Genomic DNA, 72,089 nt, shown 5'->3' with positions numbered 1-72,089 from the left:
CAACTAACATAGTTTTAACTGCAGTACCTTTAATCTACTACTAGTTCACTGCCTCCATACATCGTCCCCTTATCAAACGAGCTGTGTCAGGCAGAATTTTGGATTGTTTTCATGGCTTCCATGTTAACTTTGTCGCCACCCTGCTGTGTAATCCACAAAATATACTGGCAAACTTTTATCATGTACCAATATTATTTGAGTGCTTCTTGCTCACCTTCTTTGGTTCCTCTCTGCTACCCATTGGTTTGAAGCCTGAGTCCATTTAGGGTATGTCGCCATGCCACTCTCTAGCCTTCCGCTGCTGCCGCTGCCTCTGCATGCCGTCCCCTATAGTGTCAGGGTCAATTATTGGATGTTTTAGATGCTATCTAGCTTCATTCTGTCACTCTGTCATGGCCATGCTGTTGCCCATAATTTTGGCATAATGGTGCGATTAAGCAGCCTCAGAGGCATCCATGCATGCTGCCCCTGCTGTTTCCTGTCCATTTCCGTGGTGTTTCCATCCTTTTCTGAGGTTCCCAGGTGTTTGGCCAAGCTTCCCTGTGCAGAGCCTTGGTCCCCTTGAAAAATGCTCGAGTCTCCCATTGACTTCAATGGGGCTCGTTACTCGAAACGAGCACTCGAGCATCGGGAAAAGTTCGTCTCGAATAACGAGTACCCGAGCATTTTAGTGCTCGCTCATCTCTAGTCCTGATGCAACATGTTAATGGTTCTACTGCAAATAGCAGGGGCGACAAAGGGCACCCCTGCCTAGTTCCCCTATAAAGCTGCCAAGCTGCTGATGCTTTACCTTCTATGCTGACTCTGGCGGAGGCTCTATTATAAAGCAGTTTTATCCATGCAATAAACTGCTTTCCAAATCCCATCTTTTCCAGGGCTTCCCAAATGTAGTCCCACTCGACGCGGTCAAAGGCTTTAACCGCGTCGAGTGAGCAGCAGGGAGATCGGTCTGTATGAGTCGCATTCCTGCGGGCATTTCCCCTCTTTCAAGATTAAAACAATAATTGCCTCTCTCATAGAGTGTGGCAGCAGTTTTTCCGATAATGAGTGATTGTAAACCTTTAGCAACAGCAGGAGCAGTATTTCCCCATATTGAATATATACCTCTGGTGGGATTCCATCCGAGCCCACAGCTTTCCCTCTAGCCAATTTTCTCAAAGCATCACCCAATTCTTCCAGACTCAAGGGGCTCTCCAGCATCTCTCTTTCTTTGGGAGACAAGCAGGGAACAGGGACCGAATGTAATACCTCACCCAGTCCCTCCTCTTCCGTTCCCCTCTCCGGGGAATATAATTTAAAAAAAAAAACAACTAAATTCTTCCCTGATCCCTTCCTGTGTTACCACCAATGATCCGCTCCTACCCCTGATTGCATTTATTTTTTTACTCGATTTCTGATTTTTTACAATACTTGCTAGTTGTTTCATGAATGAATATTGCCCCAATATTGCCTTGCCAACATACCATTTAATCTCTTGTGTAGCTTTCTCCAAGCCATAACGCTTAAAGCTTTCCTGTGCCTCTAACCATATCCGTCTATTTTCCTCTGTTGGGTTCTTAATGAATTCCCCTTCCAGATCTGAGACTTTATCTTTTAACAATTGTAGGGTCTTACTTTTTTCCCTTTTAAACAAGCTAATCTGATCCCGAATCAGCCCCCTAAGAAACGCCTTCAGTGTGTCCCATACCACTCGGATATCCACCTCCCCCAAGTTTCTATTAAGGAAAAATTGGATTTCCCCATTTAGATCGATTTTATCCTTCACCAAACTAAACCAGAATTGCTTTACTTTATAAAATTTGATCCCCGTTGGTCTAGCCCTTTTTAATGTAAGGCAGACTGGGGAGTGGTCTGACAGTCCCCTTGCACCAAAGATTATACCGTCCACCATGTCAATACCTAATTCATTAACCAAAACCAGATCAATCCTTGCAAGAGACTCATGTGTTTCTGAATAGCATGTAAATGCTCGCCTGTCTGGGTTTCTTTCTCTCCATATATCCCTATATCCCAAGTCATTAATTAATCTACCGAATAATGTATCAGAACATGGTACTCTAGGTGTGCGGGTGTCCCTACCTCTCAATCTGTCTAGCCCCTCGTTAGCCACAAAATTGAAATCCCCTATTAGAAAAATGGGTACTTCTCCATATTTCCTTAATTTATTTACAATGCTCACTAATGTGTCTACTGAAGCCATGGGAGGAAGGTAGATTCCCACCAACACCATTTCCATTCCATTCAGGGAACCATGTACAATCACATATCTGCCATTTCTATCAGTTTTTACCTCTTTTTACCTAATTTACTTTGTTGCATATCATTATGCTCACCCCACGGGCAAAGAAGGAGAAGGTCGCATGGTAGTAATAGCTTAACCAAGGTCTTAACAGTTTCCTGCAGGTTTCTTCTAGCAGGTGCGTTTCCTGGAAACAAATCACATCCGGCTGATAAGAGTAGCTTAAGTCAAACACTGCTTTCCTTTTTAGCCTGTCATTTAAACCACGTACGTTCCAAGATAATATTTTGATCATTCTGCTTTAAACAAAAAAGAAACTGAGACAAAATTACCCATACATAATAAATTAATCCCTTTGTCAACCGCCAGACTGCCAACCCCCCTCCCCCCCCACCCTCTACCAATTGTCCCGGATACAAATACTCTCAACTCATCCTGGAGCATTCTTTTGGCTGTAGCGGATGCTCCTGCCTAATAGCCTCAGATCTTTATAACCCTCTCCACCCATTCATTTGCTACTTTGGCATCGTCAAAAAAATGGGCTTTCCCATCATATATTATCTTCAGCTTAGCAGGATAGGAGAGGGAGTAAACCACTCCTTTCTCTCTTAGTCTTTTTTTAAGGCTAGCATAGCTGACCCGCTTTTTTTTAAATTTCCTGTGAGTAGTCAGGGAAGACCATTATTGGGGTGTTATTAAATTTCAGCTGGTCCATAGATCGAGCGGCCTTCAATATATTATCCCTATTCCTTGGGGACAGAAGTCTCACCAGAACATTTCTAGGAAGGGAGCCAACCGGACGGGTCTTAGCTGGGACCCGATGAGCACGGTCCACCAGAAAGACCCTGGTACGGACCCCCTACGGAAAGGTGGCCGTCAACCAATCAGTAACAAATTTGGTGGGATCATCACCCTCTACTCCCTCAGGGAAGCCAACAATCCTAAGGTTATTTCTTCTCGACTGGTTCTCCAGATCAAGCAATTTATGCTGCATTTCCACCTTTTTTCTTTCTAATTCTTTAATCCGATTCGCAACATCCATTACTTGGTCCTCGACCTTTCCCATTCGGTCCTCCACCTCCTCAGTTCTGCCCCTGAGTTTATTAAAGTCTTCCCTCAGCAAACCAACATCACTTTTCAGTCCTCCTATCTCTTTTAGCACATTACCTACAGCGGCAATATATTGGGTTATTTGCAATGATATATCTTTTAGCGATACATTCACCTCACCCTCCTCGTTTCCGGCCGTATTGTCCTCAATACTAGATTTATCCATAGAATCGTCTATGGCTGTTTGTGAGGACCCTGACTCTTTATGTCGTTCGCCATTTTTATTCATCTTGGTTTGAGAGACGCCCGGGGATTGAAGATATTTCTCCATCTTACCATCTCTTTTTTTCCCTCCCGGGGAGACACCTACATCTGAAAGTCTAGCTGTATTAGCACTTTTTTGTTGCCTCTTACTCCCCATTGTACTGCAATAACAAAATTAATATGTCCAACAATGGAGCCTTACCAAGCTTAACCGATAAGAAGAACACAAAAAGTCGTGGTTTAAACAATCAACAAGCTTAAGAAGCAAGTAAAGGTATACTCTCTATACGCAGATGCTATCACATACGGTGAGGGATGTCAGCTCAACAGCTATCTAGAATTGGTATTGAAATAACAATAAGTTACCAATATAAACTACGGCGTATGTTAGATGCTAGCTAGGTATCAAACCAAAACAAACAATAAAGGTTAAATAAATCCGATGTTAGATAACAATAAGTCTCCAGTCTAGACTTGATATTAGCCGACAAAAAGGCAGAATCTTAATGTTAGATGACAAAAAGGCAGACTCTTAATGTTAGATGAAAAAACAGCAGAGTCCTAATGTTAAATGGCAGAAAGGCAGAGTCCTGATGTTAAATGGCAGAAAGGCAGAGTCCTGATGTTAGATGGCAACCGGGCAGAGTCTTAATGTTAGATGACAAAAAGGCAGAGTCTTAATGTTAGATGACAAAAAGACAGAATCTTGATGTTAGATGACAAAAAAGCAGAGTCTTGATGTTAGATGACAATGAAGCAATTACATAGAGTCTATGTTAAATAGCAATCAAACAACGGTGTAGCCTTGATGTTAGATAACAAAGGACTGGCTGCCAAGTTACAGCATTCAATAGCAATGGGTCGCCAATGTAAACTTAGTTACTGCACAAACTTGGAGTTGAATGGCAATAAAATACCTCCTCAAAATCTCTTGCTGCCACCAAGAGACTATACTAGGAGCACCAAGTCTGGAAACTATCCAGGCCGCAGCTTGGCCGTCTGCCAAAAATATATCCTAGGCTAACCTTATCCAGGAAAGCCTTAATTAATAATGACCACATCCAGATAAACAGGCAGTAGAATTCTGCACATATGTAGGCTGTAGTAAGATACTATCTGTAATGAAGCGGGTATAAGATAAGCGTATAATGGTGTGGCTGGCTACTAGATACCTAGTAAGTCTAACTTCTGGATTTTTGTATTATGGATATTCCAATGTAAGTTGTTTCAAGTGGATGCTTGCCCTACGTTCTGGAAGAACAAAACTGTTCTCTTCTTAAGTCACACACTATGAGTAACCAGACTCCATTGTATTTACTAACGTCAGTCATTTTACATCCTTAACCTCATAAGCCTTTTATGTATCATATATTGTACTTCCCTTGCCTTTATACATGCCAGGTTCATCATTAGTGTTTTTGACATACACGGCTGTTTTAGGATTCATACTTGAACTGAGTCTATTATTATCAAAAATTAATACTTTTCTGTTTTATCCTTTATTATTATTATCACACAGAATACACAGCAGTATGCTAAGGTGTGAGATTCAGAGTTTTATTACATTCACATTTATCACATACACTCACCGGCCACTTTATTAGGTACACCATGCTAGTAACGGGTTGGACCCCCTTTTGCCTTCAGAACTGCCTCAATTCTTCGTGGCATAGATTCAACAAGGTGCTGGAAGCATTCCTCAGAGATTTTGGTCCATATTGACATAATGGCATCACACAGTTGCCGCAGATTTGTCGGCTGCACATCCATGACGTGAATCTCCCGTTCCACCACATCCCAAAGATGCTCTATTGGATTGAGATCTGGTGACTGTGGAGGCCATTTGAATACAGTGAACTCATTGTCATGTTCAAGAAACCAGTCTGAGAGGTTTCCAGCTTTATGACATGGCGCATTATCCTGCTGAAAGTAGCCATCAGATGTTGGGTACATTGTGGTCATAAAAAAGATGGTCATAAAAGGATGGACATGGTCAGCAACAATACTCAGGTAGGCTGTGGCGTTGCAACGATGCTCAATTGGTACCAAGGGGCCCAAAGAGTGCCAAGAAAATATTCACCACACCATGACACCACCACCACAAGCCTGAACCGTTGATACAAGGCAGGATGGATCCATGCTTTCATGTTGTTGACGCCAAATTCTGACCCTACTATCCGAATGTCGCAGCAGAAATCGAGACTCATCAGACCAGGCAACGTTTTTCCAATCTTCTACTGTCCAATTTCGATGAGCTTGTGCAAATTGTAGCCTCAGTTTCCTGTTCTTAGCTGAAAGGAGTGGCACCCAGTGTGGTCTTCTGCTGCTGTAGCCCATCTGCCTCAAAGTTCGACGTACTGTGCGTTCAGAGATGCTCTTCTGCCTACCTTGGTTGTAACGGGTTGAGTCACTGTTGTTCTATCAGCTCGAACCAGTCTGCCCATTCTCCTCTGACCTCTGGCATCAACAAGGCATTTCCGCTCACAGAACTGCCGCTCACTGGATGTTTTTTCTTTTTCAGGACCATTCTCTGTAAACCCTAGAGATGGTTGTACGTGAAAATCCCAGTAGATCAGCAGTTTCTGAAATACTCAGACCAGCCCTCCTGGCACCAACAACCGTGCCACGTTGAAAGGCACTCAAATCACCTTTCTTCCCCATACTGATGCTCGGTTTGAAATGCAGGAGATTGTCTTGACCATGTCTACATGCCTAAATGCACTGAGTTGCCGCCATGTGATTGGCTGATTAGAAATTAAATGTTAACAGGCAGTTGGACAGGTGTACCTAATAAAGCGGCCGTTGAGTGTATAGCTTTTATTTTATTGTTTATTAGTTCTATTGCGATGTCCCAGGGGGCTTATTTTGACTAGTTTATGTTATGATACAGTTTTTTTACACTAATTGGATAGTCCTGCGTTGTCTTGATACAAATACAATTGTATCCAATACCGCACCGTTCCTATAGATAGTTTTTTCAATAATCGGTCTCTCAACCATGCATGGTGCACTTTTTTTGGAGGGTGACATTGCCATATTGACATCTGGCAATTCACGTAATAATTAGAATATCACTGCTGCATCAGTTTTTATTAAAACGCCGATTATTCAATCATTTTGGTCGCCCTTGGGTTATTTATGGTGGATATCTAAATATATATATCTTTTTAGCTCTATTATATCACTACGAATTTCTAACAAATCGCCACTACACCAATATTATTGTATAAATAATGGACACTGCAATAGATCATCGTATTTTATGATTGATTGTAAATTGGTACATCATATTTGTAAGTCTTGTGAATTTTAGTATATATTCACTATAGAATTCCCTAAACAGAACACACTGGCACTTTTAAATAGCTTAGAAGCTTACGGTATTTATGAAATGCACTTTGCTAAAAGTTTGCACTATAAAATATCGTTCATTTAATTTATCAATTTATTTTTTCACTACAGGCGGCCCCCTACTTAAGAACACTCGACTTACATACAACCCCTAGTTACAAACGGACCTCTGGATATTGGTAATTTATTGTACTTTAGTCCTAGGCTACAATAATCAGCTGTAACAGTTATCAAATGTGTCTGTAATGAAGCTTTATTGTTAATCCTGAATCTTATGACAACCCAACATTTTTAAAATCTAAGTGTCACAGAGACCAAAAAAGTTCTGGCTGGGATTATAATGATAAAATATACAGTTCCGACTTACATACAAATTCAACTTAAGAACAAACCTACAGACCCTATCTTGTATGTAACCCGGGGACTGCCTGTATACCATGTAATTAATTCATTTATATCATCAATTATATTTTGCACCTATTACTGGTCTGCGTATTTATTTATTAATTGTTTATTCACATATATAATGATCATGCATAAGTCATGCATTTTTTTCTTCAGGTAGTTTTATTTTATTACTAATCATGTTTTGCATAATGATAACAGTTCAAACACCCTGTCGGTTTCACTGACACACATGATTGGTTCATGGGTTTTTCACTCACTTGCTTAACTACTATAATACTGCCCCTATGTACAATAAAATAACTACTATAATACTGCCCCTATGTACAAAGATATAACTACTATAATACTGCCCCTATGTACAAGAATATAACTACTATAATACTGCCGCTATGTACAAGAAAATAACTACTATAATACTGCCCCCTATGTAAAAAGATATAACTACTATAATACTGCCCCTATGTACAAGAATATAACTACTATAATACTGCCCCCTACGTACAAGAATATAACTACTATAATACTGCCCCCTATGTACAAAGATATAACTACTATAATACTGCCCCTATGTACAAGAATATAACTACTATAATACTGCCCCCTACGTACAAGAATATAACTACTATAATACTCCCCCCTATGTACAAAGATATAACTACTATAATATTGCCCCCTAGTTCTAGTCCCCCCTCCTGACCCCAGTTCTAGTTCACCATTCGTGCCACCCGCTTCTAGTTCCCCTCCCCTCCTGCCTAAATTTTGGTCCCCCCCTGCTGCCCCCAGTTCTAGCCCCCTCCTGCTGCCCCCAGTTCTAGCCCCCTCCTGCTGCTTCCAGTTTTGCCCCCCCTCCTGCCCCCAGTTCTAGCCCCCCCTCCTGCCCCCAGTTCTAGTCCCCCCTCCTTCCCCCAGTTCTAGTTCCCCCCCTCCTTCCCCCAGTTTTCACCCTGCCCTCCTGCCCCTAGTTTTGGTCCCCCCTTCCTGCCACCAGTTTTAGTTTAACCAACCCTTGCTGCTCCCAGTACTAGTCCCCCCTCCTGCCCCCAGTTCTAGTCCCCCCCTGCTGCATCCAGTTCTAGTCCCCCCCTGCTGCGTCCAGTTCTAGGCCCCCCCTGCTGCGTCCAGTTTTAGTTCCCCCTTGCTGCGCCCAGTTTTGCCCCCCCTCCTACCCCCCAGTTTTGCCCCTTCCTGCCCACAGTTTCACCCTCCTACCCCCAGTTCTAGTTCCCCCCTCCTGCCCCCACTTCTAGTTCACCGCTCGTGCCACCCGCTTCTAGTACCCCTCCCCTCCTGCCTAAATTTTGGTCCCACCCTGCTGCCCCCAGTTCTAGCCCCCCCCTGCTGCCTCCAGTTTTGATTCCTCCGTTTGCTGCCCCACTTGTAGTGCTCCTCTCCTGCCCCCAGTTCCCCCCCCCCTCCTACCCCCAGTTCTAGTCCCTTCCCCCCTGATGCCCCCAGGTCTAGTGCCCCCCTTCTTGCCCCCAGGTCTAGTGCCCCCCTTCATGCCCCCAGTTTTGGTGTCCCACCTTCTGCTTCAAGTTCTGGTTTCTCCTCACTGTGAGCAGAGCAGTCCTGTTCCGCGGGAGTCTGTATAGAGTGGAAGCCAGAGGGTCATGTGATGATGACATCACCACAGGTCCTCCAGCTTCCCTGTATACAGCAGCCGACAGGTCTTCAAGCAGTTTTTGCTTATTGCAGCGAATCGCGACAAAAACATAGTAGTCTCGAACCCCTGTGTTTTGGTCATTTGACCCACAGGTTGAGAACCACTGATATAAGGTAACTCTTTTTGCTACATTATCACCCCTGATGAAGCCTATGTTATAGGCGATACGTGTTGGGGATATCTCACATCTTTTGGACACCATTCGGTAATATAGCGGCCATGTGGCAGATATTTTTAAGCAGTTTATCATAGTGACATATTTTGTGTGAGCTGTTTGTCATATTTTGATATAATAGCATTTATTCATTCATTCTGTAAAAATTATTAATATGTATACGGTATCTAGTAGCCAGCCACACCATTATAGACTTATCCCATGCGATCATACCTGCTTCATTACAGATAATGGGGCAGATTTACTTACCTGGTCCATTCGCGATCCAGCGGCGCGTTCTCTGCACTGGATTCGGTCCGGCCGGGATTTATTAAGGTAGTTCCTCCACCGTCCAGCAGGTGGCGCTGCTGCGCTGAAAAGCATCGGAACGCACTGGAGTTCACCGGCTCAGGCTGAGTGAAGGTAAGTGCAAGCTCCGCGACAGATTTTTTGTTTTAAATGCGGCGGTTTTTCCGAATCTGTCAGGTTTTCGTTCGGCCACGCCCCCCGATTTCCGTCGCGTGCATGCCAGCGCCGATGCGCCACAATCCGATCGCGTGCGCCAAAATCCCGGGGCAATTCAGGGGAAATTGGTGCAAATTTGAAATATTCGGGTAACACGTCGGGAAAACGCGAATCGGGCCCTTAGTAAATGACCCCCAATATATCATGGTTTGTCCACCAATGTTTTGATGTTTTAAACCCAATTTTTAAAGTTTTTAAATATTTTTAACCTTATTCATTATAAATTACCATATTGATCACACAAACGCATCCCTCTATTCTTGTAGATTATTGATAGCAATATGGATGTGTTTTTGTTTTTGCTACAGCCCTATCTTACATTTTCAACAGGCAACATATATTACCAATTATCACTCTCAATGGGAAACTATGAGAAATGTTTTGAACTACGACTACGTTCTGATAATATATCTGATAAATATCTCCCCAATTACCCGGGGATAGCTGCTTGAAGGGCCAAAATTAGAGACATTTTGGTCATTAGCCATTATGAGAAAAAAAGACATTTCTACTTTTTTGAATACCAAAAGTCTTAGGAAATGTGAGAAATGTGTGGCCTGTCCCAATGTAAAATGAGCAGATAACTTTGAAGATGCTCTTGGACAGTAAGAGTATAAAATAACAATTCCTTTTTCGTATACAACAAAAGCGGTGATATATTATGCCACCTGTCCATATGATAAGATCTACATTGGACTTACCACCAGAGAGCTGAAGGTTCGTGTTAGGAAGCACGATAGAGTTATAGGTTAGCGAAAGATCCAGATTTTTGTATGAATAGCCTTCCCTAGAATTTCAGAGAGCTGCACAATTGTAACCCAAGGTCCTTGAAAGTACACTGTATAGCAACATCAGAGGAGGCCCAGTTGCTTAACAATTGGCTCAATGCGAGACAATGTGGATTTGGACACTTAGTCCACTTAGATTAAATGAATCCCTGAGATTACCCCGTTCCTCTGATTCCCTGTCCAGTAAGTACTCATTCAGCGAGTTATATGTTTGGTCCCAAATTTTTGTTTGAACTGTCAGCTGACATTTTAGTATAATACGGAAAATATGTTAAAAGGATATAATAGTGCTAAGAACCAAACATTCTGGATTTTCATCATCTCATCCAATTTAGCAATCTGGGTGAGATGTACATCCCCTCCAGTAACTGACCAGCCATCGGCTTACAGTATGTATTCATCAATGCACTTTATTCACAATTTGTTATTGGGGGTGGTATATTTCAAAAACTTAGTATTCATAGTATTAGTATTTTTGTTTTTGTTTTTATTTGTTTTCAGCAATGGTGTCCTCCTTGCTCGTCTCCCATTAACCCCTTAATGCCGAAGCCACTTTTCACCTTCCTGACACAGCCCATTTTTTCAAATCTGCCCTGTGTCACTATAAGTGGTTATAACTTCGGAACGCTTTAACATATCCAAGTGATTTTAAAATTGTTTTCTCGTGACACTTTGTACCTCATGTTAGTTGAAAAATTTTGGTGGTATGTTTTGCATTTATTTATGAGAAAATCAGATATTTGGTGAAAATTTGGAAAAAATCTCGATTTTAGAACTTCAAAATGTTCTAATTTTTAGATACATATTCATAACCGCAAAGATACTTAATAACTAACATTCACCGAATGTCTATTTTATTTGGACATGGTTTTTTATGCATACTCGTATTTTTGTAAGATGTTAAGGGGCTTTGAACATTAGGTGCGATTTTTCACATTTTCATAAAAAACGGAAAATCCTGCTATTGAGGGACCTGCTCAGGTTTCAGGTCACTTTGAGAGGCCTAAATAAAAGTAAAACCCCATAAATTACCCGAGTATAGAAACTATACCCCTCAACGTATGTAAAACAACTTTTATGAAGTTTGTTAACCCTTTAATTGTTTTACAGGGGTTAAAACAAAATCAGATGCAATTTTGAAAGTAAAATTTTTTTGGCGAAATGAATGTGTTTTTCCAAAAAATGTACAAATTTTCAGTGGATAAAATACCAAAACGCTCCACAAAATTTAATACCCAATCCCTCCCGCATATAACAATACCCCATATGTGGTGGTAACCCGTTGTATGGGCACATGCCAGGGTATTGAGGGGGGAGCTGCGCCATTCAGAGCAGATTATGCATTGTCACGTTTTATTGGCTATACAATCTTTATTTTTTGGGCAATTTGGACATATAAGGGCTTATTTTTTGCGACATGAGACGCACTTTACAAATACTTCATTTTAGTGCGTCATTAGCTTATTGATGAGATTTTATTAACTCTTGAATGTATGGGTGAAAAGAAAATTGTCAATTTTGGTTTATTTTCCTTTGGTATTTTTTGGGGGTCGTACACCGTACACTAAAAATACCATATTATCTTTATTCTACAGATCACTACGATTACGGTGATACCTCATTTATATAGCTTTTCATTTATTTTTACAATTTTACTGGATAAAAACTAATATAGAGGAAATCTCATTTGTAACCTTAATATTTTTTTGTTGACAGAGCTAGTTTAGGGCTTATTTTTTACGTGTTGAGTTGTTCTTTTCAGTGGTATCATTTTGGCGCACATAACTTTTTAGCACATTTTTGTGTAGAGATTTTATGAAAAATGTACATTTTTGGTGTGTTTTTCGGGTTTTGTTTTTACGGCGTTCACCGAGCGGGTCCAAAAATGTTTCTGAGTCATTGTACGGATTATTACGGACGCGGTGATACCAAATATGTGGGGTTTTTTGGCAATTTTGTGTTTTTTTTCACTTTATTGCATGTGTATAGGGAATATTTGTGTTTAGGGGACTTTAACTTTATTTAATTACCGTATATACTCGAGTATAAGCCGACCCGAGTATAAGCCGAGGCCCCTAATTTTACCACAAATACTGGGAAAACCTATTGACTCGAGTATAAGCCGAGGGTGGGAAATGCATTGGTCACAGCCTCCCCAGTATATAGCCAGCCAGCCCCTGCCCCAGTGTATATAGCCTGCCAGCCCCTGCCCCAGTGTATATAGCCTGCCAGACCCTGCCCCAGTGTATATAGCCTGCCAGACCCTGCCCCAGTGTATATAGCCTGCCAGACCCTGCCCCAGTGTATATAGCCTGCCGCCGCTGCCGGACAGATCGCACAGAAGATATACAGGGGTCACCGGAAAGGTGAGTTTAGATATATTTATTTTTTGACTCGAGTATAAGCTGAGTTTGGGTTTTTCAGCACATTTTTTGTGCTGAAAAACTAGGCTTATACTCGAGTATATAAGGTAATTCTTTTTATTAAAAAATGTTTTTATGTAATGTTTTTAACTTTTTTATTTACTTTTACAGGTTAGCTTGAACTAGCAATCCACTGATCGCTCGTTCAAGCTCTTCTTCACATTACACAGTTTAATACAGATGTATTACACTGTGTAATGTAACACATGTGCGCATGCTCAGTGTGTTACAGCCAGGTCCTGTCAGAAGGCAGGACCCGGCAGCCGGAGGAGGATCGCGCAGCCCCGGGCACCAGCAGTCCCGTGGCTGCAATCGGAGAAGCGGACCCCCCCGGTAAGTGCCGCGGGGGGGGGGGGCGGGGTTGGTCCTATTCACTTAAATGCCCCTAGAGGCAGGTGTCGGCTATAATATAGTTTGACGTAATAGTACTGCATTTTCGGGAACCCACCTCCCGCCATGCAGTACTATTACGTCAAATGTCGGGAAGGGGTTAAATCTACTTAGGCTCATACGAGGAACACTGATGTTCCTTGAGCTTGAAGTTCACATTGAACCTCTTTAGAAAGTTTTTCTGGGCTTTTTTGTTACCAATTGTATTATTTGTCTCTTTGATTTACCATTAATTTTCCCCCTGTGGCCATGTCCAAGGAGGTTGTCGACAGTCCCATGGATCTTACATTTCTGAATAATATGTGCAACTGTAGTCACAGAAACATCAAGCTGCTTGATTATAACCTTAATCGTTAACATGCTTATCTATAATATATATATATATTTTTACCTTAATGGCCCAGATATAGTATAATGATCCCTTTCTGTGGCCAACACCCCCTTAGGACCTATATAATAACCCCTAATGCAACACAGCAACATATAACCCCCTCTTTAATTTTATTTTCCCTTTACTTTTTCCCACTCTTCTTTATCTCCCTTAACTTATAATGCCCTACCTTTCTGTACTCCTACTCCCCTCCACTCCACCTCAGATTGTGGCCACTGTCCTCCATTCCCTTAATATTGTTGCCTCCTGTCCTCCATCCCCCTCATATTGTGACCTCTGTCCTCCACTCCCTATCCTACTCATATTGTGGACTCCCTGTCCTCCATCCCTCTCATATTGTTGCACCCTGTCCTTCATCCTCCTCATATTGTGGCCTCTTGTCCTCCAACCTCCTCATATTGTAGCCTCCTTTCCTCCATCCCTCTTATATTATGGCTCCCCTGTCCTCCATCCTCTCATTTTGTGATCTCTTATTGTGGTTCTCCTGTCCCCTCAAATATTGTGGCTCCTCTGTCCTCTCACATATTGTGACTCCCCTTTTTCTTACATATTGCGGCTGCCTGGTCCCCTAGCATATTGTGGCTCCCCAGTGCTCCCATTCCTGGGAGATAAAAGATGTGTGGAGGCAGAAGGAGCTGGCTCAAGTGTGTTGTGACTGGGACCAGGAGGTGAGACAACTCCGGGCAGTGAGGGGCAGCCCAGGACATTCTCCCAACCGCCGGGCATTACATTATTGAGGGAGCCATGCTGGATCTTTCATTGTTGAGGAAGCTGTGGACATTTTATTATTGAAGGGAGGTTGTTGCTGAACATTTCGTTAATGAGTGGAGGCTGTTGGGGAGATTTTATTACTGAAGTAAGCCTGTTGCTGGACATTTCATTGATGAGGGGAGGTTGCTGGACATTTCATTGAGGCTACTGGACATTTCAAGAGTAGTTGCTGAATTTACCACCCTAAGCCTATACTTGAGTCAACACATTTTCCGTGTTATATTTAGTAAAATTATGTACCTCAGCTTATACTCGGGTCAGTTTATACTTGAGTATTTACGGTAAATTAAGTGTTCTTTCTTGAAAATGTAAAAAAGTTTGTTTTAAAGACCTCTACACAACTGAAACCTTATGGATATTATTCAAATCTGCATCACTAGCAAGATCAAATATCTATCCTTATGGAAGATTTTATTTGAACTAATTATATTTGGATTCACCTAAATCTGGAAACCCCTGGTTAGGCTAAGAAAAGAAAATCTTAGTCTACCCACTTTATTCAGGCCAAACTGGATTACAGAGAGGTGCCGTGTACACTGCAGAGCATCAGGCTCTTTCAAGCATGTAGAGATTTCTCAAGCCTGTGCCTCACCTTTCCCCCCTCCTTATCGAAGGCCGCAAACATAGGGAAAGATAGTGCATACTCTATCTTTTCCCTGTGCACAGTACTTTACAGAGTCACATATAAGTGGTCACCATACCAACGCCAGGTGCTTATAGATGTCTATGTTGACATATATCTGGCCGCAATACTTCCCCACACAGCAAGTGTGAAAGGTAGTTAGTTAGTTTACCTTTTTTTTTTTAAATCCTTGTATTGTACCCTTAATAAAACCCCCTTTAAAGATTCATTAGTTATTACTATTAATTTATTAACTATTATCTACACAGAATATAAAAGAGCTGCAGTATATAAATTACGCATGGTCAATATATAAATGAATTAATAAGTGCTACATGTTACCAAGGGACTGCTGAATTAAAAATACGAGGAATTCAGTCCAGCAGCTGCATTATATTATTATACATATTTTGTAGGTATATTAAGAGAGGGGCTATATATTGCAAAAACAATTAATTACTCTTACCGGTAATGTTGTTTCCTCAAGTCACGACGGCACCACCAGAGAGATAGGGATCCGCCCTCCAAAGACAGGAAACCTGAGCATAAAAAGAGGCTCCTCCTCAGTTTGGTTACAGAGATTCTCTTGGAAGAGCCGTTTAGTTAGTAGACAAAGAACATATACACATATTTATTCAGCATATTTATACACTTACCGGCCAATGGGTTGGACCCCCTTTTGCCTTCAGAACTGCCTCAATTCTTTGTGATCATAGATTCAACAAGGTGATGGAAGCATTCCTCAGAGATTTTGGTCCATATTGACATGATGGCATCACACAGTTGCCGCAGATTTGTCGGCTGCACATCCATGATGCGAATCTCCTGTTCTACCACATCCCAAAGATGCTCTATTGGATTGAGATCTGGTGACTTTGGAGGCCATTTGAGTACAGTGAACTCATTGTCATGTTCAAGAAACCAGACTGAGATGATTCCAGCTTTATGACATGGCGCTGAAAGTAGCCATCAGATGTTGGGTACATTGTGGTCATAAAGGGATGGACATGGTCAGCAACAATACTCAGGTAGGCTGCGGCGTTGCAACGATGCTCAATTGGTACCAAGGGGCCCAAAGAGTGCCAAGAAAAAATTCCCCACACCATGACACCACCACCACCAGCCTATATATATATATATCTTCGTAATGTCTCTTTGTCTTTTTTTTTTTTTCTTTGCGACACCCGTGAACCAGCACCACATAAAAAAGTAACACCCGGGTGGGAATACCAGGTGACTTGAGGAAACAACATTACCGGTAAGAGTAATTCATTGTTTTCCCCTTCATCATGATGGCACCACCAGAGAGAATTGCAGAGAAAAAACAAACAATTAGGGGGGGATAATGGAGGATAAGACTTTTCTTCCAAATGAAAGAGAAGAAGAACCCATCACATCCACCCTATAGTGTTTAAGGAAAGTGTGAGGGGTAGACCAGGTGGCCGCCTGGCAAATTTGTTCCAGTGTAGCATCCCTACACTCGGCCCATGATGTAGCTAATGATCTAGTTGAATGAGCACGGATGCCGTCCGGGACAGGAACTTCCGAAATATCATAGGCCATCTGAATGGTCACTTTAATCCATCTAGCGATGGCTGAGGAAGATGCTTTATTCCCCTTATTGTTTCCTGAAAAGAAAATGAACAAGCTATCTGATTTCCTCCACCTAGAAGTAGCATCCAAATACTCTACAATACTCCTTCTAACATCAAGACAATGAAAAACCCTCTCCTTCTCTGTCTTGGGGTTACTACAGAATGATGGAAGGATGATGTCCTGAGATCTATGGAAATCGGATACTACCTTAGGAAGGAACCCTGGGTCTGGTCTAAGGATAACCCTGTCATCCAAGACTCTACAATATGGATGCTTATGAGACAAAGCTGCCATTTCGCCTACTCTTCTGGCTGAGGTGATGGCTGTAAGAAAAACTTAAGTGTGGGAAGCTTTATAGAAATACTTTCCAATGGCTCAAACGGAGGGCCTGACAAAACCTTGAGAACCATAGATAAAACCCAGGGAGGTAACTTACTCCTAATTGTGGGCCAAATTCTGCCTGCTGCCCTAATAAATCTGGAAATCCATGGATGTCTGGCTAACTCCTGATCAAATAAGGCTCCTAGATCCGATACCTGAACCTTAAGAGTAGCTGGCTTGAGACCCTTCTCTAGGCCTTTCTGCAGGAACTTAAGGATCTGACTAACATTAGGCTGAGCCAACCGCCCTGGGTCCTGACCAGAAAAAGAAAAGTAAGCCTTCCAAATTCTATGATAGATCTTATACGTTACTGGTTTCCTACTCTTCTGTAGAGTGGAAATAACCTTACGAGATAAACCTTGCTTTTGGAGAATCATCCTCTCAATAGCCATGCCGTCAGATGCAGGGCTTTTATCTCTAGATGGAAGATCGGACCCTGTGACAACAAATTCCTGGATTCCGGAAGCACCCTGGGATCGGCTATTGACAGCTTCCTTAGACTTGAGAACCATGCCCGACGAGGCCAAAAGGGAGCGATCAATATCACCATTGCCCTGTCCTTTCTTATCTTTCTGATAGTCCTGGGCAGGAGAATCATAGGAGGAAAGGCATAAAGAAGAGGACTGTCCCACTTTTGAGAAAAAGCGTCCACAGCTAAAGGAAGGTCTGCCCTGTTGAGGGAAAAAAATCTTTCCACCTTGAGATTTCTCCTCGTAGTAAAAAGATCTATCAATGGCATCCCCCAAAGCCTGACTACCTTCCGAAATACTGACTGACTCAGTTCGCATTCCCCTTGATACAGGGTCTCTCGACTTAAAAAATCTGCCGATACATTTTCTACACCTCTTATATGAATCCCTTTTAGAGATGTAAAAAAGGTCTCTGCCAAGGTTAAGATCTGAGTGGCTATGAACATAAGGCCTAAATTTCTTGTGCCGCCCTGTCTGTTGATATAGGCAACGGTTGTAGTGTTGTCTGACATCACGTGCTCTGTATTGAAAATGATGAACTTCCGAGTCTACCTGAATGGCCACCCTTAAGTATCTCTGAAAGTCCTGATGTATGGGGATGTGGTAATACGCATCGGCTAGGTCTATAGAAGCCATGAAGCAATTGGGGAACAATAAGTTTTTCTGCTGATTTCAGGATTTCCATCTTGAACTTTGGAACAACTAGGAATTTGTTTAGGGGTTTTAGATTTAAAATGACCCTTAACAAACCCCCCGGTTTCTTTACCAGGAATAGATTTGAGTAAAATCCCTGGCCCTGTTCGGCAAGAGGAACCTGACACAGTACCTTTTTCTTGACCAGGGTCCGGACCTCGGTAAACATCGCTTCTCCGTTTTCTCTCGAAGTGGGATACGTAATGACTAATCGAGAGGGAGGAGGAGAGAGAAATTCAATCAAGACGCACTTCTGAATTGTCTGTAACACCCACTTGCTCCCTGATATCTCCGACCAGGCTTCGAAGAAGTGGGACAGTCTTGGGGTCTCTGGATTGATTAAACAGGAGTCCTCTGTTCTTCTGGAAGGGTCTGAAATTCTCATTCCTTTCTGCTCCCCTTCTCTGAGACCTTGGTCTCCGAAAGGGACGAAAGAAACCACTTTGGGTAGTAGGAAAAGATTTTACCCTACTCCCTGCATTTTTCAATAACTCTTCCAACACTTTCCCGAATAACAACTTTCTGTCACAAGGGATTCCACATAGTCTATTTCTTGACCCTATGTCCCCTGGCCAGCTTTTTAGCTAGAGGGCTCTTCTGGCAGAATTGGACAATGCTGATGAATGAGCAGTGAGTCTAAGGGCATCGACAGAGGCGTCTGCTAAAAAGGCGGCTCCCTTCTGTACATTAAAAACCGGCAAGGCTAGGGCATCCCTCGACACCTTATTTTGAATATCAGTTTCTAGTTGATTCAACCAAAATAACATAGAACGGGAAACACAAGCAGCTACAATATTAGGCTTAAATGCCAAGGTAGCCGAATCCCAAGACCTTTTGAGAAAACTTTCAATTTTCTTATCCATAGGATCTCTGACGGAACCTAGATCTTCAAATGGGAGAGATGACCTGTGACTGACCTTTGCTACAGATGCATCCACCTTAGGAGCAGAGCCCCATGTACTGGATACATCTCAGTCAAAGGGATACTTCCTCTTGACTGATCTAGGAATATATGACTTTTTATCTGGTTTCTCCCATTCTTTCTGTATCAGAGATGACACTGTCTCATGAAGGGGAAAAAACAATTTACGCTTTTCTTTAAGGCCTTCAAACATAATATCCTGAACGGACTTAGGTTGCTTTTTGTCCTCAATGTCCATAGTCATCCTAACGAGTTTAAGAAGGTGATCAGAGTCGTCAATATTAAACAAAGGACGCCCTTCCTGCTCTGTTTCAGAGGGCAAGGAACCTGAATCGCTAATTGAAGCTATACCTTCCTCCTCTGATCCAGACCCCTCCACAACATATACTGCCGCGGAGGTGCCTGGCTGATTCTGAGTGAGAGGGGGGGGAGGGTTAGGATGTGACAACTCTATGGCCTTTTGGACTTCTTCTCTAACCACACTCCTTAATGATTCCATCCAAATGGCAGATTCCTCAGTTAAGATCTTGTCAATACAGGTGTTACAGGTGGCTTTTTAATAACTGGAAGGGAGTTTATGAGCGCAAATTTTACACTCTCTATGGTGCGTCTTACAGCTAGCCTTTTTAGGCCCCTCTTCTCCCTAAGCTAGGCAAACAATAACACCCGTTATAAGATCAGTACAAAAAAAGTGAAAACACTCACCGCCCTGCAGTATAGTTACCGGGGCTGGAGTCCTGGCTGTCTCTGCAAGATCTCGCTTGTCTGCAATACTGCACAGCTGACTTGTAACCAGCACACAGCAGTCCCCCTCTTCCATTTTTAAAACTCCCGCCAAGTGGGCGTGACCCTTGACCTTACTTCCGGTCAGGCAGCCAGCGGCGAGACAAACACAAAAAAAGGGACCAAACATAGAAAAAAACACTTTTCTCTTAAATAATAAAAAAGGGTGAGCCTTAACGCTTTAGAAGATATGCGGCCCGCTCCCTTCTCATTCCGAGCGCCACTTCGGGCACTCGTAGCCGAAACCGGAAGTGACTATGCGTCACCTCCGGTGCGCGCTTTCCACTCACCCCCGCTGTCGACAGCCGCCGGTTCCTGGGAGACAGATTCCAACCGCGGTCCTGTGTGCCCAGAGGGAGTAAGCACCGTGATCCTCATCCCCACACCGGAGGATAGAACTGACGGCATCCCACACTCCTTTCATGGAGAAGGGTAAGTGAGACACTGCAGGGACACCTTCATCACGACGTGTTCAGGTCTCCTTCCAAGGACAGGAAACCAAACTGAGGAGGAGTAGGAAGAGCCTCTTTTTATGCTCAGGTTTCCTGTCCTTGGAGGGCGGATCCCTATCTCTCTGGTGGTGCCGTCGTGATGAAGGGGAAAGTAATATGTTGTTTTACTGAAATGATTGAATAGAAATATAAGCAGAAATAAAAATAAGTGTGTATCATGATCTTATTTTGGGAAATAGAGATGGAAGCGGAGTAACCCTTCATTAGACAAATACTGAAGGTTTCATACAAAGTTATGTACAATTTACGATTAAAGGGGTTGGCCACTTTACCTCATATGTGTGTATAAGTGTAGGGGGGGCAGGATATGAGTTAATTTACATATATATATATATATATATATATATATATATATATATATATATATATATATATATCTACTAACAGTTCTGCACAGCTTTCTTGATATGTGAAGTGAAGCCTCCTGTCTTCTAACTCATCAGCCAGACGTTCCTGTCCATAAAATGGCCACAGATGGAGGGTCATGTGATCTATAACTGGTGATTATTCATGGGCAGTTATAGACTACATGACCCTCCATATGTGGACATTTTATGGTCAAGAATTTTCTGATCTCTCTGACGATGGAAAAGAAAGGAGGCTTCACTTCATCTCTCAAGATAGCAGAGGAGATTGTTTAATAGATCTCTACTGGTAAATTAACTAATATCCTTCCCCCCACACTTAAACACACGTTGCAAAAAAACGTGGCCAACCCCTACAGTAGACTTCTCTAAAATGTATTTTAGTGGTCAAGCTCAATCCAGTAAATATCCCAAGTGACCCACTGTACTCTTTAACAATGAAGTCAGGTGCTCTATACTGAAGAATTCTCCGGAAAGATCTACACAAGCCAAGGATCTTAGAAGGCATTTACATGCAGTCAGTATATGAAAAAGTTATTCAGATGTGCATTTACTCAACCAATGAATAGGACAAACACAGTAAGCACAATTATATCACTCCTGTTGCTGAGCCTATGAACATTTACACTATTTTCCAAAACAAATTGTATCAAAATATATATTGAAGTTCGGTTCCTCCTGTTTCACCACATCTCCAATAGATATCATGTGTGGCAGAGAAGAGTCTGTAAGCAAGGGAGATATAAGATGACAATCTTATATTGATTTTCCTTAGATGTCGTACAACATGTATGCTGCATAACAATGAAGTAGATTCATGTCAGGAACCAGGAGGAGTTTAGTTCCAGTCCCCCTCCTTCATGGGCTCCATATCAACTGTGAAGTCTGACACTGCACCCCCCTTAAAGAATATCGCTGACACACAGTGAGTGTGAAAGGATTCTCTACAAGAGTCTAAAACCACCTCATTGGGGGTCATTTACTAAGGGACCAAATCGCTATTTTTCAACGGGTTTCCCGAATATTACCGATTTGCACCATTTTCCGCTCAATTGGCCAGGGTTTTTGGCGCACGCGATCGGATTGTGGTGCATCGGCGCCGGCATGCATGCAACAGAAATCAGGGGACGTGGCCGTCAGAAAAAACCTGACAGGTTCGGAAAAAACGCGGTATTTAAAAAATAAAATCTGGCGACCCTCGGCGCAGCAACGACACCTGGTGGACATCGGGCGCACTACCTTAGTGAATCGCCGGAAGACATGAATCCTCGACAGAGAACGTGCTGCTGGATCGCGACAGGACCGGGTAAGTAAATGTGCCCAATTGTCTTTTTTTATAGAATCTGTGCTGTGAACACTAGTTACTTGTAGTAATCTAAAATAATTTTATTACAACAATGATTTCACTCTTTAACTATAAAGGAACAGAGGTCAGCGCGGCAGTGGGGAGATCCTCCTGTCCATGGATTTTGCGTTGTCTCAAAAAAATGAGGGTTAAATATTTTCTTTCAGTTTAACACAATTCCATATAATGTTTTATCAGATTATCACCTAACTGCACAGGTAATAACTACAAGTTAATAATTTACCACCGGATTCTTGTATAATTGTAAGGGCGTGATATTTCTAGATGTGAATTGAGCAGTAGAATTTTCATTGGTGACCAAGACACAGAAAAATTGGCTGGTAAGTTACACTATCTTTCTCCATAGACGTCCTTTGCACTGGCTGCTCTATATTGATAAAACTCTTTTCTATGATTTATTAATGCAACATGACCTGAGTGTTCCCAGTTATAAAACAATATAAGGAGGTAAATCTTTATTGGCTTATTCATATCTCTTTTTCTCTTCCTGACTTCAGTGATTTCTTCTAATGCCTTACGGAAGCAGTCTTTTCTATGTGCATTACTCATATCATTTTTTCCCAACGATCCAACCATGTGAAAAAGTAGATGGAAAAGAATGCTTGAGTAAGGCATCAGTGAAATTCACTAAAGTCAGGAAGAGAAAAAAAAACTGATGTGTGAATAGGCTTTTACAGTGTATATCTGTGTAAAATTATGTACAGTATACACCATCAGCCATAACATTCAAAATATCGCTTTAAGTGTACTTTATGTGTGCACCACCCCTTACACAGCTGACATACCTTTTTCAGCAATGCAATCTATATGTTGGCTGCTCATGACCCTAATCCCTTTATTAACCTCTTTTGAAGAGGGTAAAAACTAACTTTATATAGGGAACACCTAATAAATTCTGATGTTTTTGAAAATGCTCTCACTCTGTCATCTAGCCATCACAATTCAGCTAATCTCACTCTTTCTCACTCAGATCTTTCCATTAATTTTCTCCAGCATGTAAAGCACCACCTCAAGATATGGCTGACTGTAATACACTGCATTCTATATCCCAGCATTTGACCAGTGACATTGCATCATAATAATTAATGTTAGTGATTTTACTACAGGGGCGGACTGGGAATTTAAAATGGCCCTGGAAAAAACTATAAAAGTGGCCCCATTTTATGGGCGGAGTCAAAACAAGTAGGTGTCGTCAGATAATGTGGGTGGGGTTATAACAGACAAATTGTTGGTAGATGGCCTTAATGCAAAACAAGAACATTTTTGCTAGTAAGTGAATCTAATGTGCAAAGAATGTGACCTGTCGATCAGTAAATGATGCAAACACACAACCCGATCAGCCTTATATAACTTTCCCCTGTGCCATACATGTGCAATTCGGAGAAAGAGTAGATTGATACTGCCTCCTATGTACAGGAATATAACTGCCATAATAAAGCCACCTATGTACAGGAATATAACTACTATAATACTGCCCCCTATGTACAAGAATATAACTACTACAATACTGCTCCCTATGTACAGGAATATAACTACTATAATACTGCCCCCTATGTACAAGATTATAACTACTATAATACTGCCCCCTATGCACAAGATTATAACTACTATAATACTGCCCCCTATGTACAAGAATATAACTACTATAATACTGCCCCTATGTACAGGAATATAACTACTATAATACTGCCCCCTATGTACAAGATTATAACTACTATAATACTGCCCCCTATTTACAGGGATATAACTACTTTAATAAGACATATATACACAGAATCAAACACAGAAAAAATCAGTATTTATCATATACAGCTACAGAAAACACATGAGATCCTCACCTATTGCATCCAGTGACATCAGGTGATGTATCCTCGGATTGTTCTCGTTCCTCATCTTCTCCATTAGTTCCACCATCTCCTTGTCTCTTCCTCCAGGTACACAGCTTTCCTGCAGAGTTTACCACACAGACGTCTTATGTTCTGCACTTTCCCATTGTCCCTTCTTCTGCTACCACCAATACTGTGCCCTAAATACTGTAATAGAGCCCCCTGAAATATTAGTACCACACAAATAGTGCCCCATAATGTAACACACTGTAATGGTAAGGATAATTTATTTCTTCTTTCTCTCCTTTAAACCCCTTAACCGCCCCACCACGCCACCCCAGTATGGATAGAGCTCCTACTATGACCCAGTCATAAAATTAATGCCCCCAGCCTGCCTCAGAAAAAGAATCAATGCCCCCAGCCTACCCCAGACATAGAATTAATGGCCCCAGCCATAGAATTAATGGTCCCAGCCTACCCCAGACATAGAATTAATGGCCCCAGCCTACCCCAGACATAGAATTAATGGCCCCAGCCTACCCCAGACATAGAATTAAAGACCCCAGCCTACCCCAGACATAGAATGAATGGCCCCAGCCTACCCCAGACATAGAATTAATGGCCCCAGCCTACCCCAGAAATAGAATTTATGCCCCCAGCCTAAACCAAACATAGAATTAATGGCCCTAGCCTACCCCAGAAATAGAATTTATGCCCCCAGCCTACCCCAGACATAGAATTAATGGCCCCAGCCTACTCCAGAAATAGAATTATGACCCTAGCCTACCCCAAACATAGAATTAATGGTCCCAGCCTGCCCCAGACATTGAATAATGTGCCCAGCCCGCCCCAGAAATAGAATTAATGGCCCCAGCCTACCCCGGACATAGATTTTATGCCCCCAGCCTACCCCAGACATAGAATTTATGCCCCCAGTCTACCCCAGACATTGAATAATGTGCCCAGCCCGCCCCAGACATATAATTAATGCCCCATGCTTGCCCGACATAGAATAATGTGCCCAGCCCGCCCCAGAAATATAATTAATGCCCCCTGTCTGCCCCAGACATATAATTAATACCCCCTGCAAGCCCCAGACATGGGATAATGCCCAGCCGCCGACATGTGATTAATGCCCCCTGCCAGCCCCAGATATAGAATAATGTCCCCCCCTGCCCCAGACATATAATTAATGCCCCTGCCTGCCCCAGACATAGAATAATGCACCCCCCACCCCAGACATATAATTGATGCCCCCTGCCAGCCCCATATATAGAATAATGTTCTCCCTGCCCCAGACATATAATTGATGCCCCCTGCCAGCCCCAGACATAGAATAATGCCCCCCCCCCGCCCCAGACATATAATTAATGCCCCTGCCTGCCCCAGATATCAATAATGCCCCCCCAGACATATAATTAATGTCCCTGCCTGCCCCAGATATCAGTAATGCCCCCTGCCAGCCCCAGATATCAGTAATGCCCCCTGCCTGCCCCAGATATCAGTAATGCCCCCTGCCAGCCACAGATATCAATAATGCCCCCTGCCAGCCCAATATATCAATAATGCTCCCTACCCATACATAGAATTTATGCCGTCTGCCAGCTCCACATAGATAGAATAATGCCCCCCATTCTATCATTCAAAAAAAAAACAAAAAAAACATAATACTCACCTCTGGCGCAGGTTCCATCCTGTCTTCCCTCGGTCTTCGCCGGTAGCTTGGTGTAGAGGCGCGGGATAGTGACGTCACTGCTCCGCGCCTCCACACCAAGCCGCGGAGCTGCAGGGAGGGCCGGACAGCTGACATGTGGTGAGTGTCAGCCTCCTCCAGGCTACACAGGTCGCGCAATGACGTCAATTGCGCGACCTGTGTAGCTGCGGGTATACACAGACGCAGAAGCAGCGGTGCTGCGCTGCGTCTGTGTAGCGATTAATAGTACCTGCATCGTACGATCGTACGATGCAGGTACTATAGGTCAAATCAAAAGTTGAAAGGGGGGAGTACGGACCGGCCCCGGACCAGCTCCGGACAGGCCCCAGACTGGCCCAGGACCGACCGGCCCACCGGGAAAATTCCCGGTGGGTACAATGGCCAGTCCGCCCCTGTTTTACTATATATATAATATATATATGAAGATGAAGATATTGCATACTTTTAAAAGAAACCTATCATGAGGAGCCTCTGCAGTTAATTTACATATTACTAAAATAAAGTTTTTCAATAAATTAGGTTAGGTTCCAGGATTATTAAATGACAGATTAGGACACAGGTAGACAGGAGGAATACACCATCAGATATACTTTATAGTAAGTTTCCTTTAAAGTACACCAGATTTCATAGTTTCATAATTTAAAAAATTAAACCCAAATTAAAAAGCCATATGTGTAAAACTAAGTACACGCCATATCGATCTATAGCTTCTAGAACCATCTTTATAAGCAATATCATAAAAATAATATTCTGTATGATTTCATAAACCTCTCCCCTCATTCTGGGGGAATAGGTGCCCCACTCTTCTAGATATCATTGCTTCAATTCATTACAGTTCGATTGTTTTTATTTATGCACAGCTCTTGTAGACCTCATGCACATGGCATACAGTGTCTGAATAAAGGGCAGGATTTGGTTGGTTTCTGCTGCTGTCAAATAGCTCAGAAATGACCAATATGTAAATTCTGCAGGCGATCCACTTTCTATATTGCTAAAGTCTTGCACACAGCATATACAGTCATGGGCAAAAGTTTTGAGAATGACACAAATATTATATTTTCACATGATCTGTTGCCCTCTGGTTTTTATGTGTGTTTGTCAGATGTTTTTATCACATACAGAAATACAAGTGCAATCATATTATGAGTAACAAAAGCTTATTGACAGTTAGAATGAGTTAATGCAGCAAGTCAATATTTGCAGTGTTGACCCTTCTTCTTCAGGACCTCTGCAATTCTCCCTGGCATGCTCCCAATCAACTTCTGGACCAAATCCTGACTGATAGCAGTCCATTCTTGCACAATCAATGCTTGCATTTTGTCACAATTTGTTGATTTTTGTTTGTCCACCCGTCTCTTGATGATTGACCACAAGTTCTCAATTGGATTAAGATCTGGGGAGTTTCCAGGCCATGGACCCAAAATCTCTATGTTTTGTTCCCTAAGCCATTTAGTTATCACCTTTGCTTTATGGCAAGGTGCTCCATCATGCTGGAAAAGGCCAAACTGCTCTTGGACAGTTGGGAGAAGTTGCTCTTGGAGGACATTCTGGTATTCTTTATTCATGGATGTGTTTTGGCCAGAGGTGTTTGTGTTTATATGCTGTTTTCATTTGGTCTTTATAAATGACAGACACATATACTTTGTTTGCAAACTTAAAGAGACGGTTATCAGTGACAGGCCCAACAAATCACACACAATACCTTTGAGATGTCTTTATACAAATTCCACTGATGCATCAATCCATTGTATTACAGCCATCATTCTTCTTATTGATATTCTCTGTTCCAGTCATGGAGGTGGGGAGCTGCAGTACACAGTCAAGCTACTCCGCCCTCCTCACTGACACTGTAACTGCTGACAGAGAGACAGGCAAGTCCCTGAAAAAAAATTGAAGGAGGTTGAGAAAAACTATGGATGTGTGAGGCAAAATCAACTTTCTCCTTACCCCACCCCTGCAATTCTTTTGATTCATCAGTGAGGAGGACCAGGTAGCTTAATTGTAAACTGCAGTTCTCCACCTCCTTATACAGCTGATACCCGCTGTGCATGGAGAGAGATCAACCCCCGCAGTACCAAGATGTTATAGTACGGTGTGGTCCACAAAGGGGTTAAGAAGGAGTTAGACAGTTTTTAGTCACTTTACTGACAACAAAGGGGAATTGGCCTCTGAAAACAGGGTGTGGCTACATTGGAGAAGCCTACACATCAAAAGTAATGGAAATACTCCAAAACTGTGATTAGACCAAATAATAGATGGTACAAAGGCTCCAAGTACACAAACATGTGCTTCAGTGGACCATAACCCGGATCAAACCACACAGACCTGGTGGAGATGGAAGGGGTGAGCGCTCCTTACCGCTCCATCTCCATAAAGTTAGAGGCTTTACCCCAAATTGGCAGGAATAAGGGGAGCTGTTATGGGGGCCGTGATCCGGCTGCAATTTGTGTGGCCAGGTCACAGTGCCCAATATGGTCTTGTGCATGGAGCCCAAGACTCATTAGTATCACAAGGAGTAATCAGAGCCGTGTTATATAATGAGCACTTGAATTTAATATCCATGTCCTGTGCTGGAAAGGGGGAAAAAATTCCAAATGCAGTGAAACAAAACAGTCCCTTTCCATACAGTTATTGCACGCCTTTTTCTTTGGCTTTACTGTAGGTTGCTGTTTGTATTTCTCTTGGTAGGTAGATATTAGCTAGGAAAAATACTGGATGAGAGCTATCTGTTACATTACTAATGCACTGTAACTATTGCCTACTGGGGACTGTGTGGCTATTATTATCAAATTAATTTTATACCCCATGAGGACCTATATAAAAACCCTTATCCCACACAACCCCCTTAACACTACTGAGGTGAAATGTGAACAGAAAGAACTATGCTTTATAAGATGTGAAGAGGCCACCCTTCACCCAAGCCCACACATGTGACAATATTAAACTCCTATAATAAGGATAGATGAGCAATAGAATTCCTGCAATCTTATAAATAACCTTGGGTGAAGTGCAATTAGCTGTGCAGGGTGGCCTCATATGATTACTGTTTTCCTTTTGTACCTTTACCTTTGGTCAGGTCACCAAGAGCCATAAAAGTGTATTTGTGACTTTCTATAACCAAAATAAGACCATCTCCTTTGAACCTTAGGGAAGCAAAATGGGCTGAACAGACATTGAGGCACATTTACTGTGTGACAGTTTTCTGTTGGAGCATCAGATACATGCAGAACATGCACCAGAAATCCTGATTTTTAGTCAGATGTCTTTGTTTTGTTTTTGCTGATTTGAAGAAAGAGTTTTGCATTTGGCATGTTTATTTTTAGGAAAATACAGTGTAATATGGTAAACTTTTTAGGTATTAAAACTCTAAAGGTATCCAAATCCATCTTTATTTAAGGGGTTACTTTCTTTTTATGTGGTCTTTAGTTTTGGTGACCATAGGTATATTTATATTGATCAGGCTTGTTTTTTTTTACATTTATTAACTGTAACAAATACAGCTGTTTCATTGTACATCAAGAGTAGAAAATTGTATATTGTGTATTAATTGTATTTATTGAATATAGTTTTCTTTTTCAAAAATGAAAAACAAAACCTCTAAATGTTTCATTCATTGAGTCATCCATGATGTATTTCTTCCTCGTTCATTGTGCTTTATTTTCCCCAGGAGGGATAATATTTCAGGACGTTCTCCAAGCAGCTCAGAAGTGATGTGCTGTTACTCGTAGGATTTATAGTGAAGGAAGAGGTGGATATGACAACACTGCAGTGATTGTGAGAATTGCAAGAGACAGAGATCCCTCGTCAACAAACTGAACAATGTACTGTAACCAAGACTTGGATTTTTATATGAGTACATCATTATCCATTATGGGACTCTTATTTCTTTTCAGACAAGTTCGAGAGCCTGCAAAGTATGGGAAATATTTTGAAAACAAAAAGAAACAAAGTGGTATACTGGTACCAGCCAAGTGGGGTTGGTTTATCCAGGAGCTACCTTCATTCCTAATTCCTATTGTGGTCATTCTGTATAATCAAGCATATGATTCCGTGGGAAGTAAGATGCTCCTCTTCATGTTTTGTGGCCACTATTTTCATAGGTAAGATGAACTATGTACCTTATTTCTTTAAACTGTCATATAGCTGTATTGGTAATATGGTTAATGTAATCTTTCGAACTTGTTAACAAAAAGTTTGGTCTCCCCATGCTAAGCTAAATAGGGAAATGGGCAGTCTCTGCTTCTTCATAGGGATCTACTGTAGGTACGTGTCTTTATGAATAAGATGATTGTGAGAAAATCAAGCCTTCTGCAGCTGTGGTCACTGAGATGTGTGCTTTGGTAATAAACATTTAAGTTTAGAAGGAATTTAGAGCGTAATGTATCACTTGCCACTGTACTAGCATTACTTTCAGACACTGCAATAAAACAAGGTTAAGATTTAGACATTTTAGTATTCTGCAATCTATTTATTACATTAGTAAATAGTACTCTCTAAATAAAGGCTTTGGTTTTGCTTTTTAAATGAACTGACATAGAATGGGGCAGATTTATCCATGTGTCACACATTAGAACAGTGCAGAGTACAACTAGGCTCGATTTATCAGCGTCTGATAGTTGATGATAAATCTGCCATAGTATAAGACTGCCGAGTCTTACTTGATCTATTAGTTGGTTTAATTAAATACTGTGACAATTTTTGGAGCACTGACTTAATATTTGGTATGCTGCTTTTTCCAGTAAAGCCACACCTCTTTTCAGAGGTCACACCACTTTCTGTACTAGTCAGGAAAGTGCCAAAAATCTGTGTAAAATCTTAAATAAATGTGGAGCAAGGCATTCCAGTTTTTGGCGCAAATCAGTTCAGAATTTTTCTGCAGACAACTTGATAAATCTCCCCCAATGTATTGTAAAGGGAAAGGTTATTACCAAAGTCTGCAAAATAAAACATTGACTGCATTTTGTAGTCTTTGTTCCAGACTTTGGTATAGTGGAGAGTGGTGCCGGCTTATCCAATGAACACCCTTCAGGGGGCGCGGCCGGACGGGAGTGGGCCGGCGTGGGGAGTTACTGTCCCCGCGCCTGCGCACTTGCTGCTGCCGGCGACTTTTCAAACGTGAAAAGTCGCCGGTTGCGGTTTTTTCTACGCCAGGCCCTGCACGAGCGCCAGCGTATGATAAATATCCCCCTTAGTGTTCATGTCTTATTAACCTCTTAATGACACACGTCGAGATACTATGTCACAGTGACATTAAGAATGTTTGAAGAGGACTCCGCTGTGATCAAAAAGGTTGTACTGTACTGGTAGCAATGAAAATGTCAGCTTGTCCAGCAAAAAAAATCTTACAGGTTGGTAAACCAAAGTATGCAAAAGTTATAATATTTATCTATAATATGTAAGGATTTTTGTAGATAAGGTTTTAATTAAAAATGTGGGATCTCCATGATTGCACCAACCCAAAGAAAACTGCATTTGGAATTTTCTTCCAGACTCCCAGTACACAGCATGGAATATTGAAGGTGTATTCCAGGAATACAAATGTCTGAAACAAAAACCCATAATGCTATAAATAAATGAATACAACAAAGCTCAATGTCATTAATCACAAAGTGGAGCTTAAATAGTTTGCTTTTATGACTTACATAATTTTATAAGCTATGAAAAATAGGCGGAGTTATCTCCAAGATGGTCAAGGCAGGATACTACAACTCCCATGAGCACATCAATTTTCAGGAACAGCTCCTCCCTCTCAGGCTCTGCTCCCAGTGATGATGTATCAGACCGTCCTGCTCTGTTACCATAGTAGTGATGTGTGTGTAACTGCCATCACCGCAGATGGCGTCTCACCACAACACTGGGCATAGTGGATGCATTACAAAATTTATAAAGATTTTATTATATTTTAATAGATTTTTCTTAATTTTACCATATTCTGACACAAATAGCTTTTTCATACTTCAGTGTACAGACCTGCGTAAGGTGTCATTGTTTGGGGGACAATCTGATGTTTTCATTGCTACCAACTATACAACCTTTTGATCACATTTATTAAATCTTTTATGTGTTGTAAAATGTCAAAAAAGTGGCATTTCGGACATTTGGGCACTGTTTTCTGTTATAGGGTTCACCACTTGGAATAATCATTTTAATATATTGCTAGATTGGGACTTTTGGGACTTGTAGATGTTAATGATTAATTGTTTATTTTTATATCAGTTTTAGAGATTTTAATTTTTTGTCTTTTTTTTTACTTTTTTTTTTAGACCTCTAGGGTACTTTAACCCTAGGGAGTCTGATCACTCCCACCTATATTAAAAAAGGTGTATACAAGTTTGAAAACAACAAATGTTTTTTTTTTTTTTAAAAAACCTCAAATAATTTTCCCATAATAAAGGCACTCAAAAGTCTCCAGAGATGCTGTTCTGGGGTAGCTCCATAATAAAAACCTTATAACACAGGATCAGCATGGGTTTCAGGATCAGTCCTGTCAGACTAATTGGGTCTGGCCTAGGGATTACAATTGGCTTAGTGATTGAAAGGATTATCATTAATGGCACATCATGAAATCAATGAGTTACCACTTGAGTGCCACAGGATCAGTATAGGGCCCCTTCTTTTTAATATTTTCATTAATGACCTCATAGAGGGTTTGCAGAGTAGACTTTCAATATTTGTGGATGATACCAAGCTCTGTAAAGTAATCAACTTAGAAGGCTTTTATATTACAGAGGGATTCAGGGAATCTGGAGACTTGAGCAGAGAAATGGCTAGGGAAGTTTAAAGCAGACTTTGGTGAAAAATAAACTTAAGACTACATGCACACTGCTGTGTGCCCGCTGCACCGTAGCACGGCGGACACACGGCAGTGCGGGGAGAGGAGGAGGAGGTGAGCGCCGCTCACCCCCACCCCTCTCCATAGGAACATATGGGCCACAGCCTAAGGGCCACATATGGGCCATGGGCCACATGTCCTATCTTTTCTTGTTCTACGGAGCGGTACGGTGCCGCACGTGTGCTACACCGTACCGCTCCTGTACCATGCCGTGAGCCCATAGAAGTGTATGGGGGACGTATATCGGCCGTATGTACGTCCCCCATACATGTATGTGAAGGCTGCCTAACTTTAATGTCAATTGCCAGGCTACTGCTGTTAGCAAAAAAAATATTATGGGATCTATCAAGAGAGGCATAGTTGCTCCTGATAAGGAAATGGGCAAAAAAATGTCTTTGGGCAGAGAGGTCATCAAACTTGTGGTTATTCATTTTAGAAAAAAGGGGTTTACAATTGATCTAATAACAATAAATAATTACAATGCTTCAATGTACAGTAGAGAGCTATTTCTAATGATTATTGTACATCTAGACCTATAACAAAGTGGACAACCTCTTTGTCTAGAGGAAAGAAGGTTTCTAGACTGTCAGGATGAGACTTTGATACAGGCATTTATTCTGACTTTAGTTGGAAAGGAAATATTACATTTTTTATTGTATAGGCTAATTGGTATTTTTTGCAGCCAGTTCTCCCAAACAATTTATATACTGTGCTTTAAAATACAGTTTTAAGCTATGGCAGACTACCTGCTTTGCTATGTGCAGCAGAAATGTGCACTAGGGTGTTCCCAAACAGAAGATCTGAAAATCCTCTCTTTAATAAACCTAAATCAAAATCTTACCACCACATAGTAATAGAATAATACTAACATATAGGGGCATTAAAGTTTATCAGTTTTATGTCTTGTTAAATACAAATAGTCCCTTGCAGAGTTTTTTTAATACAACACATGGTCATATTGCCTATAGTCATATATTACACATATTCAATTACGCTGTGGCATGGGAAATAACCGATCCAGTAGTAAAAAGTTGATTCTTCTTCCTATTACCAATTTGTATTTTACTTTTTAGTCAATCATATTGATGTGTTACATAATTTTGCTTTGAATCTTAAACGCTCCGTATTTTTATTAATTTTTGTACATAAAAGGTACAAACTTTCAAGAAATACAAAACATTTACCGTGATTTTGTTCATAAAACTCCGGATTTGTAACAATTGGCAGCTACAATAAATGTATTACAGACATTTAAACCAAAAGAGGATAAGTCCGTTCCCTTCTAAACATGATAGAATATACAAGCATCTGACTTGGACATACTACCCGTATCAAAGCTGCCCCAATTGTAACATCTCAAGTAGGGACATTTTATTTACTTCTGTGATCATTTTATACATTGTGATAGAATCCCTCCACTTATTTATAAAAAGTTTGAAATTAGGTATTGCCAAGTTCCTTTATATAAGTATCTGATCTTAATTTGGACATGTTTTCTGCCCCATATAAGTTCATTTACTAGTCTCTCTATCATTTGGAAGAGCTTATCTTCTATCCAGAACGGGGAGGCACACAGGTTGTAAAACAGTTGGGGTAATATTACCATCTTCAACAGCTCGATTCTATCCATTTTTGAAAGGAGTAGCAGCAACTTGAGGGGGTGCAGAGGTTGCAGTGGGACCCGGGCCCAAGAGGTTTAGGTGTCCCTATCCCATATGAGAAGACTATTACTATAAACCATACATTATAGTTGGGGGCCCGGCACAGACTTTGCACTGGGACCCGTCAGCTTCTGAGGGGTAGTTTTATCCAAATAGATATTTTAGATGATTTGTAAAGTGCTACGGAATTTGATGGCGCTATATAAATAAAGATTATTATTATTTAGATCTAATCTTGGCAATGAGGGGGATTAAAATTAAGCTCAATTATTTTTTTAAGATGGGCCAATATCTGTAAACCGAGATAGCTCATACTCTGCCGTGGTTCCAGCACTAAAAGACCACTTCGCTCATCCACAGTAGTCCTATCTAGTGGGAGTAACACAGTCTTGCGCCAGTCGATTTCTAAGCCCGATTTGGTCCAAAAATCCTGGATGACCTTCATAGCTCTGGGGATAGATTTATTGGATTTCCCTAAACATAGCAGAATGTCATCCGCATATAAGAAGATTTTATCTGCCTCCCTCTCACAGCCAAAGCCTAATATATCAGGGTCGGCCCTAATTAAACACATAAGGGGTTCAATAAATAAATCAAATAAAAGGGGAGATAGGGGACATCCTTGACGGCTTGACGGGTGCCTCTTGTTACTTGAAATCCCTCTGAGACAGTGCCGTTTACCATTACCCTTGCCATGGGACCACTGCAGGTTTAACAATAAGATAAAATAGTTCAGCTCTTAAAGGGGTTGTCCACTTTCAGCAAATAATTGATATTGTTTGTGTAAGGAAAAGTTATACAGTTTTCCAATATACTTTCTGTATCCATTTCCTCACAGTTTTCTAGATCTCTGCTTGCTGTCCTACTATATGAAGATTCTATGTTTACTTCCAGTAGAAGGAAATCTAAGGAAATCTTGTGATGAACACACAATTTGTTAGCCGTTATTGTCACATAGGGTTGTGTGATATAATGGTTCATGCACCTGCTTATCCATCACAAGACCATGGAGAGATTTCGATCTACTAGAAGTAAACATAGAATCTTTCTATAGATAGACAGCAAGCTCTGAGGAATTAATGCATACAGTATTTCATTACACAAACAATATCAATTATTTGTGGAAATGGACAACCCCGTTACTCATTCAGAAAAAATACCATACCCCCTAAACTTCCAAGACACATTTTTGTGGCGCTCGCTGCACTAAACCTGACGTGACCCAAAATTCTGCACGTAAAGGGTTGTAAATGGAGCATAGGTGCAGATGTTTGACCTGCATAAATGTTTGTTATGACACAACATCTTTAACTTTATCATCTTCATCTTCACTTCTTTAACTGGTGCAGAGTGCCATGCAAACTTTTTGGAGCTACAATTTCCCTTTTCCAAGCTTAGCCTGTTGATTCTGGAGTACATCCTCACCTGCAACGCTAACTCTTAGGCCCGTTCCACACTTGCGAACTCGCAACGCAAGCTGCCGGGAACGCACGGCCCGAACGCTGCACCGCGGGAGTGAACTGACATGCTGAGTTCACTTCCACGGTGCAGTGTTCGGGCTGTGCGTTCCTGGCAGCTTGCGTTGCGAGTGTGATGCGAGTTCATCGCATCACACTCGCAAGTGTGGAACGGGCCTAATTCATGTTACTGAAGATTAGTAACAAAAACTGTTCCCCTTGAATAAAATAGTGCAAACTATGGTACCTTAAAAATGGTTCTACACACTTTGCCCCTGTATATAACAGAGCCATATGTTCCCCTCATAAAAATTTCACAAACAAAGTTGTAACGGGTCACACAGACAACAGAACTAAAAGTCTCTATGTGAAGAGTCCGGAGAGAGGAGTCTGTGGACCAGTGGACCCTCTGGACCACCGCAGGAGATGGTATGAGGCCTGCGGTGGCTGCCAAGGTACAGGGATATGCAGGAAACAGTCCAAGCCTGGGATGACAGCAGCAACACAGAGGAACACTGGTAACACTGGCACGGACTGCAGACACTGCTGGACTGGAACCCTGGGAGGCACAGTAGGAAGCACGGAGGTAAACTGAAGACTTGAGACAGGATGGCAGGAGCACATGGAGGTACCCTGGTAACGCTGGAGAGAGGAACACGGAGAAACACTGGTAACGCTGGAGATAGTAACACCAGGAGCGTATGGGAATGCTGGAGACAGGAGACACGGGGGCGTCTGGAAACGCTAGAAACACGCTGGAAACACACAGGAAAGCGTCTGGAAACGCTAAAGGGCTTTCTCTTCCACAGGAACGGCTTAGGGAAGCCAGGCATGGAAACCATAGGAGATCCTAGGAGAAGATCCGGCAGGGATAGAAGGGAGGTGCCGGATTATAAGGTCGTGCCGGATTAGCAGGAGCCAATCAGGAGGACACTGGCCCTTTAAGGCTTGAGAAGTCCGCGCGCACGCGGAGAGAGTGGGAGTGCAGGCAAGGAGGTGTGCGGCCTACACGCCGGGAGCTGGAGCACAGACAGGAGCCAGGAGAGGTAAGTAAGGGCAGGCACATGGGGACCGGCAGGCAGCGGAGCACGGGTGTACCCGCGATCCGCGACATGGATCGCGGGAGCACCCGTGACAAAAGTCCACAGAAAATGAAAGAAGCCATTGCACTCTTTCATATCCAAGCTAAACACAACCAGGATCTTTTCACATAACCCACAACAATGTTTTTCTTATATTAAAATCCCTCGGTGGCTTCACATGGAGTAGTTACCAATAGCAAAATGTAGAAAAAAAATCTAAACAGGTGAAGCATAAATATTACATATATTTGGACACGAGACCATACATGTACTAACTCAACAATGTCAATGTTAATGAAGCGCAACTTCAAAAATCTTACTCTAACTAATTGTTTAAGACTCGCAAGAGTGGTCACTTGCATTGGTCACAGCGCCGAAACAAACATCACAGAAAAACAATTCAGCATAGATCAAAAAGAACTTCTGAGTCAAAGTCAAGGTTTGTAGATGACAGACTAGCAGCATGTTTTCATGCGTCTCCATTATTGTTATTAAAGGTTACAGCCATCAAAGTTTAAAGAAATGACCTTTTGAAGAAAGTTTAACCAATACATAGTTGTTAACATTTGCACAAAGCTTTCAAACATCTTAATATAACAAAAGCACAGGGCAAAGTATAGAAACAGGTATTGATGGATAAGAACCTCAAACAAATATAAATTACTATACTATGTAATATCACAAAAACTGCATTTGACCTACATAAAAGATTTTATGACATGTTGCAGTACCAAATACCTTCTAGATTTATGGATCCTTGTCCACTAGCACTCCAAAATATATCTTATCCATAAATTCTGGCAGTATACTGTACATGTGGTAGACAAATATACTAAATTACATTAAGGCCCCATTCACACGAATGTTCTGGCAGTATCATGTGGTAGACAAATATACTAAATTACATTAAGGCCCCATTCACACGAATGTTGTGGGGATATATATCAGATATCCACCTGGCTGCAGGACAGTGACCTCACACATGTGTCACTGCACTCTACCGCTCCAAGCAGAAAGATATCTATCTTTTCCTGTAAGTACGACCGGGAAACCGATGTCCCTATGGAGAGTGGAGGGTTGAGCAGGGCTCTCCAGCTGAATGTGTGATACGCCCAGGTACTGGCCCAGGCGTAGCACACGTGTGCAAGATACCTGAGGATGAGAAAACAAAAAGTGACACATGGGTGCAATCTTTAACATGTTACTCAGATGAATTATTTCGCCAACAATACATCCATTTTATTCATTTAAACACATACTCATTAAAATAATGTTAATGTTAAGACTGTTAGGTGGTGGAGTACTAAACTATAAGAAAAATCTGTTCATTACATGTTTGGCAGCCAGCTGATGTGATCCTACTCAAAGAAAGACCAGGGTGGGGATTGGAGTCACTTAGTACCAAAATGTAAAGTCGCAATACATGAATTCAGTCCTATTGTGAAGACTTGCAAGCAGGGTCTATGTCAAAGTGACTTCACATTGTCCTATTCTATGCGCAATGGAAAGTAGCAAAACAGCATTTGCACCACAACTGCGCCAAAACAACTCTACACAAAAAAACATCACCCCCAATAAATTTATTTGCATTGATAAAATTACGGTAACAGAAACAAACGTTTGAAATAAAAAGATGGCTATAAATTAGGGCAGATTCCCACTGCTGTTGTCAGTCCATTAAACACGGACCGTGCAGAGTCATGTGCCACTGACCGACAGGGAAGGAACTCCTTACATATTGCCAATCTATGATCCTGCTTCTTTATTAAACAGCAGAACCAAGACTGTAATCATGTTTACACAGTTAGCACTGCTGTTCAGCTAGGAAGCAGGAACTCTTTACATTATAGATCGCTATCATGTAAGGAGTTCCTTCCCCAACAGTGGGGACTCTGTACATTCTTCATGCCACAGGACACGGGTTTTGCCCATGAAAGAAAGTTCTCAGATTTTATTCCCCTAGTAATGTTATCACAATAAAGATCATTATTAACCCCTACAATTATACTCATTTTTGTTGCTGTTTTAGCTCCTAGTACTCGGTGATGGCCAATGTAAAATTCCAGAGTGTGGGCTGGGACTCTTTAAGCAGACATGATTCCTCTGTGCTATAAAAAGCTGTATGCTGACGTGCTTATATTATCAGGATACAGAGATCAGATGATGAGACCAATCAGAGATGATGACATAAGATGAGATGGATATAATACACAATGACACTCTTAGTTCTGCTAACTCACCTATAACACACACTGTCAGCTCTGCTATAAAGACCTTATCTTGCCTGTAGCTATTAGAGAAAGTCTCTGCATGCTGCTTGCTGCCAGGAATTGCCTGTGTCTGAGCTGGTCTTTTAATGCAGGGGGGGGGGGGGGGGGGGAGAGCAAGAAGGCAGAGATCACTGCAGTGTGCAGCTAAGATAAGCTATTCATGAGAAAAATCTGACCATAGTCAGAAGATTTACGGTCTGGATCAAAGGCAACTAAAATTGTAAACACCAGGACTGATAGAGGCAGGTTGGAATGATATCTGTGAAATGCTGTATTATTGTTAATTACTGTGAATTAGAGAATGTGTTATTTTGTTATCCTGAGTATATATAATGTATATTCTGTATATTGTCAGGCTTGCAGGTGTGGCTCCTCTGAACCACTGCAGACGATGACTCAAGCCACTACCTGGGACCGGAGTCTAAGTGGTACCCGGTTTTCACTAGAGCCCGCCGCAAGGCGGGTTGGACAAGCTGTGGCGTGGTACCACCAGGTCGTTCCTCAGGTGTGACTTGTCTGCAGTGGCAGCCAAGGTTATAGTACAGTGACGGCAGACAATCTCGTGGTCAAAGTCCAGGCAGAAGGTCAGGGCAGGTGGCAGAGGTGCAACGTCAGAGTCCGGTCCAGAGTCAGCAACAGGAGGTCCAAGCAGAAGGGTACGGGAACACAGCACACAGGACAGCAGCACGGAGGAACACTGGTACACGGTAACACGGAGGAGCTCAGGTAACACTGGAACACGGAGGGACTCAGGAACGCAGGAGACACTGGAACGCAGGAGACACAGGAACGCAGGAATCGTAGGCAAATAGCAGAATAGCTTTCTCTCAGGCTGTGAGGCACAAAGATACGGCAAGAGACACAGGAAGAGGCAGGTTTAAATAGTTTAGTGAGAATGGCCAGCGCCAATTAGGTAGCGCACGCACCGTAGGAGGCAGGGACGCGTGCGCCGTGCTGCCGGAGTCGGCGTGGGAACGGGACGGGGTAAGTAAGAAGCCGGGGGACCGGGGCAGCTGTGAAGCGTGACCCGGGAGTGACATATATGAGTTGATACATATTCTGTACATATATCCGTGTGTATGAGTAGATGTATATACTATATGTATATGAGTTTATATAAACTGTACTGTACTCATACACACAATATATATTTATATTGTGTGTATAAGTCGATTTATATACTGTATGTCTATCAGTTTATATATATTCTGTACATATCCAGTACTGCGGGAGAGATTTAGTAGTTCATCTACAGCAGTTTCTGGCATAGAAGCACTGAAATAATTGCACTGATATTTTGATTATTCTTGACACTACACCACCTCCACACCATGTGGGAATAAGGGGGCACATCTTGTTGGCTTATCACGGGGAGTCCTGCCCTGTGCCTGCGTACTTTCTCAGCCGTGAATGTTTACAGGTTTTTTACGCAAAACTACTGAGCCTGGCCTAGTCTTTCCAGCGGCTCAGTCGCCCTACAGATTCATTATGAGGTCTCATAATGTATCTGCTATGACAGAGGTGGCGTTGCTTGCATCATATGCCAGCGTACAAAAAATTCCCTGGTGTGTGCATGTATATTATGTATATATGAGTGTTTTTCTATATATACTCCACGTGTATGAGTGGATATGTATTCTGTACATAAATGGTACATTCCCATGGCCTTGTGGTGGCCTGGACCAGTTCCTGGGCAAGCACAGGGCCTGGAGAAGGAGGTGGGAGTGGTGAGCACCCCTCATCCCTCCATTGGTAGATGAGCGCAACGTTACCAGCATATGAATGCATCCTATAAGTGTTTATTTTTACTGTACCTCAGGGTGCGTTCACACACGACATTAACGCATGCATTTTCAAACACATCACAGCTGAGAAGAGATTTGCCTAATTACAATTCTGTTAACAATACATATACAAAACATGTTAAAGGGGTTGTCCGAGACCGTAAAAAAACCGTTGGTGGCTGAGAGGGGGCTACTTAAAACAAATTAAACATTTACATACCTCTGCGGTCCCTCTCGACATCCCGCTATTCTGTCTCTCCTTAAGTCACCAGAAATATATCAACCACAAGAAATTGATAATACAAATAGAAAGGGGCTAAATAGACAACCACTCAACTAATATTTAACCAAAAAAACCTCTGTCTCTCCTGTCCGCAGAGTTAAGTTAGGGTGCACTTACAAGCTGCGTCTATCGCATGTGTTTCAAGAGAAATTGCACCAGCTGGAGAGAGATTTGCCGCATTAAACAGCAGTTAACATTCACCTTTATATTCAACCGATAACGTGCAGCCTTTAAATGTAACCGATAACATGATATTTACGAACGTGTTAATGTTGGGTTAGCAATCTTATACTCTTATTTTTCACTCCTGGTTTGGAAATCAAATACTAAATCTGAAAAACTAAACTTGTGAACCCACCCTTAGGGTTCTGTCACACAGTGCGTTCTTGGACAGTTCTTGAGCCATTTTTAAACGGACTGAAAATGCATGTACTTCTAGAAATGAAGATAAATAGATTCAAACCAGCCAAACGCATGGTAAACATACAAAAATGCATGCGTTGTCAGTCAGTTTCAAAATGGTCCAAGAACGCACTTTGTACCTACACCCTTTGGGTACGGCGACCCTGGGCCCTTGCATTGTGTTTATGGGCTCAGCCCTATTGCATGTGGGTGACCAGTGAAACCCATGTGATCAGAAACCAGCACCCATTGTCTTGCATTTACCAATTTTATACATTTCCACTGACGACCACCCCAGAGCTTGCATTAAGGTTTCTAAACATAATGCAAGTGCCATGTGTAACCAGATCCTCAGGGTAAGCAGCATTGTCTTTCTTATAAGATGTTCTGTGGGTAGTGTGGCATGGTGCCTTCCTGGGGTTTACAAGAAGCACTGTACAATGAAATAACAGGGCCATACCAACCATATTACTCTGTTACAGTCCAATGTAGTGGACCTATCAGCTCTGCATAGAACCCCGCGCAGTGGAGTAACAGAAGCTCATGTCTTTTCACTCGCTGTTACAATGAGCAGAGCAGGTCTCCTCTCCCACTGCACTTCTTAATGCTGCTAGATGAAACAGGCAGAGGGATGAGGGAGAGAGCTGTGGGAGGGTGAAATATGTTCGGCTCATATACAGAACTGAGGAGCCCTGGATACGCTCATTGGAGCCCCTCTGGCTCATTAGTATAATTATAAAAGTTGATTTTAGAAGAAATCAATGGATAACAAATATAAGAAGATTGCCACAGTAATGGGACCTGGATGTATGAGTGTCACTGGTTTATCATGCTTGATTTTAATGGTAGATCAACATTTTTTTTAACTTTGTATGGCCTTTTCATCCTTTATACAGAACACTAAAGCGAGAGATGCATGGGTTCAGGCAAAAATGAAATTTAAAGGACACCTACCACCAGGATGAAGGATTGTAAACCCAGCACACTGACATACTGGTGTGTGCGGCCTCTGACAGGATCTGCTCCTCTTTAAGCTTCTTATGCCCTGGTTTTAAGAAAAAAAAAGTTTCTTAAAATTATGCTAATGAGTCTGAGGGGTTCAAGGTTCCATTAACATCTATAGACCCCCTCAGGCTCATGTGCATCATTTTAAATACCAGGACATAAGAAACTAAAAGAAGATCAGATTCAGCCAGAGACCTGAAGGTGGACTGATACAAGGTCTCTCACTCTTGGCTAGTAGCAGGTGTGCTCTTTACACAGAGCCCTGGCCCCCTCCTCTCAGGAGGTTCTGGAACTCTCTCCTCTTCTCACTAACTTAACTCCTCCCCTGACTAAGGCTTTTGTTAATCCCTGGTTAGGTGATCGCACTCTCCAATCACACTCCAGTTACAATAGTGGAACATCATTGGATGATAAACTTCAAACAATATTAACCCTTGCCTAGCCAGGCAGTATCTACCGCTGCACAATTACCTCTATATGTACTGGATAGTACAAGGGGCTTATTCGCAACTACTCCTCTGCCCATGCATTGGCAGGGATGTTGCATATGTATAATCTATAGACTTCAAAAAATATTGTTAAATGTTTTTTTTATAGAGCCGTATGTCTACTTTCAATTGCATTTGGAACCTATGCCTCGGGAGCCATATATACGGCTCTTTTGTTGGCTGCATCTGGCTCTCAGACAGTGATGGCTGCTGTGTGTCTCTTAGACTGATCACTGGACACAGGCAGCGATGTTACCGCTGCCTACATCCTTTGTACAACCCATTGCCGCCATCGTCTAAGCCTGGGTCAAAGAAGAGCGTGGGAGCAATGAGGAGCTGGCTGCAGGTAGCGCTGGTAAGGGCATGTGCTGGGGCTACCTATCTACTTGAGGACATGTGCTGGGGCTACTTATCTACTTGGGGGCATGTGCTGGGGCTACCTATATACTGGGGGCGTGAGCTGTGGCTACCTATCTACTCGGAGTATGTGCCCCTATATACTGGGGGTGTGAGCTGTGGCTGCCTATCTAGTAGCCGCTGGTCTTTATAGGAATCCAGGAAGTGGGCAGCACCAATCAGCGGCGCACTGGGTCTTTAAATTCACGGGTGCCAGCGCGTGCTGGACAGCCGGGACGGGAGCCGGAAAGTGGTGGCTTGAGTGAGGTCGGAAAGGGGTGCTGCCACAGAGAGGGGCACGGGTGTGCCTGCAATCAGAGACCTAGATAGCAGGGGCACGCGTGACACTGGGACTACCTATGTACTGGGGGGGGCATGTGCATATGGTACGGCTCTTAAAGTATAACATTTTAAAATATGGGGCGTTCGTGGCTCTCTCAGTCAAAAAGGTTCCTGACCCCTGCCCTAGGCTGTGCTCACCGTTTCACATATTTGTATAAAGCAGTAACTCCCAACCCTATCCTAAAGAACATAAGCAGAGCTTAATGCTGCCATCTCTGAAAATGTGGTCTGGGGAGCATCTCTGTAGGTGATCATCTCTTATTGTCTGGTAGAAAAAAGGGACCAAAGCTATCCTTCCTTGTGATATTGTCTCTGTCCAAATGTGTTACCATGATATCTAGGCTACATTCACATTAACGTGTGCCCTCCGTTCCGTAGAGCTGATGGCACATGTCAGCGCCAGAGAGAGGAGGGGATGAGCGCCGCTCACCCCCGCCCCTCTCCATAGCAATATATGTCGCACGCTGCCGTTTTCCGGCGAAAGATGGGACATGTCCTATCTTTCTACCGGCTACGGAACGGTATGATTCTGCATGTGTGCTGCACGGTACTGCTCCTGTATGGCTCTGTGTGCCCATTGCCATGTATGGGGGACATATATACATCGCCGTATATACACTCACCGGCCACTTTATTAGGTACACCGTCCAACTGCTCGTTAACACTTAATTTCTAATCAGCCAATCACATGGCGGCAACTCAGTGCATTTAGGCATGTAGACATGGTCAAGACAATCTCAAACCAGCAGTTCAAACCGAGCATCAGTATGGGGAAGAAAGGTGCTTTGAGTGCCTTTGAACGTGTCATGGTTGTTGGATCCAGAAGGGCTGGTCTGAGTATTTCAGAAACTGCTGATCTACTGGGATTTTCACGCACAACCATCTCTAGGGTTTACAGAGAATGGTCCGAAAAGAAAAAACATCCAGTGAGCGGCAGTTGTGTGGGCGGAAATGCCTTGTTGATGCCAGAGGTCAGAGGAGAATGGGCAGACTGGTTCGAGCTGATAGAAAGGCAACAGTGACTCAAATCGCCACCCGTTACAACCAAGGAAGGCAGAAGAGCATCTCTGAACGCACAGTACGTCGAACTTTGAGGCAGATGGGCTACGGCAGCAGCAGAAGACCACACCGGGTGCCACTCCTTTCAGCTAAGAACAGGAAACTGAGGCTACAATTTGCACAAGCTCATTGAAATTGGACAGTAGAAGATTGGAAAAACGTTGCCTGGTCTGATGAGTCTCGATTTCTGCTGCGACATTCGGATGGTAGGGTCAGAATTTGGCGTCAACAACATGAAAGCATGGGTCCATCCTGCCTTGTATCAACGGTTCAGGCTGGTGGTGGTGGTGTCATGGTGTGGGGAATATTTTCTTGGCACTCTTTGGGCCCCTTGGTACCAATTGAGCATCGTTGCAATGCCACAGCCTACCTGAGTATTGTTGCTGACCATGTCCATCCCTTTATGACCACAATGTACCCAACATCTGATGGCTACTTTCAGCAGGATAATGCGCCATGTCATAAAGCTGGAATCATCTCAGACTGGTTTCTTGAACATGACAATGAGTTCACTGTACTCAAATGGCCTCCACAGTCACCAGATCTCAATCCAATAGAGCATCTTTGGGATGTGGTGGAACGGGAGATTCGCATCATGGATGTGCAGCCGACAAATCTGCAGCAACTGTGTGATGCCATCATGTCAATATGGACCAAAATCTCTGAGGAATGCTTCCAGCACCTTGTTGAATCTATGCCACGAAGAATTGAGGCAGTTCTGAAGGCAAAAGGGGGTCCAACCCGTTACTAGCATGGTGTACCTAATAAAGTGGCCGGTGAGTGTACGTTCCCTATACGGTCGTGTGAATGTAGCCTTACCCTATATTTCTCCTGAGTCAAGCAGGAATTCATGGCATTTAAAAGTGATATCAGACTTTTTGAGTTGATAACGTGGAAGGGTCTCTTGCAACTTCTTATTTTCATAGAGCTGTGAAGCTGGTTCATGGTTACTGACTCTGATTCCATGACCACGAATCCAGAGCACTAGCAAAAAGACATTTTTGTTGGTAACATATAATATTAAGTTTATTACATTTACTTATATTTACTTGACTATTTAAAGAGTCTACCACAAAGAAAATGCCTTCCAATCCATAGCGGTGCAACATTGGGGTCAGTAAAGGAAATCTACCATCAAAATCAGGCATGATAAACCATAGATCCGGGCAGTGTGACTGTGGTCATTTTCTTATATTTGTTATCCATGATCTCCTTCCTTCTAAAATCAACTTTTAAAATTATGCTTAATAGCCACCAGAGCCCCTTTTAGCTGCAGCTTCACTGGTTGTTACATTGTGCAGAAGCACTCCCCCCCCGTCCTCCCCATCGTCCTTTGCTGCAGTGAAATAACATCAGGAAGAGGGAGAGGAGAAGTGCTGAGGGAGCCTGTGAAGCTGCATTATAGAGTGGCTCTGGTAACACACCCTTCTGGCTCATTAGTTGATTTCAGAAGGAAGGAGGCCATGATAACAAATGTATGAAGATTACCACAGTCAGTGCCTGGATCTATAAGTAAATGCCCCAGGTTTATGATTGATATTTATGGTAGGTTTCCTTTATTAGGAGCACAGACTTATCCTTATGTCACAATGTGAAGCAGCAGTGCAAAGTATAGGATGCCTACACATGCAATGGGTATAGCCCAGTGGCGCAAGTGCAATGATCTTCAATTGATGCTACTGAACAACCCCTCATGATTGTGATGTGCAGTATCTGTGGGTCTCTGTTGCATTTACTAATCTGTATATGGTAAGTTATGTGACCCATTAATGTGTGCATTTTTTATATAGACTTCTATCAATATAGAAAATAACATATGCATATACTGTAGTTTTTGCCTATTTATTAGGTTGTTTCTTTAGTCATTTCCTTACTTTATAACTTTCATTTTTTTCAGGACATTTATCTATTCTACTTTTACAAGAGGAGTCCCTATACCATTATACATAGTAGTTATGGCTGTGGTATTTTGTTTTTACAATGGTTTCTTACAAAGTCACTGCATGGTTTTTGTTGCTGAATACCCCAAAGATTGGTACACGGATTTTCGATTTCAAATAGGTAAATATATGGAGTGAACACTTCACAGTTCTATCTAAAGTAGGAGAAAAAACAGCACTCCTGGTCCAAATGTAAAGGCAGTGGCAGAGTTTCAGTGTAGCACCTTTGTCATGCAATGTGAAGGGAACTCCCGCTGGTAAATACCAATTACAACTGGGGATTACAAATCAGTTAATGATGTAATGACAAGCAATACATAGAAACATTCATAAAGAATATTGATATTATAATTTTTTTAATTTTTTTTTTTAATTTAAATTTTTATTTTACAAAATTATCTTAACATACAATATATAATCACATACACAATTGCATCATTTACGTGGTTAGCAGTTTACATCATTCACAGATGCAATCATGAGTAACTTAATATTTTTCATTGCAATTGCCCACCCCGACCCTCCCCATCCCCAAGTGGTTGACGATGAACTGACTAAGAGATACATATATAATTAAGACTCTTCAGTATGATGGTTAATATACTCCTAACCCCTAGGTTTTGCCATTTCATAAAACATAAACATTATTTATGACTATTTTATTTTATTTTAGACCTGGTCTTTCGAACCATACTTCCCTTATCTTTTCAGACTCCATGCCTTTACCTATTCCCTCCTGTTGTTCTGCATATAATAATAAATCCATTCTACCTTCCCACTCCTGCAATTTGGGAGCTCCTTTGCTTTTCCATTTAAATAAAATTACCTTTCTTGCTAATAATAAGCCCTTGATTACGTACATCACTGTGTCCGGGGAGCCTATCACTCCCATTTTTGATCCCAAGATACAGACACTTTCAGTTATCGGGATGTTACAATTAAATGTTGTCTCTAGCCTCCTTATAACTTCACTCCAATATAAATGCAATTTCGGGCAACGCCAAAGCATATGTACCAAATCTGTTTCAAACAAATTACATTTTGGGCATTTCTCCTCTTTATTTTTTTTTAATTGATTCAGTCGTTTCGGCGTATAATGGACACCATATAATATGAATAACTGAGAGATTATATGAGACATATTTTTAGTGCTGCGTTTAACCATTGCAAGAGCATCAACCCATATTTCGATAGATAACTCTGGGATCTCTTTTTTCCATTGCATATATCTCTCTTTAACCGGGGGCGATGCTTGGTTTTCCATAAGTGATTTGTATATGCGTGCCATTAAACCTTTTCTATTTATTTTGCGGTTTAAGAAGAGCTTTAGTGGGTGATCTTCTAAGGTGAATTTTTCCCTATTAACAAATTCTTTGTATGCACTTCTAAGTTGTGTGTAAGCATACCAATCCCTTATATTTAAATTAAACTCTGCAGTCAGGTCTTCAAAGGATTTTAGTACTCCTTGCTTCAATACCCCTTTCCCAATCCAGAACTTGGTTTTAAATTTCTATTTGTGAAACCCCACAAAGGTGATATATCCAAATAACCCTTATATTGCATCTTATCCTTAGTTCTTTCCCATACCCATTGCATTAACCTTAATATAGGATATAGTGATTTAAATTCTTTATTCCAAAAAACCCCCGTTTCTAACAGTGATCATATGTTGTAGATCTCCAAAATTTTGTGTTTCTTCCCTATTATGTGTTTTATCAAGAAGGTATCGTTATCTAATAAATTTTGCCACTGTGCTGCTATAAAATAAGATGATAGGTCCGGAAGAGCAAGTCCTCCTTTGTCTGTTTGTGAATATAATTTCTCTAAGGCTATACGTGCTCTGTTCCCATCCCATAAAAGTTCCCTTAACAGTGCATTCATTATTTTACTATACTTATTTGGTATGACTACTGGACTATTTTGGTACTTAAAAAGGATTTGGGGCAAAATAATCATCTTGAATAAAACTAATCTGGCTGCCATGGGTAAATTCATTTTTCTCCACACTAGTACTTTCTGTCTTATTTTGTGGATCAAAGGGTTGATATTAAGAGAGATATAATCATCTAGATTTTTGCTTACTATTACCCCCAGATATCTCATGTTCTCAACTACAGGGAGTTGGTCGATCGTTTTGCCGAGGGAGCTGTCTGGGTTCAAAAACAGGCATGCAGATTTGCTCCAGTTAATACGAATGCCTGATAAGTTACCATGTTTTTTTATTAATGTGATAATTAGAGATGAGCGAGCACTAAAATGCTCGGGTACTCGTTATTCGAGACGAACTTTTCCCGATGCTCGAGTGCTCGTTTCGAGTAACGAGCCCCATTGAAGTCAATGGGAGACTCGAGCATTTTTCAAGGGGACCAAGGCTCTGCACAGGGAAGCTTGGCCAAACACCTGGGAACCTCAGAAAAGGATGGAAACACCACGGAAATGGACAGGAAACAGCAGGGGCAGCATGCATGGATGCCTCTGAGGCTGCTTAAATGCACCATTATGCCAAAATTATGGCCAACAGCATGGCCATGACAGAGTGACAGAATGAAGCTAGATAGCATCTAAAACATCCAATAATTGACCCTGACACTATAGGGGACGGCATGCAGAGGCAGCGGCAGCAGCAGAAGGCTAGAGAGTGGCATGGCGACATACCCTAAATGGACTCAGGCTTCAAACCAATGGGTAGCAGAGAGGAACCAAAGGAGGTGAGCAAGAAGCGCTCAAATAATATTGGTACATGATAAAAGTTTGCCAGTATATTTTGTGGATTACACAGCAGGGTGGCGACAAAGTTAACATGGAAGCCATGAAAACAATCCAAAATTCTGCCTGACACAGCTCGTTTGATAAGGGGACGATGTATGGAGGCAGTGAACTAGTAGTAGATTAAAGGTGCTGCAGTTAAAACTATGTTAGTCGGTTCTTGGCATGGAGCTGGCGCTCCGCTGCCAGGCGAGCTTTCGCCAATCCAAGCCCCTGTCTCTAGGCTACTCCCCAAACAGCACTTCTAAGAACCTTTCGGATAAGATCAAGTGTAGTAGCGTTCTTATAAGTTTGGGATATGGCGGGTGAGGGGAATGTAAACATCTGCGCAAGAAGCGCTGAAATAATATCCGTAAATGAAAAAAGTTTGCCAGTATATTTTGTGGCTTACACAGCAGGGTGGCGACAAAGTTAACAAGTTTGATGTGGAATGCCCTGCAATAGCTCTTGGGCGGTGTGCCTTTTATCACCTAGGCTCAGCTGTTTGAGCACCGCCTGCTGTCGCTAAGCAACGGCACTGCTGCTGTGCCTAGAGCTACCGACTGATGGCGCCATGCCCACGGATGGTAATTCGGAGGAGGAGGAGGTGGAGGAGGGGTGGGAGGATTTGGAGGTATAGTAGGCCTTTGAGACCTGGACCGAGGTAGGCCCCGCAATCCTCTGCGTCGGCAGTATATGACCAGCCCCAGGGTCAGACTCGGTCCCAGCCTGCACCAAGTTAAGTGTAGTAGCGTTCTTATAAGTTTGGGATATGGCAGGTGAGGGGAATGTAAACAGATGCGCAAGAAGCGCATGATGCGCATGGAGCTGGCGCTCCGCTGCTAGGCGAGCTTTCGCCAATCCAAGCCCCTGTCTCTAGGCTACTCCCCAAACAGCACTTCTAAGAACCTTTTGTATAAGATCAAGTGTAGTAGCGTTCTTATAAGTTTAGGATATGGCGGGTGAGGGGAATGTAAACAGATGCGCAAGAAGCGCTGAAATAATATCCGTAAATGGTAAAAGTTTGCCAGTGTATTTTGTGGATAACACAGCAGGGTGGCGACAAAGTTAACAACTTTGATGTGGAATCCATGAAAACAACCCAAATTTCGGCCTGACAAACCTCGTTTGATAAAGGGACGATGTATGGAGGCAGCTATATGGACGACTTTTGGAGGTAGCAATGGAGACAACGTGTGTAGGCTGCTATGGAGACAATTCAATTTGGATAGTGCCTGTATGTGGCAGTCCAAAAAATGTTTCAAACCAGAGGAGCAGGTAGGTGGCCCTCCAGAAAAATGGAATAGATTGAGTGCCTGTATGTGGCAGTCCAAAAAAGTTTTCAAACCAGAGGAGCAGGTAGGTGGCCCTCCAGAAAAATGGAATAGATTGAGTGCCTGTATGTGGCGGTCCAAAAAAGTTTTTAAACCAGAGGAGCAGGTAGGTGGCCCTCCAGAAAAATGGAATAGATTGAGTGCCTGTATGTGGCAGTCCCAAAAAATTGTTTAAAACAGAGGACCGGAAAGGTGGCCCTCCAGAAAAATTGAATAGATTGAGTGCCTGTATGTGGCACTCCCAAAAATTGTTTAAAACAGAGGACCGTGTCGGTGGCCCTCCAGAAAAATTAAATGCATAAAGTACTATACCTAGAGCCAGTGGGCCCTGTCAAAAAACAGCCAGTTTCCTCTGCTTTACTGTAGAAAGAGGAGGAGAAGGAGGAAAATGAGGAGGAGGAGGAGTGGATAAATTATTCAGGTTGAGCTTCCTTCACCTGCTGGAGATTTGAAATTAGGAGAAATCCATGCTTTATTCATCTTGATAAGCGTCAGCCTGTCAGCGCTGTCAGTCGACAGGCGTGTACGCTTATCGGCGATGATGCCACCAGCTGCACTGAAAACCCGCTCTGACAAGACGCTAGCGGCAGGGCAGGCAAGAACCTCCAAGGCGTAGAGCGCCAGTTCGTGCCACATGTCCAGCTTTGAAACCCAGTAGTTGTAGGGAGCTGTGTGATCATTTAGGACGATGGTATGGTCAGCTACGTACTCCCTCACCATCTTTCTGTAAAGATCAGCCCTACTCTGCCGAGACTGGGGACAGGTGACAGTGTCTTGCTGGGGTGACATAAAGCTGGCAAAAGCCTTGTAAAGCGTACCCTTGCCAGTGCTGGACAAGCTGCCTGCTCGCCTACTCTCCCTCGCTACTTGTCCCGCAGAACTACGCACTCTGCCGCTAGCGCTGTCAGAAGGGAAATACTGTTTCAGCTTGTGCACCAGGGCCTGCTGGTATTCATGCATTCTCACACTCCTTTCCTCTCCAGGGATGAGAGTGGAAAGATTTTGCTTGTACCGTGGGTCCAGGAGAGTGAACACCCAGTAATCGGTGCTGGAATAAATTCTTTGAACGCGAGGGTCACGGGATAGGCAGCCTAGCATGAAATCTGCCATATGCGCCAGAGTACCAATGCGTAAGAATTCACTCCCCTCACTGGCCTGACTGTCCATTTCCTCCTCCTCCAACTCCTCCAACTCCTCTTCTTCTGCCCATACACGCTCAACAGTGTAGGACTCAACAATGGTCCCCTCTTGTGTCTCGCCAACATTCTCCTCCTCTTCCTCCTCATCCTCCTCCACCTCCACCTCCTCCGATATGCGCTGAGAAACAGACCTAAGGGTGCTTTGGCTATCAACAAGGGAATCTTCTTCCCCTGTCTCTTGTGAGGAGCGCAAAGCTTCCGACTTCATGCTGACCAGAGAGTTTTTCAACAGGCCAAGCAGCGGGATGGTGAGGCTGATGATGGCGGCATCGCCACTGACCATCTGTGTTGACTCCTCAAAGTTACTCAGCACCTGACAGATATCAGACATCCACGTCCACTCCTCATTGTAGACTTGAGGAAGCTGACTGACCTGACTACCAGTTCTGGTGGAAGTTGACATCTGGCAGTCTACAATCGCTCGGCGCTGCTGGTAAACTCTGGATAACATGGTCAGTGTTGAATTCCACCTCGTGGGCACGTCGCACAACAGTCGGTGAGCGGGCAGTTGGAGGCGGCGCTGCGCTGCCCTGAGAGTGGCAGCATCTGTGCTGGACTTCCTGAAATGCGCACAGATGCGGCGCACCTTCGTGAGCAAATCAGACAGATTGGGGTATGTCTTGAGGAAACGCTGAACTATCAGATTTAACACATGGGCCAGGCATGGCACATGTGTCAGTCTGCCGAGTTGCAGAGCCGCCACCAGGTTACGGCCGTTGTCACACACAACCATGCCTGGCTTCAGGTTCAGCGGTGCCAGCCACAGATCAGTCTGCGCCGTGATGCCCTGTAATAGTTCTTGGGCGGTGTGCCTTTTATCGCCTAGGCTCAGCAGTTTGAGCACCGCCTGCTGTCGCTTAGCGACGGCACTGCTGCTGTGCCTAGAGCTACCGACTGATGGCGCCATGCCCACGGATGGTCGTTCGGAGGAGGAGGTGGAGGAGGGGTGGGAGGAGGAGGAGGCATAGTAGGCCTCAAACACCTGGACCGAGGTAGGCCCCGCAATCCTCGGCATCGGCAGTATATGACCAGCCGCAGGGTCACACTCGGTCCCAGCCTCCACCAAGTTAACCCAATGTGCCGTCAGAGATATATAGTGGCCCTGCACGGCAGCACTCGTCCACGTGTCCGTGGTCAGGTGGACCTTGTCAGAAACGGCGTTGGTCAGGGCACGGATTATGTTGTCTGACACGTGCTGGTGCAGGGCTGGGACGGCACATCGGGAAAAGTAGTGGCGGCTGGGGACCGAATACCGAGGGGCGGCCGCCGCCATGAGGCTGCGAAAGGCCTCGGTCTCTACTAGCCTATAGGGCAGCATCTCCAGGCTTAGCAATCTGGAGATGTGCACATTAAGGGCTTGGGCGTGCGGGTGGGTTGCACTATATTTGCGTTTCCGCTCCAGCGTCTGGGGTATGGAGAGCTGAACGCTGGTGGATGCTGTGGAGGATCGTGGAGGCGACGATGGGGTTTTTGTGGCAGGGTCCTGGGCAGGGGGCTGACTATCAGCTGACACAGGGGAAGGAGCAGTGGTGTGCACGGCCAGAGGTGAACGCGCTTGTTGCCACTGAGTGGGGTGTTTAGCATTCATATGCCTGCGCATACTGGTGGTAGTTAAGCTAGTAGTGGTGGAACCCCTGCTGATCCTGGTTTGGCAAATGTGGCACACCACAGTCCGTCGGTCATCCGGTGTTTCCTTAAAGAACCTCCAGACTTCTGAAAATCTAGCCCTCGCCGCAGGAGCCCTCGCCACGGGAGCTTCACTAGTTGACACATTTGGCGCTGATGCACCAGCTCTGGCCCTGCCTCTCCGTCTGGCCCCACCACTGCCTCTTCCAACCTGTTCTGGTCGAGGACTCTCCTCCGTCTCAGAAGCACTGTGTTCACCCGGCCTCTCAACCCAGCTTGGGTCTGTCACCTCATCATCCTCCGATCCCTCAGTCTGCTCCCCCCTCGGACTTCCTGCCCTGACAACAACTTCCCCACTGTCTGACAACCGTGTCTCCTCATCGTCGGACACCTCTTTACACACTTCTTCCACTACGTCAACAAGGTCATCATTACCCACAGACTGCGACTGGTGGAAAACCTGGGCATCGGAAAATTGCTCATCAGCAACCGGACAAGTGGTTTGTGACTGTGGGAAGGGTCCAGAAAACAGTTCCTCAGAGTATGCCGGTTCAAATGGCAAATTTTGCTGGGAGGGGGCAGACTGGGGGGGAGGAGGCTGAGGTGCAGGAGCTGGAGGAGTGCCGATTTCGGTGACATGGGTGGACTGCGTGGAAGACTGACTGGTGGACAAATTGCTCGAAGCATTGTCGGCAATCCACGACATCACCTGTTCGCACTGTTCTGGCCTCAACAGTGCTCTACCACGATTCCCAGTAACTTCAGACATGAACCTAGGGAGTGTAGCTCTGCGGCGTTCCCCTGCTCTCTCATAAGCAGGTGGTGTCTCACCCCGCCCAGGACCACGGCCTCTGACCCCTGCAGTAGTTGGACGCCCACGTCCCCGCCCTCGTCCTCTACCCCTAGCCCTCGGGTTAAACATTTTGAAAATGAGAGTTATAACTTGTATTTTTTTTTTACCTTTTTTTTTTTTTTTGTTTTTTTTTTGTGTTTTTTAGTTTTTAAAACCAAACGATGCTATCCTATTGCTATGGCTATTTTCTAGCCAAGTATTACAGCACACTACTATGCCAGATGAGATGACGCTGAGTTATGAAAAAAATAAACATAAAATAAAAAGAAACTGGCAGACTGTGCCTAATTGAAATACAACCCCGGGCCCTAATAAATTTTCCCACTTCGGTCTTTGCGATGGATATGTGCGTCACTAAAACACAGTGGTCGCAAGTCTGACTACAAATTGCTCCCAATTTGATAGTAGATGCACTGCAGCAAGTACAGCCACCAGCAGATCAACCAGAAATCAAATATATATAACGCTACTGTAGGCGTAATTAAGACGTTTGTATTCTCCTATGGCTATTTTCTAGCCAAGTATTACAGCACACTACTATGCCAGATGAGATGACGCTGAGTTATGAAAAAAATAAACGTAAAATAAAAAGAAACTGGCAGACTGTGCCTAATTGAAATACAACCCCGGGCCCTAATAAATTTTCCCACTTCGGTCTTTGCGATGGATATGTGCGTCACTAAAACACAGTGGTCGCAAGTCTGACTCCAAATTGCTCCCAATTTGATAGTAGATGCACTGCAGCAAGTACAGCCACCAGCAGATCAACCAGAAATCAAATATATATAACGCTACTGTAGGCGTAATTAAGACGTTTGTATTCTCCTATGGCTATTTTCTAGCCAAGTATTACAGCACACTACTATGCCAGATGAGATGACGCTGAGTTATGAAAAAAATAAACATAAAATAAAAAGAAACTGGCAGACTGTGCCTAATTGAAATACAACCCCGGGCCCTAATAAATTTTCCCACTTCGGTCTTTGCGATGGATATGTGCGTCACTAAAACACAGTGGTCGCAAGTCTGACTCCAAATTGCTCCCAATTTGATAGTAGATGCACTGCAGCAAGTACAGCCACCAGCAGATCAACCAGAAATCAAATATATATAACGCTACTGTAGGCGTAATTAAGACGTTTGTATTCTCCTATGGCTATTTTCTAGCCAAGTATTACAGCACACTACTATGCCAGATGAGATGACGCTGAGTTATGAAAAAAATAAACGTAAAATAAAAAGAAACTGGCAGACTGTGCCTAATTCTACTCAAACCCCTAATAAATTTTCCCACTTTGGTGTTTGAGGTGGATATGTGTGTCACTAAGAGCTAAACACAACGGTAGCAAGTCCCCCTGCTAATTCCTCACAATATGGTACTAGCTGCAAATAAAAAAAAAAAAAAAATTATAACGTTATTGTAGCCCTAAGAAGGGCTGTTGGGTTCTTTTAGAATCACTCCTGCCTAACAGTAAGCTAATAGAACACCCTAACGCTTTCCCTGAGCAGCAGCAGCTCTCTCCCTAGCGGCATCCAGACAGAGAATGATCCGAGCAGCGCGGGCAGCGGCTAGTCTATCCCAGGGTCACCTGATCTGGCCAGCCAACCACTGCTATCTACGTGTAAGGGTACCACGTCATGCTGGGTGGAGTGCAGAGTCTCCTGGCTTGTGATTGGCTCTGTTTCTGGCCGCCAAAAAGCAAAACGGCGGGAGCTGCCATTTTCTCGAGCGGGCGAAATACTCGTCCGAGCAACGAGCAGTTACGAGTACGCTAATGCTCGATCGAGCATCAAGCTCGGACGAGTATGTTCGCTCATCTCTAGTGATAATCTCTTTTATACCTTCCCCACCATTGTCTAGGTATATCAGCATTTCGTCTGCGTATAATTGAACCTTGGATTCTCTACCGCCCCACTTAAATCCTTTTAATTGGTTGGAGGATCTTATGGCACATGCTAGGGGTTCTAGTGCTAATGCGAACAACAATGGGGAGAGGGGGCACCCCTGTCTCGTGCCCCTTTGTAACTGCCATGATGTCGAGGCTCTCCCATTCATGTTCACTCTTGCCGATACCCCACTATAGAGAATCTTCACCCAGTTAATGAACTGGGATCCACCACCCGTTCCCCCTCTGAGTCACTCGGTGTTTGAAGGCTCCACCATAGACGCAAAATGTTGTCCCGGATCGACCTCCCCGGCATGAACCCCGACTGATCATCATGGACTACTGTCCTGACTACCTTCAGTAGCCTTGTTGCTAAAATTTTTGCTAATAGCTTATAGTCGGTGTTCAGCAGGGAGATCGGTCTATAAGCGTCGAGATCCAATGGGTCCTTTCCATCCTTACAGATTAATCTGATGATTGCTTCTCTCATGGATTCTGGCAATTGACCCTTGGCCAATGAGTGGTTATAAACCCTCAACAGTAGGGGTAGTAACACTTCAGCGTATTGGCTAATTACCTCCGGCGGTATCCCGTCTGTGCCCACCGCTTTACCCTTTGGCATATTTTCTGAGAGCGTCTGATAATTCTTCTAACGTAATTGGCTGGTCTAATAAATTTGCTTCATCACGGGACAACTGGGGAATCCTTATCCCTATCAAGCTATCCTTAATCTCCTCTAAATCACTTCCTCTTTCCGAGGTGTAAAGAGATTCAAAAAACTGTTTGAATTCTTCCCTGATCTCTTCCTGGGATGTGACTAGTGTGCCCTGTTTTCTTCTAATTGCCCTAATGGTGTTATTCCCATCTTGTCTTTTAACTAAGTTGGCCAATCTCTTCATTGAGATATATTGCCCTAAAATTGATTTCTGGCTTTGAATTGTATTGTCCCTAACGGCTTTTTCTGTGCAGTATCTTTCCAGACAATGTTGTGCCTCCAACCAGAGCCTTTTATTCTCGTCTGTGGGGTTATCAATACATTCCCTTTCCAGGGCTATAGTTCTCTCTTGGAGTTCTTCCAGATTTTTTTTTTTTTCTTTTTTTGAAGTGGCTGATTTGGTCTTTCACAAGTCCTCTCAAATATGCTTTTAAGGCGTTCCAGACAATACCAATATCTTGAGAGTCTATATTCTGATCCAAAAAGAATTGTATATTTATAAGCACATCTTTGTTATTTTTTACTAAGTCGAACCAAAAGGGTTTGATCTTGTAAAACACCAGGCCAGCCACCTTTCTTTCCCTCACTGTGAACCATATTGGTAGATGGTCAGAGAGACCTCTTGCTCCCATGTCAATTTTTTCCATTAATTCACAGCCTATCTCATTCACCAATATAAGATCAATTCTGGATAGAGAATTAGAAGATTTTGAGTGACATGTATAAGCCCTTCTCTTTGGATTTCTTTCCCTCCATATGTCTATGAAACCCAGTTCTGTCATCATTCTGCCGAATACCGAGATTACCTGGGTGGGTGATCGGTTATTTCTATCCAGCCCTTCGTTATATACGTGGTTGAAATCTCCCATCCAAAAAACGGGGGCATTATCAAACATCTCAACTTTTTTGGCTATATTGACTAGGACTTCCAGTCGATCTGTTGGCGGAAGGTATAAACCTACTAGAACTAGTCTTATTCCATTTAGTATGGCGTGTAATATAATGTACCTACCCAAGGGGTCTATTTTAACATCTAATTCCCGGAAACACATCTTTTTGTGGATCAAAATGCTCACACCACGAGCATATGAAGAGAAAGTTGAATTATAGTATCGGCTAATCCAAGCTTTACTTAGAATTTTACACGTGTCCGCTACTAGATGTGTTTCCTGGAAGCAGATCACCTCTGGGCCATATGACCCCCACAGGTCAAAGATTGCCTTTCTTTTTAATTTGTCATTCAACCCCCTCACATTCCAAGAAATAATTTTAACCATGATTAACAGTAAATTGAATTATTCCAACCCCGTGTTTCCTAAAGTACAGTTTTATCGTCAACCACTTAATCCCACCCCCTCCCCATCTCTCCCTGAACCCTTGCCCAGGGTTGGACATCCCTAGACTCTTCCTGGAGCATTTTCAGCGCCAGAGTGAGAATACCTATACAGTAATTTTAGATTTTCAAAACTTTCTCTATCCACTCATTTGCCTCCTCAGCATTTTCAAAAAAATTAGTCTTATCCTCATACACTATTTTCAATTTTGCTGGGTACATTAGTGAGTATACTATCCCTTTCTCCGGTAACCTTTTTTTTATACCCAAATAGCTCATCCTATTTTTTGGATATCTTGCGGGTAGTCTGGAAAAATCATAATTGGGTTGTTGTTATATTGTAATGGGGATAAGGATCTTATGCTTCTCAATATATTGTCTCTATCTCTTGGGGAGAGGAGTCTCACCAGAATATTCCTTGACCTGCCTCCTGTGGGAGGGGGTCTGGCTGGAATACGGTGTGCCCTATCAACCATAAACATTTTTGTACGAACCCCCTCTGGGAAGGTAGATTCTAACCAGCCTGACACAAATTTGACCATATCACTCCCCTCCGATCCCTCCGGAAACCCCACTATGCGTAAATTATTTCTTCTTGAGCGATTTTCAAGGTCCAACACCTTCTCTTTTAAGCCCTGTTTAGCTTTTTCCATTTTTTTAATTTTTGTATTTAACATCTCAATCTTGTCTTCCACAACTCCTACTCTTGACTCTGCTTCGTCATTGCGTGTTTTTAGTTGATGTATATCCTCTCTAGCAGAGGTTATTTCTGTTTTTACAATCCCAATTTCTTTTAGAACATTCCCCACCGCTAAAAGTCATTGTGCTATTTGAGATGAAATATCTTTGAGGGAGAGCTCTGGCTCACAAATTTCCCTTTCTTCACTGCTATCATCAATATTGGGGGCCTCTACACCACCTTCATTACCCTCATATGTCTCCAAGGACCCTTTAGTTTTTTCTCCATTCTTCTTGACCTTGTTTTGTGAGGGGTTGGGTGACTGTAAAAAAATATCTATTTTCCCCTCTTTTCTTTTCCCCCGGGGAGCACCCCACATCTGAGGGTCTAGACTTAGGGATGTTTTTCGCTTGTTTTCTATTGGCCATATTTGCTTGATATAAATCTCAAGCTGCACTGATGCGTGGGATATAAAGGGTACTTAAATACACTTATCCACACAGTCTACAATAGATAGTATGGATGGCGTAAGCTCACTTTGTGTCCACTCTAATCACATAAGGAGATGTAGCTTACACAGGTTTGTAGAAAAAAACTGATATGATGGTATAACGGTGACCTCAGTTTATACACAGTGTTAATCTCACACAAATTTTAGATTCAAGAGGCAACAGCTAGTAACATGTCAGCACCTAAGGTGTACATTACCACGTAAGATTACTCTGCACACATGCGTGGGATATAAAAGATACTTAAATACAATTGTCCACACAATTTATAATAGGTAGTGTGGATGGCGTGAATTCATTTAACATCCAATCTAACACAGAGAGTTGTAGCTTACACAGGTTTTTATCAAACAGTTAGAAAGAACTGATATGATGGTATAACGGTGACCTCAATTTATACACAGTGTTAGTCTCACAACGATTTCAGATTCAAGAGAGAGCAGTTAGTCACATGTCAGCACCTAGGGCAGTGATGGCTAACCTATGGCACTGGTGCCAGAGGTGGCACTTAGAGCCCTTTCTGTGGGCACTCAGGACATCACCACAGATGAGTCCAGGTATCTTCCTGCAGTCCCAGACAGCCCAGGACTTGCTGTGCACAGAGCTATTTTAAAGTGACAGCTGTACCTGGGACTATTTTCTGCTGTATTGGTATCCTCTGGTGCTGGTATCAATGAAAACTGTGACAGAGAAGGAAGTATAAATCACAAATAAAATTTCTGTGTTGGCACTTTGCGATAAATAAGTGGGTCTTTGTTGTAGTTTGGGCACTCGGCCTCTAAAAGGTTCGCCATCACTGACCTAGGGTATACGCTACCACGTAGGACTAAGAGATTAGTAACCGGGTATATATCAGTCACACGCTATTAGCATGTCCAGGTTAGTTGACACATATTCTCTTCAGCAATTACAAGACAGCTTTTCTCCTTTCTCCTCTTCCTTTCACAGAAATAAATAGGGCTCAGGATGTTAGTAGGACAATAGTTAGTAACAGTGGTCCTGCATAGATCGCTTCAAGTCTAAACACAGATAGAAATAACTGATATGATGGTATAACGGTGACCTCAGTTTATACACAGTGGTCCTGCATAGATCGCTTCAAGTCTAAACGCAGTTCTACTTCAGCAGGGAGAATTTCTCTTGCAAAGATTATTGTATGAATAGGAATAAGAAATCAAAAGTACTTCTCACCACACCGCTCCATGTGTATTGACACCAGTAGCTCCTCGTACGTGACGCCAGGTATCACAGCTTTCCCTCGCCGGGAACGTATCTTCAACTAAGAAGCTGACCTCCAATAGGGTTCAACCACGGGGGGGCAGCTCCAGATCCACGAAGTGTTAGAACCGGCGTCGGGGTGCTGTTGGCAGCGGTACTTAAGCAATCTCCCAGATCAGGTCTTCAGCGCCGTTAGCGCATCCAGCGGGGCAGGCAGCGACCTTACCGATCGGCGTGGAGAGCTCAGCGAGCGCAGTGAGGCGGGTATGGGCTACCACGATGTCCTGGGTAGCATTGCGGGAGGTGAGCAGCTACAGCGGTACCTGCACTCTGGCCGCGCACTCGGCGTGTCACGTGCTTCCGCTACACGCTGCGCGTTCCATGCTCCTCCCCCGTCCGCTCCTTGATATTATAATTAATATACATATTGTATAAAGTATACATATTAAATTGAAAAAGTGCTATTGATTTTGAAAAAAGAAAAAAGACAAGGGCCCAGATATTTTAAAGAGGACCTGTCACCCTCAAAAACGGCACTAGGAGCTGCTTACTAGTGCTAAAACAGACACAGCAGTGTTAGTTGCCTCTTCCCCGGAACCTCCCCGCTCGCTCCATAGGCCACCGGTGACTGCCGCACACCCCTAATCCCGCTACCCTCATGCTTCAAGAGTGGTCCAGCGTTTGTAGTGTACTGTTTGTTAGCGTTCTCAGAGGTTTCCGATAACGCTAGCAGTATAACACTCCTGCATCTGTTTTAGCACTAGTGCTGTTTTTTAAGGCTTCTGCGCCATTTTGCTGTCTGATTTTGAACACACTTTTTTTAGAGCAAACTGCTTGCACAAGTATGCGACACATATTTGTCACACACGCACAACACAGTTCACGATTCTGTAGCACACTGCACCCTCTACAGGCAAACTGCACCTAATGCAGTTTGCACTATTTTTGGTACATATTGAATAAATGTCACCTTTAAATCACATTTGGACCTGTAGTGCTGCCTTTCCGCCTACTTCTAATGCTGAGAGGCCCTGACCAGGGCCTGCGGGCTCTGTATCCCACCTTCACTGTATTGCCTCGGATTCTTCTATTCTATTTATCTTTCTATCAAGCTTCGCAAGCAGTTTCAAATTTTACTGTGCATTATCCTATTGTTCTTCATAATCTATCTTGACTATTCCAATTTTAGGTACTGCCACATTCTTTCTTGGTATGGGTATTAATATACACAGTGACTTTATTCTGCGCAAATTACGAAAACCAACTGAAGTCTCTTACAAAGTTCCACAAGGTAACATATGATGAAATTAAATACACCCAAAACCCAGAAATCAAATGAATGTACTACACAAAAAAAATTGCAATAACTAGCAATGATAGTATCTTAATTAAACTAATTACAAAATATTTGTTTTTCTGTAATTAAAAAATATGACATTTTACTGTGTCACAGCTGAGGTCTCACCATATGGGATAAATATTTTAATAGATCAAATGTTTTCAGATCTAGGGACACAAAATATGTTAATCTCGCGAAAGAAAGCTGAGCTCTCTCTATACCCCTTTCCCAGAACTATGGGGCTCATTTACTAAGGGTCCTGCGGCCAATCTACGGCGCATGTAGCAGAGGATTTTGGCGCACGCGATTGGATTTTGGTGCGCTGGCTTTCATGCGACACAAATGGGGGGGCATACATGGACAAACATTCCAAAAATACACATCTTTACAATGCCTTGCGAAAGTATTCAGCCCCCTTGACCTTTTCTACCTTTTGCCACATTTCAGACTTCAAGCATAAAGATATAAAATTATAATGTTTCGGTGAAGAATCAACAACATGTGGGAAACAATTGTGAAGTGTAATGAAATTTATTGGATATTTTAAACTTTTGTAAAAAATAAACTGAAAAGTGGCGCATGCAATATTAATCAGCCCTCTTAAGTTAATACTTTGTAGTGTCACTTTTTACTGCGATTACAGCTGCAAGTCGCTTGGGGTATCAGGTCTCTATCAGTTTTGCACATTGAGAGACTGAAATTCTTGCCCATTATTCCTTGGAAAACAGCTCAAGATCAGTGGGGTTGGATGGAGAGAGTTTGTGAAAAGCAATTTTCAGCTCTTTCCACAGATTCTTAATCAGGTCTGGACTTTGACTTGGCCATTCTAACACCTGGATACGTTTATTTGTGAACAACTCCATTATAGATTTAGCTTTATGTTTGGGATCATGGGCAGCATGGTATCTTAGTGGTTACCTTTACAGTCTTGCAGCGCTGGGGTCCTGGGCTCAAGTCCCAGGGTCAACATCTGCAAAGAGTTTGTGTATTCTCTCCGTGTTTGCGTGGCTTTCCTCCCACACTCCAAAACATACTGTTAGGTTGATTAGATTGTGAGCCACATTGGGGACATGGACTGATTTGGCAAGCTCTGTGCTGCGCAATCTGTGTACGCTATATAAAAAAAGGAAGGTAAATCTCCATCCCAGTCTCAGGTCTTTTGTAGACTCCAACAGGTTTTCTTCCAGAATGGTCCTGTATTGGGGTCCATCCATCATCCCATCAATTTTAACCATTTGCCCTGTCCCTGCTGAAGAAATGCAGGTCCAAATCATGATGCTGCCACCACCATGTGTGACAGTGGGGATGGCGTGTTCAAGTTGAGCTGTGCTGCTTTTAGGCTTGAGGCAAACTTTAACCAAGACTTTTTATGAATATCTTTGAGAAATGGCTTTGTTAAAGCCATTCTACCATTAAGTCCAGATTTGTGCAGCGCACTACTGATTATTGTCCTATGGACAGACTCTCCCACCTCAGCTGTAGATCTCTGCAGTTCATCCAGAGTGAACATGGGCCTCTTGGCTGCATCTCTGATCAGTCTTCCCCTTGTATAAGATGAAAGTTTGGAGGGACTTGGTATATTTGCAGTGGTCTGATACTCCTTCAATTTCAATATGATCACTTGCACAGTTCTCCTTCGGATGTTTGTGAAATCTCTTTGTATCCAAAGCCGGCTTCAAACTTCTCCACAACAGCATCACGGACCTGCCTGGTGTGTTTCTTGGTCTTCATGCTACAGAACCCTGCGACTATCACAGAGCAGGTCTATTTATACGGAGACTTTATTACACACAGGTAGATTATATATATCATCATCAGTCATTTAGGACAACATTGGGGCATTCAGAGATCCTCACTGGACTTCTAAAGGGAGTTTGCTGCACTGAATATAATAATATCAGTTTATTATTTTTTTTACAAAAGTTTAAAATATCCAATAAATGTTATTCCACTTCACAATTGTGTCCTACTTGTTTTTGTTTCTTCACCCAAAAATTACAATTTTATATCTTTATGTTTGAAGCCTTCAAGTTTAAACCAAAATAGAAAAACAAGACATGTGATAGCTAAAAGCATTTAAAAGAAACAAATAGTACAAATATATAAACAAAAAGTGGTGGGTATGGTAACTCCACGCCAATGAACACCCTTAGCCCACACAGATAAAGTGGCTTAAATTATGCCACAACAACCACCAGTCCTGCACACAAATGATGAGTAATCTGACAACAATAATCCTATTGTTCAAAGCAGGCAAACAAATGTAATAAAACCAAACACCAAAACCAGGGCCGGCTGTAGGTTTAAGTAGGCCCCTTGGCGACAGAGCATTAGTCAGCCCCTTTTCAGAAAACTTACATCACAGCGCAATTTCCCCCGCAGTAGCCACACTACCCCCGCCCCATAATGCACACTGTCCACTTGATAGAAATATGGATGTGTTTTGTGAAATATGATTCATTTCTTTATAGGAGGAATGTTTAACTTTGTATCTGGGGCCAATTTCCTGGGCGAAATTGTGGAGTGGAATGGTTATGCTATAGCAACATGGTCTCTGCCAGCGTTTGCCTTTGCATTGTTTACTATGTGCTGCATTGGGCCAAGGGCTTATCATCATCACAGGTAAGGTTTGTTTTTATTTCCTTTTGTCTACTTCTCCATTATCCATTATCCATTTTGTTTTTCACTCCGCACCTTCAAAAATCCACAACTTTTTACTGTTCAGCGTAACGTGCTGTATGGGCTGGTTTTCAGTGTAAGAATTGTACTTCCTAGTTAACAGTATTTTATATTCCATGCTGGGTACTGGGAAGCTGGAAAAAAAAACTCCAAATGTGGTGAAATTGACAGAAAACACACAGCGCCAAATTCTTGTGGGCTCTGTTTTTACAGCTTTCACTGTGCGCTCCAAACGTGGCCTTTGGCTCAACTGGGTCACGGTCACTTTGTAAAGGTGGTACAGGTCTCATCTACGCCAGGCAGGTTTGCAACAAAAGGAGGGGGATGCCACTGATGTATAGGAACATTCCCCCCTGGGGCAATATATGTATAGATGTGAGGATGCCTGGGTAGTTGGTAGAGGAGAGGCCTGTGATGGTATGTAGCTTCCAGGGATCACGGTGAGACAATGGATGTAAACATTAAATCATGGTTCCTTTATTCCAGAACACAGCAAAGGCAACAAACCAAGATAACAGTTCAACTGGTCCAAGGTCGCTGTGGTTGGATGTATCTTGCAAAGGTTGCTTATAGCCTAGTATTTAGGTAGCTTTAGGTTGGAGAGATAAGAAGCTGCTATAGCAGTATTCCAAGACAGGCTCCAGCAGGGCTCTGACCAGCAGGCCATATTTGCAGGCTATATGTCTGAGACAGGCCAAAATCACAGCTGTAGTCAAGTAGGCAGTATTCATACTTTAGGGATCAGAACCAAATTAGAACCAGGTGCGCCACAGCATTCAGGACTAAATCATTACCTGTCCTTAGCTAACTACTGCTAATAGGAGACATGAAACATACAATATAATCTGTGGAAGGGGATGTAGGGATGTATCATTGCAGTCATGTCAGTTTTTTTTGTCAGTTTGATTTGCTCCAAATTTGACTTTTTCAAACTACTCCACTCTTCACTTCAGTCCATTTAATCCAGTATCAAGTGAAACCAGATGTGGAAAACATTATTAGAAATGATTTATAAATGGCGATTTTTCAAAAAGTTGTAAATTCACTCCAGTCGCTTAGGAACTAGTTGTGACAAATTTGAATCCACTGGGGCACATTTATGTACCACTTCACTTGAGTTCACAGAAAGTGCATTGTCTGTCTATAATTCAGCGTGCGGCGAGCTTGTGCGCCTGAAATCATGAATGTGTTGCTTCCCTCTCAGGTCCGACAGAGTTCACCATCTATTTTGCGGAGCACCATTAACATAGGGTGTGCAACACAATTTAAAAGTCAAATCCCGCGCTCAGTCCATATCAGTCGGACGGCACGCCCCCAATTTGTATCGCTTGGAAGCCAGCGCAGCTGCGCCACAAAAAGGGTCACGTGCGCCATTAACTACTCATGTGCCACATTTGTCAAGCTGTTTAAGCCACCATAATAAAATTACCATGCAAAACACAACTAGAGAGCTCCAAAACACTCTTAAAAACTGGAGTAGGATCATACCTAATGATAAATCTGTCCCTATCACACAGGATCCAATAAAATCCACACCAGTTTACCATAAAAGCAGAATTAGTCAACACCTGTATTGCCTAGGTATCCATTTGGGTCACCTGGAAACTCAGTAACCCAGCAAAGAAAGTATTCTCTTTGATTAATTGTTATAATTGAGGCTGACAGATGCCTGTCATCCTACTGTCATGCATCTGTCCTCCGAATAAAAGAAAATCACCTCTTATTAATATAAAGGGTGAGCTCCACCCCAAATAAAGGGTGTTGCTGGGTTAAAGAATTTAAAGTTAAACATTTTCAGAAATGTCTCCACCTGTAGCTAAATCAGCTTGTGGTCTGCACACTCTGCTGAGGTAGGCACCACCAGTAAACCTAGGGTACATACTATTAATAAAAAACATAAAGGTGGTGGCACAAGTGGCATTTTGAACCCGTTTTTAGTCATGCCTTTTCAGTCCATAAAAAAAACGCTTGAAAGCGCATCTGTTTTTGTCCATTTTTCCCAATTATCTTAATTAAAAATGGACAAAATCTGATGCATTTTAGTTTAGTCATAAACGCATGACTAAAAACGGGTTCAAAATGCCATGTGTGCCACCAGCCTAAAGATAATTTAAAAAATTGTGTAGGTTGAATACGACATTTTTTTTCAAATCTATGATTTTAACCCTGTGATGCCAAAGGAGAGTTACAGAGAACCAACATCACTGTCCTCTAATATTATATTTCTAGCAACCCTACCATAGTGTACTCTAGAAGGTGATGCCCTAGTTTTGGAATGTGCTCACTATATACAGCATATTCCTTATAGACTCGTATGCAAATATGACTGTAAAGCTCTCACCGTATACACTGAGTACCCATTGACATGTACTGGGAAAAGGTTTTTGCCTCGGTCTGCACAGTATATGTTGTATAACTCATGGGGTTTACCTTGCTTTTGAAATGGAATACAAGAGTCGAGTAGAGGACAATTGCCTAATTACATTGCATTAACATTTTCTTTTATAAAATGCAATGTGATGGCATTGTGTTAACATTAGGTTAACATTGAATTTACAAAATGCTAATGTTAACAGCAATGTAATCAGGCAAATCCCATCTCCTTAGCTATTGTATTTCATTTTAAAGTGCAATCTAAATGCCATGTATGAATGCAGCCTCCATGTACACTCAGCAGTACTGCACAAAGAGGGTGATATTAAATATTTAAAAGGGAACCTATCATCAGGTATCAACCAAAATTTTCACTAAATGACTGGCTCCCATAGTCTTTTTAATACTAATTCCCAATCTGCTTTTATAATAAACATTAGTAGTTTTGCTTACCTTTTAAAAGTATATAAAACTGGATTGGATCATCATCATTTTCTGTGCAACTCTTCTTCCTCCTCCCCTTCCCCTCATGCAAACACAAGCTGACAGATTTGCTTGCAGCACAGGGTCAGCTCATGTACCGACTCAATTTTTTTTAAAGTGAGTGGAACCAGTAATGTTAATGATAAAAAAAGATTAAGAATTAGTATTAAAAAGGGTATGGGAACCTGTCATTAGATGAAAATGTGTAATCCTTATGACAGCTTCCCTTTAAAAAACATGTCAAAAGTTACTTGGTATTTTTTGTAACATTATGGTTCTTTATTATTTATCTTTAAATGTATTAATAAATTAATTAAATTTTCTTTCCAGGTTTTACCTTGAAACGTTTAAAGACTACCCCAAGAATCGGAGAGCCTTGATTCCTTTCATTTTTTAACACTGTGTAAATGCAACAAAATGGACAGACTGTGTTACTTTTTCAAAAGGCAAATATGGTGTTACTGTATTATCAGGATTAATTTACAGCTAAATAATCATGTCAATTGTTTTATGTTGATTTGTCACTGTTGGGGCTCAGGCACAAGATAGTGGAAAACAGCAATTTTTTTTTGAATGGATGGCACACGGTTACACTAAGTACAACACTTTTAATGAGAGAATCAGAACTGTTTTTTCAGGACAGACTTATCAATCTGTTTGTGACCACAATTATCAAGTGTTTAAGACAGTTTCTTGAGAGGTTTACAATTATCATGACAAAAAGGGTGTGGTCAACAAAGGGGTGTGATTTTCAGGGAGGAGTCAAAATTATGCTGATGTGCCAGAATTGCGTTATACTTTTCTGGCCTAAACTCATAGGAGGTGCAAAGTCTGACTAGACAGTCTTATACTGCAGAATATTTATCATCCAGCACCAGACTGTCATAAATCTTATGCAGCATTACAATGTCTAGTCTTACTTTGTAATTCCTTACATTGAGAAATAAGCCCCATAGACTATGGTTCATAAGCATAAGTGAAAAAAGGATGCCACAGAGAATCCTCTCAGTTGCAGGTATCTAGCATTAGGCTTTCTGGAAACGATCCTTGGAGGAGATTTATCAGAAGTGTCTGAGAGCAAAACTGTTCTTATCTTTCATTTTATAAACTGCTGTGAGAAAATGAAAGCTGAGCTCTGATTGGTTTCCAAGAGCAACTAGAACAGTCTTGCTTGCAGACACTTCAACAAAACGTGGGAAGGCGCCATAGGGGTCTATGGAGACCGGATATCGGTTGCTCAAACGTTTGTGTTAAAGGGGCCTTATTGTAAATTCAGCACACAGCTCTAGAAGAAAAGTTGAGGGTAAAGGGTTAAAAAAATCATCCAATGAATTAGCGCAGGTGGATATTTTCAAAAACAGAAATAATAATTTCCTTAAAATTTTCACCTCAAGGCTTAATCTTTCTACAATATATAGCTGTATACACTTTCTCATTTTATGTACAGCCATTATTCTGCATCTTTTCGTCATGTTACCTCTACTTATGCACATTATCCTGTGTTATTGTTGGATGTACTTTTGTTTATGTGAAAAATCAATAAAACTCTTTGAAAACAAAAGCTGAAATGGGTCTTCATGAAAAATAAATCACTTACAATCCTCCTAATCCTCCTAATCCTACTAAAGTCGACAAGGTTTAGTATTATACAGGCACAATCACTGCTGTAAGATTTTTTTATATATTTCTTTATAAAATATGTTTTAGGTTTCGGAACTGCTAGTATATTATTAAATGGTAATAGATAGCTTTCAGTTTTGTGCTACATTGTTTTCTAGTTCTTTCAGTGCACAGTGCTATGCTAAGCAAAAAAAAGGGATATTCCCGTTTCAGCAAATGAATGTTTCTAGATATCTGCTTGCTGTCATTCTACTGAAAACTTCTGTTTACCAGTGTACAGGAATATGACCATGGTTACACAGGCGCACGACTCGTTAGTATCACAGAGTATTCAGATCAGTGTGTTATAACGAGCCATGCACCTGTGTGACCATGGTCAGATTTCTGTCCACTGGTAATAAACAAAGAAGCTTCTACAGTGTACAGTTTTGGGTACCAGTGTATAAAAAGGACATAGTACAGCTGTGAGGTTTATTCCATCTCTAGCAACGTTTCAGCTGTAGATCAGCCTTTGTCAAAGCTTTGGAGTGCTGCTGTATTTTTGCTTTTATATCTACACTCTTGGGGTAAGAGTATTTGGATAGCACCCAACTTTACTTTTTTTCTGAAGCTGTGCTGCTTTACAATTTTTGCTGTTTATCTATTTATCTATTTATCTACCTGCTGTACTATGGAATAAACATGGAATAAACTTCATCTACTTCACTTTTGACACCTGACGTCCTGGAGTGCTGCTTACATTTTTTTGCATCATTTGTATCTATCTATCTATCTATCTATCTATCTATCTATCTATCTATCTATCTATCATCTATGTATCTATCTATGTATATACTATCTATCTTTGTATCTATCTAAGTAATAGTCCAGCACAGCACATGAGGGTGCAGCGCATGAGGGCGCAGCACATGAGGGGACAGCACATGAGGGCACAGCTTGCAGACTTGGAGATTGTCTCCTGCCACTTCCTTGTGTGATGTGATGGGGGGAGGGGGGCTGCAGTTTCTGTCTGTGTAGATTATTTGTGAATACACAAGTGTAGGGAAAGCCGAGGAGAGATAAGACTTTAGGTGCTTGGTTATTACAATAGTGAGGGCTTCTCCCTGCACATGACTGAGTGCTGGGGCAGTGATACATGAGGTAATCAGCTGATTGGAGGTAGAGAGATGGGGGGGGGGAGGGTATCTCTCTCCGTAGTCTCTGCTTCTTTCTGATGACGGAATGTCCATAGTAACAGACATATGTGAGTTTGCTGACATCTAGGGGAAGTCTGCAGAATACAAGAGGAAGGAGCAAGAATCGGGTAACTAATCCAATTGCAAAAGGGCTTAAAATTACCTGCCCTACAACATATCAAAAATTTTTTCAAATGACGGTTACACTTTAAGCAATCGGTTACTAAAGCTATATGCAAATGACCTGAGAGATGCCCAATGAATGGCTCATGCATGTGCTTCCTGGTGCTGGCAACCCCTGCAGCCTGTGTGTGTATTGGAAAAATACAACAGCTCCAGGCAGCCATGTTATAGCAAAACATGTCAGGTACATGTGTAGCGGATGTCTGTGTCTCACACATGTGTATGGGAGGATGCAGCATGTCAGCAGATAAAGCACAGACACTAGCAATGCTTTACTATACATTACACACAGACATGAGCACGGGGAGGAGAGGGGAGGGATAACAGGGGTGACATCACTTTCTCTCTCCATGTAAGCACCCTAATTTACATAATAAAGAAAATATGATTTTAGTATGATTAATGTATGAATTAACTAGATAAAGTTTGGGATGGAATCCTTGTTCCTTTAAGAACAACTGAATTAAATTATTATTGGCCTGAGACTCTTGAGCAAACCCCTAGTCCTCATCAGATAATGAAGGCATGAGAGCCTCCCAATGGGTCTTCACTGGCAAGGGGTGACCCCCTAACAAGAAGATGGGTGTAAATAACTGATACAATTCTCACAAAAAAGGCCTGGAAACGGACTCACTAAGAGCCATTGGTCAAAAGGGAGAAGAAATTTGTACAGTATATAAAATCATATATCTTTATTTCATATATTTTAAAAGGAAAATGGTAAGAAAGTGACACTACACAGAAATTCTTAAAAATCTACAGTGTGTAGAGCCAGCAGTATAGAATTTCATATCGCAGTGATATAGAAGTGGCAGGGGTGTTGGGTGTACCACTGGTATGCTGTACGTTTATAACTGTTAGTCAGGGGAATGATGTGATGTGCGTGTTATGATTATTATTCAGCGTGTCCTTTTACTGTGTTCATGGTTTTTTCCCTCCTTTTTGTTTTGCCACTAGTTCTAATCTACCTATTATTCAGATTGTACGGCTCTCTCACTGTTAAATAAAAGGAAACAACACTACAGCCCAAGAAAATAGAGGCACAACAAAAGAAGGTCCACGGCTGTGCTGTGCCAAACTATGCCTGCTTTATTGAGTGACAAAATGCTAAAAACAAACACGAGGAACAATCAGTTAACGCGTTTCGACGAAAAACGTCTTAGGTGTTGGTACCCTGCAAAGGCACCGTTATCGCATTGCCTGTAAGGCCCTGCAGTTTCTGAGTCCCTTGGCGATCTATGGTGTTGAAACACAATGAAGACTGCGGTAATGACTGCAAACTGTTATCTATAGTGGACTACACCTGGGTGGTTCTGAGAAGCTGATAAGGACCCCTGGATTGTGCTGCTGTGGCAGCTTTATTTTTAACAGTACTTGGTTTCGTCTGTGAAGAGGCGTGAGAGAACTCTAAGAACTGGGGCTCCGACTATCTACAGAACGACAGTACTGGCGACGTTATGGAAGATTTCGGA

The 72,089-nt window shown here is 42.5% G+C and overlaps 1 protein-coding gene across 3 annotated transcripts; it reads left to right on the top strand.

Annotated features, from left to right (window-relative positions):
* The first annotated feature begins 28,814 nt into the window (after positions 1 to 28,814).
* SRD5A2 (steroid 5 alpha-reductase 2) lies at positions 28,815 to 69,200 on the top strand. 3 transcript variants are annotated; one of them, XM_072140996.1, is made up of 6 exons: positions 28,815 to 29,009; positions 29,335 to 29,767; positions 46,626 to 46,789; positions 61,955 to 62,056; positions 64,576 to 64,726; positions 67,970 to 69,200. In XM_072140996.1, exons 2-6 carry the CDS (start codon positions 29,487 to 29,489, stop codon positions 68,034 to 68,036), a joined length of 765 nt encoding a protein of 254 aa, XP_071997097.1. In that variant the 5' UTR covers positions 28,815 to 29,009; positions 29,335 to 29,486; the 3' UTR covers positions 68,037 to 69,200. The 3 variants fall into 3 exon arrangements, with proteins under 3 accessions (XP_071997097.1, XP_071997098.1, XP_071997096.1); XM_072140997.1 differs by having other exon boundaries at positions 28,815 to 29,022; XM_072140995.1 differs by having other exon boundaries at positions 28,815 to 29,039.
* Positions 69,201 to 72,089: the final 2,889 nt, after the last annotated feature.

This window comes from Engystomops pustulosus, chromosome 3 (assembly GCF_040894005.1).
Source record: "Engystomops pustulosus chromosome 3, aEngPut4.maternal, whole genome shotgun sequence".
NCBI lineage: Eukaryota > Metazoa > Chordata > Amphibia > Anura > Leptodactylidae > Engystomops > Engystomops pustulosus.
This window is presented reverse-complemented; position numbering and strand designations above follow the sequence as displayed.

What these genes read in the sequence shown, in the direction of transcription:
- SRD5A2 (XM_072140996.1), top strand. Translation starts at nt 29,487, where the DNA reads ATGTACTGTAACCAAGACTTGGATTTTTATATGAGTACATCATTATCC. An exon ending in TGTGGCCACTATTTTCATAG is followed by an intron (nt 29,768 to 46,625) that starts GTAAGATGAACT and finishes CATTTTTTTCAG; the next exon opens with GACATTTATCTATTCTACTT. An exon ending in GGATTTTCGATTTCAAATAG is followed by an intron (nt 46,790 to 61,954) that starts GTAAATATATGG and finishes TTCCAATTTTAG; the next exon opens with GTACTGCCACATTCTTTCTT.